This window comes from Rhinolophus hipposideros (genome assembly GCF_964194185.1).
Source record: "Rhinolophus hipposideros genome assembly, chromosome: 12".
NCBI lineage: Eukaryota > Metazoa > Chordata > Mammalia > Chiroptera > Rhinolophidae > Rhinolophus > Rhinolophus hipposideros.
In genome coordinates, this window is record NC_138058.1 from 69843401 (window position 1) to 69915489 (window position 72089).

Consider the following 72089-nt stretch of genomic DNA (forward strand, 5'->3'; position numbering starts at 1 on the left):
ACATTGGGACAGTCTAACAAATATTTGAAATATTTTTGACTTTGAAATTGTGTTGTTCCTTAATCTGTGTATCTATTTCTGAATTTGTAAAAGAGGGATACAATGTCTGTCCCATGAAGATTAAATTAAACAAATAAAAACACTTTGAGAAGTGTATTATACACAAGCAAGGTGTTTTTACCATTATATGTGATATATTCCAATGATAATATCTGCTTCTCAAGGAAAGCCTTCTAACAACAGAGAAACCCCTCAGAGTGTGTGTGTGTGTATGTGTGTGTGTATGTGTGTGTATGTGTATGTGTGTATGTGTATGTGTGTGTATGTGTGTGTATGTGTATGTGTATGTGTGTGTATGTGTATGTGTGTATGTGTATGTGTGTATGTGTATGTGTGTGTATGTGTGTATGTGTGTGTATGTGTGTGTATGTGTGTGTGCGTGTGTGTGTGTGTTCCAAATGCCAGGACACTGTGACAGCAGCAGCAATGTCAAAGAGCAAATCAAACAAATGTTTCACTATGAAGGAATTTATGTTCCAGCTTTCTGTCTCTATATTCAGAGTAATATATAACTGTGATTTTTGAAAGACGTTTTTTGTGATTCTGTCTCAGACAGTTTATTATGGTACCTTATTCAAATTTGGAGGGAAAAAGTTAATAATTGTTGCCATTAAAAATGAGGGCATTAAGGATTCAAATATCATGTCCCAGTTAGAATAAGAGATTCAGGCTTTAGCTTAAAACTCAAAAACTCCAAATCATGTGTCCTTTCTACCATATACACTGATATTTCAGTATTACAGTATCAGATTACATCAACCTTTCTTTTTCTTTCCTTTCAGATCCTTTAAGACTATAACATTTCCCCTTAAAACATAAAGTCCCTGTTTAATGTCCATTTTGACATAGATTTTATAATAGAGTCTCTTTTTGCTAACTGTAACTCTGTGAATGGAAAGTCAATTTTCTCCAAATTCAGAGCTTCCCCCTTCCTTTTTTTTCTATTTATATATGTCTGGGTTCTTTTGTTTTAAAGTATCAGCATCATCTCTGTTTATTAAAAAACTCTGTTTTGCTTGGATATTCAATAGAATTCATGTCCACCCTTGTAATCTATAATTATTAGTGAATTTCCTCTCCCATCTCCAGGATGCCATCTGGAATTGCTCTGTGCTCTCTGTCCTGAGGCAAGACATCTGCCAGTGACCTGTTTTCTCCATTCTCAAGCTCCTATTTCCCCAAAGAACATTGGCTTATAAGGAATTTGACACACACACACACACACACACACACACACACACACACACCGCATATGATTTTATCAGAAATAGAAAAGTTACACTTTAATAAAATGTGGTTTTCAAATAGTTCATCCTCACCCTTATTCTGGTCTACTGTTTTTCTTTCTTAAATCATCAATTCCTTCTAAACTGTGATAAAAATATTTAATCTGTATGTTTTGTCAAGGATGATAGAACTTCATGTGGAAACTGACCTAGTTAATTGTGTGACAGATATTGGAACATTCTCATTTGACCCTCAGGAGTTGGAATACTTGTGGACTCCTGGTTAATTCGTTTTGTTTCCTTTGCTTTACTGTGGATTTCTAGACAATACACTTAGGTTCCATGACTGTGACTGAACTGAGTTAGTCTATATAACTAGTTGGAGGACCTTGAACATTTTTTTTTTGACATTTTAACTTTGTTTACTGATCAAGGAACTAGCAGAGCATTTAATCATCAAATATTTTGGGTTGCATAATATTCTCGTTTGTCATCAGGAATGTGCATTATAACATCAATGGAGCTTTCAAAATTGTAAATTCCCTGCCTCAGGCCCTAGAAGGTATGATACCCTATGTGGAGTTGTAGCCTGGGCTTAATCGGTTATACTCCCATGGATAAGGATAAAGAAGGACCCAGCGAAGTACCAGAGTCTGCTCTCGGCTTGGAGAATGCATCAGAGAACACGATAAAGCCCTAGCTCCCAACATACTGGCAATGTGTGCAAGAAGTAGGCACATAAATTCTCAACTTAAACATAGTGGGAAGAGTGCCTTACTGATGTGAAGAACAGAGAATGCTTCCAAGAGCAAGTGATATCTTAGCACAGTTCTGAGGAACAGGACTCATCCAGGTGAAGAGAGAAGGAAGAACATTCCAGAAAAAGGAAGCAGCATGAATAAAGACCCAGAAGGGAAGAGAAACCTGCAAATATTTGAGGAATGTCAAGTGAAAATTGTTGGTGGGAATGGGTGATGAGATAACGTCAGGAAGGGCCTCATAAACATGTTAAGTATTCAAATTTCATTCTGATCTCATGGAGCAGAGTTGTAAAATTTATAAAATATGAGCCTCATAATTAAACAAACCTGACATCGCTTACAAGCCCTGAAGGTTTTGACAAGTCATTTCCATTCTCTAGCCCTTAGTTGTCTAATCTCTGAACTAGGACTAATCATCCCAACCTCTCATGTGCAGGTAGACCATTGCCAATAAGAAGTGCTTCTTTCAGGACTTTTCTCATAGCAAAAGGCCATCCTGAGTCCATTTCCTTTACCCCTCTTACTCTAACCATCAGCCAGGCTGTAGGCACCTGATGGTTCGGAGCCAAAGCTCAGGAAAGGGTAAGGCTCAGACACAATTTGATTTGAGCTTGTACTGAAGGTACAAGCCAGAGACAACACAAATGGCAATCACACATCCAATAATGGTGTTTGTGGTGAGCTTAAATAGATGTGTAGAGATAGGTGGTTCCAGGCTAATTAGCATTAGGATGTGCATTTTCGGTGGCTCTCTCTTGACTGTTGGTCTTTCCTTCATGGGTGTAGTGGAGGCCGTACAGCACCCAACGAGACCTCCTCACACAAGCTTCCAGCTTGAAGAGCATCACGGCAGCTTTTGTCCTCGCAAATTAAAATCACCAATAAAAACTAGTTTTAAAATATTGAGCTGTTTCAACCAGGCAGAGAACATCTAGTCAATTTGGATTTACAGTGGCTGAAATTCCTCCGAGTGGCTTGTGTGAATGTTATTTTCAAATGTAAATACCCGGGTCTCTTGTTCTTCATTTTTTTTTCCTTTTTTTCTTTTTTCTTTTTTTCCATATAACAAAATAGTCTCTTTCTTACCCTCTCATTTGCTGATGTACATATTAATGAATATTTCCAATCTCATGGACTCATCAGGCACGCCTTCACTTGAAGGGTGTTTTCCAAAGTCTATTGCAGATGTCTTTGGAGTTGCGGGAAAATTCTGAGAAGAGTCACCAGATGGCGCCAGAGCCCCATTACAATGCAATTGTCAGAAATAAGGTGTTTGTCGTTTCCAGAATTTCTTCCATCCAGGCTAGTCCTGCAAATCATCTTGATGTTATTGATTTCTCCTTACGCCATACCTGCTCGATTTCAACAGGCAGGAAAATCATTACTGTTCACCAGCTTTAGGATTGCTAGGGTTTAGGAAGTGTCAATCGAAAGCCAGCTAAGTGCTTCGCTCTGCTCTATCTCTTGATTTAAAATAGAGCATTTTGCTGTGGGGAAAGAAGTTAGAGCTCTTCTATCTATAAGCATCCCCAGCTCCTGTATAGTAGGATGAGACACTAACTAGGACTCAGGGCAGAAAGGTTATCCGACTAATATTCAGAGTTAATAGCAGCAGCTACTTTAAGATCAGACATCCCAGTTCCAACAGTGTCTCCATAATACTCCATATTATTCCAAAGCAACTAGAACATACGCAGCTTGAACATACCAATCAGGGCCTGTCCTCCAGCTGTCAGCACTGGTGTCAAGACTTGTGCCGTTGACTGATGAGTCGACTGGCTCTATTTTCCATTTATTCTGACATCAAGGGTAATTATTTGATCCGGAAATCCCATCATTTTCTTTTCTTTGGGATATTTTTGATTTTGAGCTTAAACTTAAATGGTAGGTAAAGTAAAAACGAAACTTCCAAAATTTAAATAATAACCTCTTGTATATCACACTTTTGTTTATTTGTATCCTTAGCAAATTATGAATGTACTGAATATCAGAAGTGTGGTGAAGATGTCTAATTTTTACCCCAGTGAACTATTTTTAATAACAGGATGAAGCTACTAAAGGTGAAAATTCACATTTAATTCATTCATTTCTGCACAAGCTAGGTGTCAGTTACCTTCTACGTGGCAAGCACTGCTCTGGTTCTAGGATGTGACAGGGGACAGAAAGACAACCTTCTGCCTTCTAACTTATGTGCTGTTGGGAGGAGATAGGCAATAAACACTAAACGAGTAAAATAATACAGTATGTCACATAGCAATAGGTGCCCTGCAGAAGAAAAAAAGGAGAGAAGGAGTATAGGAGAGCTTGAAGGGGGTGGGGCATTCTATTCTAAATAGCTTGGCAAGGAAAGAGCTCACAGATATTAAGGGTATATGCTCAGAGCATTGCAGGGAAAAGAAACAGCAAATGCAAACTATCCTAGAGAGGGACTCCCTGATATATTATACAAGAGCAAGGAAGCCAGAGTTTATGAATGGAAGGGTTTGCTCCAAGAAGAAGCAGTCTAGCAGAGAAAGCTAGAGATGATTGCATCTGTTTTCTTCTTGCCAAAACGAAGGAAGAGAGACTCTGTTAGTCTCAGCACCAGGTGAACCTTTTAAGAAATAATTCATAGTTTTCCTTATGTTACTGTGGAAAGTACATAAAATGTCCAGGTTACTAATCAAGCTTCAGGGAACAGGAAAAAATTGTCATCTGAGAACCTCTAAGGATTGATTAATATCGAAATAATTTCCATCTCAGACTGGAAATTCCACCTATCTATTGGAGCTGACAACCGAGATTGACCACCCAAGCCAAGTTAATCATAACATATGAAAATGCGGAGGCACCTATAATTAATTACTACCTAAATGAGCTTCCCATCTTCTTCGCTAAAGATAGCCCCTGAATAGATCAAGTCATCCACCTTTCAGTTTCTTACACTAGATTCATAATTTAATTTTGCTGCTGTTTTCCCTCAGAACCTGCCACATGTCTTACCCAGGCAATGTGTTTTTTTCTTCCTGCAGTTTTTAAGAGTACCAAGTCTGACAACTAAGTTCAGTAACTTGTTTGTAACAACGTTGCTAATCTTTTTTGATATTAGAGGGGTTATTCATTATGATTTGGTATCAACTGGACAAACAGTTAACCAAGTTTACTATTTGGAAGTGCTCAAAAGGCTGCATGGAAAAAGTTAGACAACCTAAACTTTTCACCAACAACTTTTCACCATCACCAACTTTTCACCGACAGTTGTGATGAAACTGTGTGTGAAGTTTCATCACAACTTCATGGCTCTTATGTCACAACAACGCACCAACTCACATGGCACTGTTTGTGAAGAGTTTTTAGCCAGCAAACAAATAACTGTATTGGAATACCCTCCCAACTCACCTTATCTGGCCCCCCAATGATTTCTTTCTTTACCTGAAGATAAAGGAAATAGTGAAAGGAAAACATTTTGATGTCATTCAGGACATCAAGGGTAATACGATGACAGCTCTGATGGCCATTCCAGAAAAAAGAGTTCCAAAAATGCACTGGCACTTCAAAGGTGACCATAGTGATATTCAGCAATCAGGTATGTAGCAATTTTTCTAGGATAAATTCGTGAACTTAATTGTCGCACCTCGTATATATAAGAAATATGCAAGTAGAGAAATTATGAACCAAACTCCTACAGGAGGCAGCACAGCATAAGTGGGAGAAATGGTCCTGATTTGGGGAGCTCTGCAATCGAGTCCTAGCCCCACCACTTATTCTAGGATCTTGAGCGATGTTTCTGAGTCTGTTTCCACATTTATGTGATGGAAATATTCACCCTTGCTATACCCAGTTATTCATTTTCTTAAGTTCTAACCTTCCATCAATGCAGCAGAATAAAAATCATGACTGCCAATTTTATAGACGAAGTAGAGTTGTGTAGTGCACACAATGACTAGAGGTCCCCCAGTATGCCCTCATGTTTATTCACACAAACAGAATCCACCTGATATTCCCAAGTTTCCTTGAACAAAGTGTTGCACTTTGCTTAGAAGGAACACTCAATACATAATTGATATGCATTGATATGAAAACAGACATATAACACACAATAAATGTACATGTAAGAATGTGTGTGTTTATATTGTATACTTATAACATTTTATGTTTGTAGAGTTTATAAACACTTTCACTTGGTACTGTTGAATGCATGGAAGTTCTGCAGTTGTTCTGTCTATGAGAACTTGATCAAGTTCTTTTTCTACCCCCCTTATAGGTTTCTTATGAGCTTTAAATAGTAAATGTTTGCAGAGTCTGTAACACAGTGCCTGGAATGAACTAACTGCTCATCAAATGGTATTATCCTTATCAGAATCATCACCACTCTTATCATCATTATTTTCTCTTCCTAGTAAGGGAGTGCTGTCTCCAGAGCAGATGTGACTGTCCCGGTTTTACCGAGGGGAAACTATAAGCCTCAGGAGGGATAAATGGCAGAGTTGTAACAGATCTGCAACAAGAACGTAGCTCTTTTGCCTCCTTGTACAATGATCTTTCCTTCGCCATCGTCTCTCGGCATATTCACGTTAGCAAATTCTTCCAGTTGAGAAAAAGGTTGGCAGAAAGGAAATTGAATGAGCTGAATCATTTAGACAGACAGATTGGGAAAATACTGTTATCCCTTTTGCGTGTTACATTCCTGCCAGAAGTCAAGTAGGTGAAACTTTTGAAGAGTCACCAGTTAGATAAATATGGTGGTTTCAAATAATCAGGTTTCGAGCCATATCAGTTACGTTTAAAGTTTGAAGGAAAAAATTCAGGCGTGATGCTGAACTGATTGAGCTTGGCACACTGCCAAATTTCTCTCATCAAAGTAATGACTCTAAAGAGTTATAAATACCATAATCCTATTATCGTGAAGCATACATTATTCTAGCAAAAGTTTTACATTAAGTCACCTTCTCAAAATCTTAGGAGTTAACTGAGACTACCAATGTCCAATTCAGACCCGGATCGCCTAAGGAAAAGATTTGGATGTTGATATAGCAGTTGAGGGCTAATCTCCTCACTGTTTGCACAATTTCATCTGCTCAGAGGTCATGCTCCTTAACCTTTGTCTGCAACTCTCACCAATCTCCATAGGAGAGAGATCACGTCCCCCCAACAATTTTCTAGCTTACTGAGATAAAAATACTGATGATCAGTGCATGAAAGTAAAACTAAGATAAACTAGTATCCGCTACTGATAAATATTTAACAGATGTGGTCCAAATCCCTCTGCCAGCTGGAGGAGGGAAAAACGTTCTATTTCACAGTTCGGATATAATTATTGGCCACATTTCTCCAAGCAAAGGCAGTGACATTGGCTCATTCCCCAGGCAAATTTTCTTCTGGTCTTGGCACTGGGATTTGCTTTTCTTTAACAGATTGCAGCGATATACCCTTCATTTGACTCAGTTTATTCAATTAAAAGATACCTGCAGCCAAATCCACGTATGAAAAGTAGGACGGGAAGAGACTGACATAAGCTGTATTTATAGACCCATCAAAGGATTACAGTGAAACACATATTTCAGTTATCACTGAATACACCTGTCTGTGTGTCTCCAGTAAACCAGATGGCTCTGGCAAATGATTATTTGATGTAGGTAGATTACTCAGGAGTTCGAACTTTTACCCAGACCCTGATCAGCACCTTTCTGGACAACTTCACCAACAGTCATCATTGTTCCAGGTATGATGCCTTTCTTACTCCTGAAACAGATTGTGTGTAAAGAATGTTCTAAACATTACCCCTGAGACTCCTTCCAGTAATGACTGACTCATCATTTGGCCTCCCAAGCAGCTGTTGTATAAGATGAGCAGGATGTTTTGACAATGTTCCTTAGCCTGACCATTGTGACCCCAAGGATGTTTTGGTTCAAGAACACATTCCAGAGCTTAGGTGAGTAACACACCATGACTATATCCATTTCCTATTTCTACTCTTTTGCCATGCAATCATTTTCTTAACACTGTTAGCAGAATAATTTTTTTCTAAAACACTAATCTGATCATGTCATTCCTCTGCTTAAAAACCATCAATCATTGACTTCCTACCATGAACAAAAAAGCAATACCATATTCTGACCCCACTTGACCTGCCTTTTCTCATCTCCAGCTCTTCTCCTTACACAGTTTCCCCCCATGCACACATCTTGCATGTGTCATACATTCATGTATGTAGTCCAGGCTACCCCACTCACCTCCCCATTGTTTTCAAGTCTCATTCTTTCCCAAGACCGGTGTCAGGTCTGCCTGCATCTAGGAAGCATTTTCTGACAACTCCAGGCCTATAAACCCCCTGTATCACACACACACACACACACACTGAATTATTATAGGTACTTTCTCATTATTCAATCTATACTGTTGTTTATGAGTACATGGCTATCTAACCAAGAACTGAGAGTTAAGCATATGTTTTATTTCAATTATATAGATTGCAAGGGGCGATATGGTTGGGGACCTAATGCATAATTGATGATAATAAGGGCAAGAGGAAACTATCATACCCTTTCCTCCCTCATCATTCACTGTCTGTGTCAAAGCTGTGTAGCCTACCAAAAGAGGACAGAAATAGTTGTCAGAGAAAGGCTTGTCATCAGCCAAGAGTGTGCAGAGAGGTTTACTCACCAGCTAAAAGCTCCAAATCATGTATGATGTGAATCTTCTCAGGCTGTCTGTCCCTGTGGCCTGCCATACAGCCACAGCTTCTTGGTTTGATTTTCTCTGCAAAGAGAAGGCCTGGATAAGAATACACAACTGATTAAACAGAAATTCCTGTGTTATCTGTCTTTTTAAGGAACACGTTCAATCAGCTACTGACTCATAGTCAGAATATACGTATGATGATTTTATAAAAGTTTCGTGAATAGCTTTGTTGTAATTTGATCAACAAATCTCTGATCCAGATTTTTGTCATTTGTTTGTTTATTTGTTTATTATCTCAACGGTTATTTTTTGACTTCTTGCACTGTGCCTGAGAACACAAAGTGAGGGTAATGTGATCCGCGTTCTTGGAGAATGCCCTGAAAATATCTTAGAGATATAGCAGCTAAAACTCAGCAAGGCCAAGAGACTGGCCACTGGCCAAAGGCTGCTGGTCTGGACTCCAGTTGAGGTCCTTGATTCCTATCACAGCCACCTTTCCACTCTTCATGCTGCCCCCCGGCCCACATTCAGGAAGTGACTGCTTCTCCTTGGGTTTCTTAAACCTCATCTGGATAGCAGGCAAGCTTAGGCTAAAGATGAAACGTGAGGGAATGTGCCCTGTTTTCTCCATGACTTGGAGGAGACAGGAAGAGCAACCTGAGTTGGGTGGAAACCCTGTGGGTACAGCATCTTCCCCAAGACACTTCCCAGACACAGAGTATCTGGACTTTTCCCCCCTGGTTTACATTACAAAACGCTTCTTTCTACTGGTGCTCATGCTCAGTAAGACCTCATGGTTTCCCTGGGATGGGGGCCAATTAGATTACTTCTTTTTTCCATGCTGGGAGCTGCTATGTAATAATCCTTTTAACCTCTGCAAAGCCAGGAGAATTTGACAGCAAAAGCAATATTAGTGCTTAAGAACACCCCCCCCCCCTTTTAGATTTCGAGGATTTATTGCATATTTACAAAGAAGAACACCAAACTTTGTCACTTACCATTGGTGTTTTTCTGATCAGCTCAGAGCTCTGAACAGCTCTCTTCTCACTCCCGACAGAAACTAGAGAATTCTTAGGAAGATGACGTGTGACTGTGGCAACATCTCAGAAGCTCTTTCCAGCTCAGCTTTCCCATTCCTAACTCTTGTGTTTTGATCTTTACTATCCTTAAGGATCACTCTGACTTTTTAAATGGGTTTTTATATCTCTTCCCAGCCACTGTTGATTAATACCTTGATAAGATGATCGACATGCTTTAATTTCTTTGGGGGCCTTGAAACCAGTCTTAAAACATCCCGATCCCAGTATCTTTGACCTTTCCACGAGTTTCCCCACCACCACACTCAGGCCAGGCCCAAAGCCCCCAGCTTTAGTCAGCTCAGTGGGTTCTAAGAGGAAAGTTTAGACAGACACCCAGGAGAAAAATAACTCCTGTCAGACTAGATTTACTGTGAAGTTCACTTTTCCCTTTGATAGACTAAGCATTTTAGTTAGTTATTTTTCATGAACGTGGTAGAGGTTACCAGGTATTCACAAACACATTCATATTTTTCCTTATCCCTGAACGCACTACTAGGCGACATTTCCCAGCCTTCCTTGCTGTTACGTAGAACCATGTGTGACTTATTTCTAGCCAACGAAAATTAGGATATATCTGGTTAGGCCTGCATTATAAGAGCTTTCTACAAACAGTCTCCCTCCTTTGTCCATTGGTGCTTAGAACGTCAGTATATCAGAATTTAGTAGAAAAACTAAGTAGGTCCCTGAATTACCATTGGAAAGCCACCACTGAATACATCTTTATGTGACTGAAAAATAAGCACTAAAACATCAAGCTCCTGGGATGTGGGGTTTATTTGATTCAAGAGCATATGCTGCCAGCAACTATGACAAAAATCAATACCTTGCTATTGTCTTAGTGGTTGGTTTTGGGGGGCAAGTAAAGAGATAAGTTAGGCCAGAAGAGTAAAGAGCACTGTTTTGCTGTAGCAAAATATCTGGTGAACTGTGGCCTTCAGGTTTTGCAGGCGGACTACTTGATTCCTTTAGCTCTAGAGGAAGTTGTTAGAAAAAGTCAGCATCACTGCATGTCAAATTATATTGATTTGAGTCAGCAAAGTGTTACAAGAAAGAGAGGAGTGCAGGCAAGAACAGACGTATTTTCAAACGGATGTCCATGCAATTGAGAAAATCCAAAAATGCAGGGTTCTTCAATGTTGGAAAAGCAAGCTGGTGCCAGGTCCCAAATAGTAACACATAAGCTCAAAAGGGATTTTTAGTGAGAAGTATTTTTAGTGAGTAAACCCCAGGAAGTATTTTTAGTGGAATTAAATAGCTCAAATCTGAGGCAGCCGTTCATGAATGGTATGGCCTTTCCCCGTGCTGTTTCACGTGGTTTCTAGGTGACTGCCATTAATTGGAGAAGAAGGAGACGTTGAAAAGGCTAAAAAAAAAAAAAAAAAAAAAAAAGAAAAAGAAAAGAAAGAAAAATAGAGAGAGTTATGTCCAAGAAAGGGCTTTGACTGTGGTTATAGGAACATGGAACCACTTAGAGAAAATGGATCAGAAGTCTACCAGGTTTGGGAGAAAAATGAAACATCAAAGAATTCACAGGTAGATACTGGAAAAGCCTTCAGCTGTTCCAGCTTTAAATAAACCCTGGGTTTCAAACCTGCACAAGCAGAAAAGAGGCTATGAATTCTGATGAACCTGTAAGGACAGCATACTCCCCAATACTCACTTCTGCTGGGACCAGAGAGGACAACAGACAAGAAAGAATTTCCCTGGAGAGCCAGAAGCCACATGAGGTTTGGTTTTAAAAAATAGGAAGTTCTATGGAGAACAGAGACTTTTATTCAGCAAGAATCACAATTGCTAAGAATCAAGGTGTCTCCCATCCCCACTTTTGCCAACAAGAGTATATAATGTTTTCATCCTGCCTCTTCTCCATTGCATCTGTGTGTGTGTTGAAAGTGGACAGTAGACGTTTTGACTTCTTTAGACTATAGTCTGGACTCCAAGATGCTACAGCCAGATCTGATGGATAGAATTACTGATCACCCAGAAATCCTGGACTTCGAGCTGGGTGCAGTAGCTGGATATGGTTTTAGTTTATCTCAGATGGGGGCTGAATGTGTTCCTTTTATAAGAAAAAGAAGAAGAAATGGATAATTGGTGACAGATTCTTCTTCCTTTGCTATCTAGTTAGTTAATAAACCTCGTTTCCCAGCCTTCCTGACTGATGTGTCATGTGATTGATTAAATTCTAGCCAATGTTACTACTTCCAGGACTGAACCATAAAAACCTAGAAACTTCTAAACATAAACTAATCTCTTCGTTCCCCATAACCCTGTGGCAACATGTTTATATCTGTGTTTAACTTCTCTCTCTTCACTAAACTGTTAGTGTAACAAATTCATAGGTAATGAAAATACGGGTGTATACAGAAGGCATGCTATCACAAGTTTAGGAAGCCAGACAAAGAACTGAGAATATTTATGTCTCAACTAACAAAAGGAGGAATAGGAGTTAGCTGAGCCTCAGGGTCATGGGCAAGACATTATCCAGGCCAAGGGGATAGCATCAGGGAGAACCAGGGGCACAACTCCTCTGTAGCAGACAGCATGAATCCCCCACCACCATGCTCTCAGGCCTGATAATTTCAGTGTCCGAAAATGCTTCTTCCAGCATCAATACCTGTGTCTCTTTCCCTGTGGTTATCCGGTTACTGAAAGCTGTTCTGCCCAAGTGCAGAAGTTGGAAGTGCCAAGTAATTGATGCTCCTCCCCACCCCCACCCGAGGGTCTGGTTTATCCCAGATCTGGGCTATCCCAGATCTTGGCCTCTGAGGGGGAGAAATTATGATGATATGTTCTACGCTGGATCCCAGAGTTCCACGGTCAAATTTAGCTTCTACAAACGATGCTGGTACCAGGCTTGATAATCCAGCTGTTTATGGCTGCTTTTCCTTCCCTCTCTCATTTTCCCATCACCCCGTTGGTGTTTCCTGAGCTCAACTCCCAAGTGAAATACATGCATGTGAGTCGTTTTCTCAGGGTCTGCCTTTGGGTGATCGAAACTCTGACACCATGCCATAATTAAGGAACTAAAAGAAGTTCAGATTGATTGAAACACAGACTGTAAGAAAATTATAAGAATGCATACAGAAAGGTAGCAACCAGTTTGTGCAAACATTACATGCTCTATCTAAAAGGCATTTAAATGCCATTAAATGGTTTACTAAACAAGAGGAATATAGTTAGATATTAGATTCGTGTTTGGAAAAAGCATGACTCTGGAAGCAAGAGAAAAATGGATTCGTTTAGGGAGAGATAGGAGATAAGTTTGGAAGTTTTCAAAGTAACCAAGGTTAAAATTAATAATAATAATAATAATAATAATAATAATAGCTTGACCTTTGATAATGGAAAAGTGAGTGGGGAGGTAAAGGGCCTTTTGAGAGGCTTAGGGTAAGGTAAATGAGACTGATAAGATTGACAGCTTTGATAGAATGTAAAGGGCAAGAAAGAGGATTCAAACAGAAAATGCCTTGGGAGTTGGTTTGAGAAACTGGATGGAAAGTGACAGCATTTTCTGAAGTAGAAAGCATAGAGAAGAAGCAGGTTATTCAAAACTAACCAAAATGAAGTAATAAGTGCTCTGTTTGGAGCATGATGAATTTGAGGCACCAATCAGATATATAAATAGCCATCTGGTAATTAGTACGATTCATGGATCGGAAATCAGGGAAATGATCAGAGCTCTGGACTATGGATTTGAGAATCATTTAAATATGGATGTTAGTAGACACTGTAAGAATGATGGTATCCAATGAGCATTTGTAGAGTTGGTTCTCACCTGGATAGTACTGGCACCTGGAAGACAATTCAAAAATAATTAGAGTGGTTTTGGTTTTTTTCCCTTTCCTCTCATCACGATGATTACAAGGGAACTTTGGATTGTATCTAGAAGGCAGAGGTCAAATATGAAAGCTATCTTGCTAGACAGTAATGTAGGTGAAATATCTATTTATAATTATCTGAGCCTAAGACCCAACTCATTTTCTTCGTATGGATAAAAAATCTATTTTGTAAATTTTCGTATGCATTATATTTTCCAGAAATGAAACTGTGTGCATTAGGGGATGTTTTATAGTTTTCTTTAGATATGTACTAACAGTTAGTCACTATTTTGCAATATCATATCACAATTGGCAATCCTGGTTATGATATTTATATTACCAACATAATACATCCATACCAATTTGAAATGGTAGCTGTTGTAAGCATAAATGGGACAGATACTTGGAAATAATTTTAATAGGTTTAGAAACATTGAAAGTTGTTTCTGTTATCACACACACACACATAATGTATGTGTAACAAAAAAGAGACTGCTACGTGTAGCAGTTGTTTCTAGTATCACACACACACAATGTGTGTGTGTAGGAGAATGATAGAAGACCTATGTTGGGAAATTATTATATTGATTTCTTTTCTATCTCAGTTTCTGATTGTACTCAAGGTCAACATGATGCTCTGTACATGTGATAACTAACATAGGGAATTATTTCATCACTAAGTATCAGATTTCTTCATTTTATCTTATTAGATTGTTTGTAATTTATATTGGTATGTTATTTCTACTGAAATTGAAGATAGTTCTCTTTTTACCCTTATCACTGACAAATTACTCTAGTTTATATTTATTTATCTTAACTTAGTTTTTAATCTAGTGTCCAGCCATATATTTAATTTTGCATTTGCTATACTTCTTTTTTATTTTTCGTTTTTAGTTGCTCTCATTTATTTTTGTTGTTTCTTTTTCTTGGGGACTTTAAGAAATATTTCTCAGTTCGTGGTTTGTACAACTGGTTTAGGATACTTGCAAAAGTGAGATGTTACTATTTCAGGTATTTGTTTAATGCTTTCACTTTTGCTTTGGAGAGATAGGAAGTGTTTTCATTGGCAGATGAGGAAACGGAGGTGCAAAAACGATACCATGAATCTGCTTCCCTTTTTGCAAATTGAGATGACACGTAGCAGTCTGTTTTTTGTTAAACAGATTCCCCAGTACTAATCATGATGAATAGTGATAAGCTGAATATGCAGTTGACCATTCCTGTTTTCTCATCATCTTAATTTTACTAAATTCAGAAATTTGCATTGTTGCCATATAGACTCTCATCTGAACGTACTTTTTGACACGTGTCACTTTATTTATTTGTTTTTAAAATCTTAATTGGTCAAGCTACACTTATCTTGTGTTTCAATGAATGTATTTATAAAAACATAGGGTTTCTTTTGTTGTTTTTTCATTTTTTTTTAATATAGGCATTAAGCAATAAAGTTCCTTTTCAGTGATGTAGATATATTGTAAAATTGGATTCTCTTGGTAATTTTCAGGAGGGCATCCTTACATAATTGCATCTTCATTTTTCTGGGAGTCTTGCTATTGTCTGGACAAGTGATTAATGACAACCCTAAAATAGACTGCAAATAAAAATATTATCACAGTGGAATTGAGTTTTATTGGTCACTGTTCAAAGAGATAATTGTATTCTGTTGGATCATATGTCATATTCAAAATGTAATTTCCTCTGAAAGCTAATTTCCCTGCTCTCTTTTGGGCGCTGGGTCTTTCCACTTTAAATTCCATAGGGACACTATGATTTCAGGGGGATCTTCCTGACGGAAAGTCTGTTCCTTTTTTAAGTGTTAGAGAAATAAAAGAGAACCCGGATCACACGGAGGGAAACGGCCACATGTAAGATGGCACAGATGACAGATTCTATTTTATGGTTATTTGTGAAATTTTAAAATTATTTTTTTCAGTTTGTGTCTATTATCCTCATGTCACAGAATGTATGCTTCATGTACACAGAAATGTGAAGTGACTTTGAGAAGTCCTATGACCTTAGGTTATCAAACCAATATTTCCTCAAGCCCTGACTCTTTATAACTCTGTAACTCAAAAATGATTGTCATATTCCCTCTCCCACTGGTCCTTAGAGTGCTGAGACAGAATATTCATGTGAACCAATTTGGGAATTTTTCAAAATTCGAACAGACCACTACTGGCTGAGTTTAAATTTGGACCAAGCTCTTTATCACTCACCCTAAAAAAAATAAATAAAAATAAAAAAATTGGTTTCATCCACAATGCCATGCTGATATGACCTGTGCTGCCACAACACTGAACCCATGGGTCGTGATGAGCATGTCAGAGCAAAAACAAAATCTATCCTGGTAATAATTTTTCCTCATGATTTTTAAAAATTATTTTTCATTACATGCAAAATAGGAGTGCTGCCTTATGTGTTGCTAAAAAAAAATCTATTGCTAAAAAACTGTCTCCAAAGTTAGTGGCTTAAAACAACACTCATTCAGGTTCCCCTAGGTTCTGCAGGTCAGGGATGTGGGCATGACTTAGCTGGTCCTCTCTGCTTTGCGAGCTCTCACAAGGCCTTCGTCAAGGCCAGGGCCATCTCAACGTTCAGGGCGCAGGACCCGTTGCCAAGCTCACTCAGTGGTTGTTGGTGGGATTCAGGTCCTTGGGGGCTCAGAGTTCGGGGACCTCGATGTGTGCTGGCCTCACTTCCTGGCCAGGCATCCGTCTCCCTCAGAGCCAGTGTGTGAAGAGCCTGGGAGGGAAGTTGCCACCTCTTCTAACCTATCCATCATGTGTCCCCGTCATTGTGCCATACTCTCATCACTCACAGCACGTCATTGTGTTGGGCCCACTCTCACAGGGAGGTGAATTCACAAGTCTCAACAGTAGGAGGTGGGGGTTCTCGGGAGCCATGCCAGAACCTGCCCACCACCGATACACTCATATTCCACTGATTTTCTTTTTTTAACTCAAAGCTCATAAACTCTCTCAAGAGCACTTTGATGGATGAATGCATGTGGAGTTTGGGAGGATTTGTCTGTTTATTTATTCATTCAAAGTCATATACTATTTGGCAGACTCTGTGCTACATACTCAGAATACAAGAATGAAAACCGTGTCCTTGGGGCTCGGGTTCTGTCTGCGGAAGGACACTGAAGTATAAGCGAGGTTGTGAAGAGAGTTCTGATGAGGTCGATCTTTCCAAGGCAACATATCCTCTTTGGAGCGCTTTCTTAAAGTGCATGGCCTGCTATAGGCTGGTAGTGACAGCATTTTGCACTTAAAATTTGTTTTATGTAGTCAACCAATCAACAGTCAGTCCTTACTTCCACTTAGTAAAATGGGAGCAAATAAGTATAATTACAAAACTGTAATATTGGTGTGGACAGGGGCACAAAAAAAAGGAGTCATCCACACTGGAGAGCAGGAAGGAATGGTTTCCATGGGAGAAATGGACTTAGATTGGAGTGTTGCAAGTTATTTTTGCCGAGGGGTGGCTGGATGGATAGGGCTGATGTACTAGCCCTTTAATAAGGTAAGGCATATGTGAAAAGGCACAGGTTGAGATGCGGCATGAAACATTTCCATATTACATTTGTCAGCGTTCAGTGGAAGAAAATAGAATACACACCGTATCAAGAAAAAATGGGATTTAATAAAGGTTCTTGCAAAGTTCCTTGAAGGACTAAAGAAGCTGGCTGTAAGCTGAAGCACCAACCTAAGACAACTTCCCACATGGGGAAAAGAACTGTTCTTTACCCTGCCTCTCTGGAAATGCCACACTTCACCGAATCAAAACTTTCCACTGGTCTCACATCTGTCACCAGATGTGTAACAAAGTTCTTCCAGCTGCAGGAGAAGGAAATTGGAATGGCGGGGGCCATCTCTCAGTATCAGTCACATTTCCATTTTGAATGTGTGATTGGAAGTGCCTGTGGGACCCCTTTGTGGAGATGCCCAGCAAGCATTGGGTATACAGGTCTGAAGTTCAAGGACAGTGTACAAGCAAGAGATCTGGTAGTAGCTAAAACCGAAAATCTGTCACTGAAATGAAGTGTGAAAACCAACCAAGGCTCCTACTGGCTACGGCATCATATATTCATTTTAGAAAGAGCCAGATCATTAGAAACCTTAAGTTGCCATGAATCAATTAGCACACCTATTTCAACTATTGTCTAATATTTGAATTTTTTCAGCTTCATGACTAAATTAATGAGTAATTCCATTGAACTTCATATCTTCTAAAACCACCAGTCCCCTCGTCAGACAACTGTGTGAAACTGTTAGATTCACCCAATATCATCCCCCACCCCAAAGCTTTTGCCCATTCATTCTTTTTTTGCCCTCTGGAGCCTCACAAAAAATGTCCCATTTCCTTCAAATGCTTATCAAAATTTGTAGGGAATTTATAATATTGTGGAGCCTCCTCCACAAGCCATAAGTTACTTTGAATGGTTGGCAAATGTTTTTGTAAAGAGACATGAGATTCTTAGAGGATTCTCTGTCCTGGCGTCCTGTGGGTCCCCAGTGCTTTGAAGAGAGTCATGAGGCTTGATCATCACCACCCCCACCCCCACCCCCACCAAAGGCGTCTAACTGACTCCTTCCCTCCCTCTAGGGTGACTGGTGCCACCTCTGCTCACTTTGGTGCCACAGACTGGTCTGTACCTTTCTTCCATGACCCTCCAAAAATAATTTTTGCCACTTTCTCACCTCAATTTTCTCATCTGAACTGTTTCCTTCCCTGAACAATATCAGGGAACTTAGAGAAAATGTGATATGACCTCAGGGCCAGATAAACACCCAGAAATAGATCTCAGGATTCCATGTTCAGGATGTAATTTTGAATTTAAAATATGACTAGCAGGGACCAGGCAAACCTAAGTGCCTGAGGCTAACAGTAGGCCCAGCAAGAAAAGGCAGCTGGAAATGTCTAGAAAGCAGACTGATGTGACATCACATTTTTTTAAAAGGAATTGTTTGCAAAGACAATTCTTCAGCATAGTTAAGCTCATAATTTTTAATCTATTATGAAATGTAGGTACTGTGGTAGATCTTTTATTTGCTGGTTTTATTTAACACCTAACAGTAAGGTAACCATTATTCTCTCTTTATCATAGACAAGAAAACTGTAGTTCAGAGAAGTTAGGAGCATGTGCCTATATTCATTCATTCATTCATTCATTCATTCATTCATTCATTCAGTGTTCTTTGTAATATAGCAGCTAAGAAGCATGGCAGAGTACATGAAAAAAAATTCTATTTGGTCTGTCCTATTACTCAGTGCATTAATCTGACCAGATTTAGGTTCCAATAAGAATTCTCAGGATGCTCTAACTTTGTGTCCTATTTTGCTCTATTTTCTCCATGTCAGAAAGTAACTTCCCTTTGTTGTTGCATTTATAAACCCTTATCAAAACGTCTCTCCCAGGTCACATCACACCTGGCAGATCTGGGTTCTCAGCTTATTTTCCTCCCTTTTGTGCTCACATGGGCATTAGGGCTTTTGTGTCAGGTAGGAGACTAGGAAAGGATGTGATTCTTTTCAGCAATTTCTGAATTTCTGAATTTCTGAGCTAAATAACATCCCTCATACCTGTGGTGGGGAGGGTGTTGGGATTTAATAAGCACCAGGTGATTAATCTGTTAAAACAATTTGTATACTGCTTAGGAAATTTGAGTTGCATTCTCGTTCCTATTGGTAGCTTGCTTATTGACTTACAGAATATTATTATTTAAAGAGATCTGGAGTCCAGAAACCTTGATCCATTTCCTGTCAGTGTTTTTCAGTTTACAGATGAAAGAATTGAGACCCAGAATGATGGAATGATGAGGTACCTTTTCCAAAGTCATAGATCAAATAAGAAAGAAAGAAAAAAAAAAGCCAGAACGCAGAATTCTAGAATCTTATATCCAAATTCTTCCACTACCACCTCCCACCTCCACCTAGGCACTTTTCTTCCTTTCCGAGAGATGGTGTCCTTCCAGGTGGCACATTACCCCCAGATAGACATCAGCTCCAATGGCTAGAATCTGGTTCGCACTGGCCAGGAGTGGTCGTCTCATCACTGTCTCTTAGAGACGAGGTTCTCAGGAGGAGGTTGCAGTACTTACTCATTTTCCTGTATCCCGGGTTTCCAGCATCTTATTTCTCCTGACCAAATGGGACATTAGACCCCTTGGAAAATTTTTAGCAATGCATATTGTATCCATGTGTGCACCACAGGCTGTGTTTCAAATATGTATATACATTGGCCTGCTCTCCTCTTCCTTTTAGGAAGTTGGAAACAGATGTCTCTGCTAAACTAATAACTGTGCTTCTGTATTTGTGTTTGGAACTCACAGAACTTCCATCCAGCGACTTAAAGTCAAACTCATACAGCTTTCCTGATGAAGTGGGAGAATAACTTCTTTGATACGTATAAAAAATTATTTTTGTCATTGGAAGCTATTCTCCATTTACTTAAAAAGTGCATGAAGCACTTTGCCCAGTTACTGTAACAAATATCCCTGCCCTATATCATGAGGACTTATGGACACATCATCTCATATTGCTTTCTAACGTCTTACGTGCGAGCAGCCTGCGTCTTGTCTGCATAGGAAGCGGTCCCTCTTCTTACGCACCAATACACCGCAGTTTATTCTCAAGGCACTATTGTAGTAAAGAATGCATTTTCGAGTAACTAAATACCTCTTTCTTAAGTGACTAGTAGTTGTCTGTCATAGTCTAGGTTCTCAGAAAGTAGAAATAAGTAAGAATTGGCCCCTGCCTTCAAGGAGCTCTGATTGTCATGGGAGATACACATATGGCTTCAACCAACTTCACACCACGTAACAAATGCTCACAAGTGCACCTATCTCCCCTCTTCCACTCCCATGAGGGAGGCATGAGTGGCCCAGACTGACAGATGAAATCCAGGATCCCAGGCGTCCGTAACCCACCCAGCGTCTGTCCCACCGCAAGTGGCCGAGCGTACTGGAGTCCAGGTCTCCTGAGTTCTTGTCCAGGGTCAGCCCACCGTCGTCATCAGCCTTGGCAGTGGGGATGGTGTGCTCGAGAGCTAGGTGTGCACCAGACATGAGAGGCTGGGGGTGCGATCGAAGGGAAGGGGCGATAGCTTGGGAAAGCTGCCCTGTCTGTCTGTATGTTCTTTAGAGTCTCACCTTCTTATCAGTGGGAGAGGCAGATGTGTGAAGAATATCTGCTGTTGTCCAACTTCTGTCCCCTGATGAGGACAGCAACCCACATCCTTCCTGAGCCTCTGCTCAGCCTTTCTGCTTATTAGATGTGCTTCTATTTTTCTTTCTTTTAAACTAACATGCCTGTAGCATGTTTTCATCTCATAAAATACCGTTGAAAGCCATTAAAATTGCTCTTCATTGTTCCCCTGACAGTGTCACCGGCCACTGTGTCTTACTCTAGCACAGGCACTTTATTTACGTTTTCATCTCTTGACCCAACCTCTGACTTGACCTGAAACAAATTAGTTAAATCAGCGTGGCAATCACTGTTCACTGGTAAAGTGTGCTGACACCTTACTCTTGACGCTGGGAGCTGTTTGTGTTTCAGTTGTTCAAATTTCAGCTTAACCCTCTCTGTCTTTAAAATATAAAGGAGACCATTCCTTTATTCAGTATATAAAGATGTATTGGACACCTCCATTTCTATCAGACTTCATGTTAGAGGTTAGGGATATAAATGTTAGTAGAACTCAGTCCTTCGCCAGGAAGGGGCAGAATTAATATAGAGTGATGAGTACTTTAACAGAGGAACACAGATACGCTATCAGGGCATGGAGAAGTTAGCATGAAAATATACCTGGACAACCAGATTTCAAGAGGAGATGGAATGCGAGCCAACATTTGGAGGAATACATGATGAATCACATGGATGGTAGAGAGAGGATGACTTTCCCAGGTTAAGGAGATTAGGAAGTGCAAAGGCACAGAGGCATGGGAGTGCTGGAAGTATTAAGAACCTGACATGAGGGTGGTCCCACCAATGTGAAGGGGGTGTAGGGCACAGTGGAGTGAGAAGGGCCTGGACAGGAAGCTGAGGGGTAGACCAAAGATTAAAGGAGTCTCAGTAGGTGGACCTTTATCCTAAAAGTCAGAGAGTCTTGTCCTGGGGGCTACGTGGTGATGTTAGGTGTCCATAAGGCACCTAAAATGTCATATATTTTGTTGACATGTGTGCATTTTTTTAATGGGGGAAGACAATAGTAGAAAACTGTGATGAGCTTTTCAAAGACATTCTTGACCCAAAACATTTTGAAAGTATTTTTGTAGGCAACAATGTACCACTGTAGATCAGTAAGATGAGGAGGAAATTATCAAGTCCATGCTTTAGAAAATTCTTAAGATGCAATGAAACAATTTGCTTCCATGTAACTAATATGAAGAAATGCAATTGTTTTCATGGTGTACAGAACAATACTCTGTGATAACCTAGAATTTAAAGATTTTTGGCAAGAAATGCAGACGCCTTCAATTTTGGCAACATTTTTTGTTTCCCAAAAATGGATGATTTGGGAAGTCTGGAAAAATGTGTTATTCGAAAACAAAGTAATCTGTTAGAAAAGACTGTTGGGCTCTTGCTTATAGGAAGCATGGCATTTAGGGAGAAGGTTTGTCGCAAGTGCTTTGGGTCTATGGGCCGTGCCCCTGAATGAAACACTGAATGGCTGACGTATCCACTGGCATTAGCCTCAGCATTTCCATATTCATAGCTTCTCCATGACTTTTAAACAAATGCCCACATTTTTATCAAGGGCAAAAATACAAAGTCTGGATGCCTCCTTGGGAACTTACGCAAGGGGTTCCAACAGAATTTGAACATTGAACTTCTCCTTCATCCACACTGCATTAATTTGCAAATTCTCCGGAGTTAGGAAAATAGGATTCACATTAACAATAATTAAAGTTTTCATCCACAAATAAACACTATCTGTCACATTGTGTGCTCACCACCCAAAGTCAGTTCTCTTTCCATCACCATATATTTGACCCTGTTTGCCTTCTTCTACCATGCAATGTGATATATAGATGATCAATTACAGAATTGTACAGTTGAAACCTATGTAGTTTTACTAACCATTGTTGCCCCGATAAATTTTAATTTAAAAAAAAAGAAATAAAGACTAAATATTTTAAATGAATGAATGAAGCAAAACATCCAACAGAGTCCTTGGTATGTAAGACTTGGCTCAGAGAGAAAGTAATGGCTATGTATGTTTCAAATTACGCATTTAATGCAAAGAATGAGGAGGATGAGCATATGACCTGGTAATCTCTGGATTAGACAGACCCACATCGGAGCCCTAGTGGTCTACATTAGTTAAGTGAACTTGAGGTCTAGGACTTTATGATTGGGCGTTAGAAGTTAAAGAACAGGTAAATAAATAAACAAGTTGGAATAAGGAAGTCAATGAATAGACAAAGGGATCTATCTACTTAGGGCTTACTAAATTCAAGTGCTTCTGTAAGTATGATCTCACGTAAACCTCACAACAACTCTGTGAGGCTATTACTATATTTAGCCTCCTTTTAGAGATTAAAAAAGTGGGGTGGGGTGGTCTAGGCTTGGTAAATGATTCACTTAGGTGCGTGGATAATGAAGTTGGTATTCTGTGTATTGGTTTAGGAGTGCCAGTTACTATAACAAAAATCCCAAAATTTCAATGACATCACAATTAATTTCTGCCTCTTGAACAGTCAATTATGTTTCTGTGGTCTGCAAGTCTTCGTCTTCTTAATTCTGAGATTTAGCTCTTTCTAGCTTGTGGCTGATCCATCCCCCCAATTCTGTGGAGCCCCCTGCTTGTATCCAGGGAAGCAGAAGGTGGAGAAAGCGTATCCACCTTGCAATATTCCAATGTGGAAAACTAATCACATCGTCTTAGGAAGAGGCAAGAAGGATTTGAAAACAGAGTTCCAAACTGGGTTTCCACTTCCCAGAAATAACTGTATACTACAGAAAAGTAGCTCAAATTTCTCCTGAACAATTAGCTGACTCTGTCAGAGATTCCACACTAGCCTAGTTATACTGAGTGGTTCCCGACCCTGTCAGATCCAAATGTCCCTGTTTTATAACAAATACTTGAATGCTTTCTCTACCATCTGGAAATAAATACATAAATTACATAACCTCCCTACACACAAACTTTTAAAAAGAAAATAGAGTATTTTCATGTAACATAACAAAGAAATAGAAGGAACTTCTTATAAGATAATAGATGTTTCAAAACATAAATACTTAGAAATAACTACCCTAAACAACATAACGTATTAGTTACTTGTGCATTAGAGTAGGCTCACTGCAAAGGTGAAAGCTACCGACACAAATGAACTTCTGTGTTTGTATTAGACATTAAAATTTTATTAGGAGAGATGTTTTTGGTTATGTGATTTTCCAATATAGTGAACAAGTCTTAGCAAACTTCCAAAGAAAAGAATTTACAACTTCCCTCAATATACGAATACACAAGAAATGCACTTATATATTGTGACTAACATCATGAAAAACTACTGTGTACTTATATGTAAAATTAAGTTGAGTTTTATGCACAGATAACAATGAGTAAGTTTTTGGATTTTTTTTTTTTTTTTCCTGCATGAGTATACACTTCCAGAGGATTCAAGAAGCAATCCTTGTTCAGAATAGTCCTTCACATTGCAGAACATCTGGCAAACCTGTTTGGTCCTCTAAATTTAAATAATGTCCCCTTGATTATTGTGACAACAAAAGCATCCCCCCAAATTTACAAAATGCCACCCAAGGACTGATAGCTCCCTATGAAAAACCATTCAGAGAAGTCATATTGCCTCCTTGAGTTTCAATTTTTAAATAAACTCTTTAAATTTTAGAACAATTTTGGAAGTACATAAAATTTTAAAAAGATAGTACACAAACTTCCCATATACCCACACCCAGCTTCCTCTGTTATTAGCATTATGTACTCATGGTATATTTGTGACAACTCTGAACAAAAATTGACATTTTTTTTTAATTCACTTAACTCCAAATTTATCGTTTTCACATAATGTTTTATGTTTGTTTGTTTGTTTTGATTTTCTAAGATCACATCCCATGTCTGCTTAGGCTCCCCTTGCCTGTGACAGTTACTCAGACTTTCTTTAGTTTTTATAATCTTGATAGTTTTGAGAAGGATTAGTCAGGTATTTTGTAAAACATCCATCCATTAGGATTAGTCTTCTGCTTTTTTATATTCTGGGACTTGGGGAGGAAAACCACAGAGATAAAGTCTCGTTTTCTTTGCATCATAGCAAGGGTACATTCTACCAACGTGAACTCTGTGCTGTTGATGTTGACCTTGATCCAGCAGAGGTAGAGAGTGGGCCAGGTTTCTCTGTGACAAATTGTTCTCCCTCTTCTTCTGTGCTGTCGTCTGCAAGGAAGTCATGCAGCCCACACTTAAGGAGAGGGACGTTACACTCCACCTCCTTGAGGGTAAGGTGTGGGCCATTTGTCTCTTCTTCATGATTTTTGAATTTAGTCAATCACTTATTGATATTTATGTATATGTATAGATGTGTATATATGTATGTATGTATATAGATATAGATATCCATGAGTACATACTGATGTACATATATTTAAACTTAAAAATAATTCAAATGTAAATAATGCTAAAAACAAATAAGTTAAAATCAGAGAGGAGAGACACTTTGATTTATAATCCAATACTACTTTATTTATTTTGTTTCTGAAATTGCCCTACCTTTGGCCATCGGGTCTCCTTCAGCTGGTTTTTACATCTCCTTGGCACACTTCCTATGAGCCGTCTACTTCTTCCCTTTCTTTTTCTCCTCCTTTTTTTCCACCTCCTTTTTCTTCTTCCTCTTTTTCCTCATTGAGCACTTCCTTACTTGCTAACATTACAGGGTGCTCCAGGTTCATTCAATTCCAGCGCGCGTGTGCGCGCGTGCACACACACACACACACACACACACACACACACACACACACACACCAGGGGTGCCAAAAAATGTATACACATTTTAAGAGATGTTATGTATGTATTATGTTTCAAAGTTGAATTGAATTACGGTAGCAATGTGTAGTATGACGTTCGCTCAAAAGATCGTGTTAATCAAATGAATGCTAGTGTCATTCATTGTATTACAATTTTAATAGTTTTTTTTTTCCTTTCTTAAAATATGTATACATTTTTGGCATTGTTTTGGCATTCATAATTGTTACCCTGAACTCCCATGGGGAACAATTCTGTCATCTAGAATACGGTGTTTTTATATGGTGTCTTTTGCCTTTAGCCTTACAGACACCACTCATTTCCAAGTCCTAGGTGTACAACTTCCCCCAACCCCTCCAGTAAGGTTATTTCATATATTTGTAATACAGTTAGGTTATTTTGTGAAAGTTTACATTCCATTCTTGGATCCTTAATTCTCCTAAATATTTTAAAATTTATAAACATTCAAGTTCACTCTTTGAGATACAAATTTTAATAGGTTTTGGTGCACATCATACAGAATAGTTACAGCACCCCAAGAAATTCTCCTGTGCTTCACCTAGCAACCTTGGAAACCACTGGACTTTTTACTGCCCCTGTAGTTTTCCTTTTCCAGATTGTCATATAAATGGAATCATACACTAAGTAGCTTTCTCAGATTGGTTCCCTTACTTAGCAGTATGCATTTAAGACTCATTAATGTCTTTGTGTGGTTTGATAGTTTATTCCTTTTTATAACTGAACAGGATTCTGTGTATGGATGAATCACTGTTTGTTTATCCATTCTCCTAATGAAGGGCATCTTCGTTGTTTCTAGTTTTTGATGATTATCAATAAAACTGCTATAAACATTCACGTGAAGGTTTTTGTGTCAATGTAAGTTTTCAAATCAGTTGAGTACACACCTAGGAAAGCAGTTGTGTTACTGTATGGTAAGACTATGTCTAGCTTTAGTAAGTCTGTCTTCTAAAGTGGCTGTGCCATTTTGCAGTCCCATAGCAATGAATGAGTTTTACAATTACGATAGTACCCTATATTCAGTGCTTCTCAACTGAGGCATTAATGGCAGTTGAATGGAGGAATTCTTTGTTTTTCAAGACTCTCTTGCACATTATAAGAGGTGTAGCATTCTTCAGCTCCTGATGCTAAATATCAGTAATATCCCCCATCCTTATTGTTACAGCCAAAAAACACACTTAGGCAATTCTAACATCCTCAAGCAGAGGGGAACTGTACCAGTCCATGCTAACAATTACTGATCTCTATGAAAAGTTTATAATAAACTTTAAAATCTTCTTATAATAAAAATTGTAAAGGATACAAAATTATCCCACAATATAAAAAAAAAGTGTGCAAAATATGTTAAAAACTAGAAAGAAATGTACCAACATGTCAAGGATAATCATCTCTAGTTGGAACTATGGGTGTTTTTACCCTTATTTAATATCTTTTTAATCTTTTTCGTCATTAGTCTGTAGTACTCTTCTGGGATTAAAATATTGAAAAGTATTCTAATAATAAAATAATTAATACATGAGTTTATTATATTGGGTAGATTGTGAACAGCTTTTTCTATGAGAGGTACATTTATATTTCTTAGATATATTTCCATTCATTTCTGAATTCATGCCAACGTGTTTCTCACACACTCCTTATGATTGAAAATGGTGACAAGACAAAAATGAGACAAGTAAAATGACAGAAAACAACCAGAAGGTTTTTTTTTTTTTCCTCCCCTATATTCTGTGTGTGTTTCCAAGTGGATTTTGCAAGGATAACAGACCATCTCAACCTATTACATCTTTCCTTCTTCAATTGTTTTAGAGTCTCCAATCACAATTTACATCAGAGTTTTCTATTTAACATACAGATTTTTTCATGTTGTATTTCAGAGAGAGAAAAGAAAAGAGCAAAGCTAACACTATAACGCATGTTGAGAGGAGGAGGCTCTTTACAACTTTTAAAGCATTTTCTTCTAAGACAGGCAATTTTAGCATAAGACATTTTGCCTGGCAACCGTTACCAGTGGATTCTGAGTGTTAAGGAAGATTTCATAGAATATTACGTCTTGGCTATTTTCCACTCACTGATGAAAACTAGTTGGATACATTTACAAGGGCAAACTGATGTCTATAGGTGCTGCTAAGAACATTTTCAGCTGAGTTTGGAAAAAGAATGGGCTTTGATGCCAGGCAAATCTAGGTTACACACACTTCTCTGCTTCTTTCTGATTCTGTGACCCCAGACAAGAGACTCCATCTCTCTCTGGGCCTCCATGTACTTATCTGAAAATAAGGATTCAACGTAGATTATTGAGAAAATTAAATCCATAAGATCCCTTGCACCCCAGGAGAGAGTAACTTTCTCTCGTTAGTGTGGTATTTCCAGCACCTGGAATTGAGAGGGGAAATATATTTCAGTCAGCATCGCATCAATATTTGCTGCTGCTTTAACAATTGGCTTTCTTAGGAATTGAATATTTTCTTACTGAAAGGGGGAAAATAAATTATATTCTATGCACTTTACACATGTATCTTATTTTTTTTTTTTACTCATCACCCTAGAATTTAGTGGTTTATAACAATAATGTGCTAATTCTTTCTTAGGATTCTGTGGGTTAGCTGGGCAGCTCTGCTGGTTTTGCCTGGGCTTTACCATGTGTCTGTATTGAGACAGTGTAGCTGGGACAGAAATTTTCAAAACGGTCTCATTTACAGGTCTGGTATTTCATGCTTGCTGTTACTCTGAGCCCCTTGTTCTCTCCATATGCCCCCTCATCCTACAATAGACTAGACTGAGCTGTTCTTATGATGGCAAAGGCTTTCCAAGATGCAAGTTCAGAAACGACAAGAGTTTGCACAACATCACTTTCACCACATTCTCTTGCCAAAACAAGTCACAAGGTAGCCCAGATGCAAGGAGGGAGGAAATAGATGCCATCCCTTGATGGATGGGGCTGCAAATACTGTAGCCACATTTTTATTTTTATTTTTCAATTTACCACAACATGTTTCAGGATGTTTAATAATAATTACAAGTGCATTGTGAGATGGACATTATTATTGATGTCAATTAAATACAAGCTAACAAAATTAGAAAGAAGTAATGTATTGTGGCTCAATGTGAGGATTATGGAATCCAACTGCCTTGTTTAGAATTCAAGCTCCCTTTACTCTCACTCAAACTAATTGTGTGACCTTGAGTGAGTCACTGGATTTTTTAATTTCCTATTGCTGTTCTACCAAGTTACCCAAAACTCATTAACTTAAAACAACACGCATTAATTTTCTCACAGTCCTGAAGGTCTGAAGTTCAAAATCAGCCTTACTGGGCTAACATCTAGAAGTCTACAGGGCCGTGTGACTTCAGGAGCTTCTGGAGGGAAATCCTCTTCCTGCCTTTTCCAGCATGCAGAGACTGCCTGCATCTCTTAGCTCACGGTCACTCTGACCTCTACTTCTATCATCACATAGCTCTCTGAGTGTCCCTCCTGACACCTTCTTGTAAGGATCCTTGTGTTAGATTTCACCTATCTGGATAATATAAAATAGTCTCCCCATCTCAAGATCCTTACTTTAATCACATCTGCAAAGTTCCTTTAGCCAGGTATGGAAAAATAAACAAAGGATCCAGGGATTAGAACCTAGACACCTTTTGGGAGGGGCAGGGAGAGTGCATTATTACCCTACAACAAAAGTCAAACCCTATACCTCGGTTTTCTCACCTGTTACTGGGGTAATAATAGCTGCCTCGTAACGTTTGCATGAGGATTCCATGAGTTAAATATCTATGGTGTTTACAATAGTGCCTGGCACTGAGTGAGCTCCTATGAGTAGTAGATATTATTGCTCTCATTATGATTACAATGCCACTCAGCTTACTAAATGGAGAAGAAGCATCCGATCTCCGCTTTCTGGCTGCACATGCATTCTAATGAAGCACTCATTTTTTTATTCATAATTTTGATAGATTCTAAGTCACCAGTTCGTTTATGCACTGTAAACACATCAGCGATCAAGAAACTGTCTGGTAGGAAAGCTGGTGGAAATAGTTCAAATGTAGAAAGGGGACTCACAATGAACTTTAAAAACATATATACTATGAAAAGAAAACACGTTATACTTCACAAAACATTTTATGAGGGCTTGCTGGGTGCCACTGTGTGAGTGCTTTCTCATATGATTGCTTAAATATTGTTCTCAAGTCCTTCATTATCGGTGACTTCCCCATCGAGGTACACATTATTATTTTTATCTTAGACACGAGAAAACCAGGTTTCAGAATGGTTCGGGACACTGAGGTCCCAAAGTGGTTCAGGGCATCTCATGAAAATCCTGCTTTTATCTCAGTTAGACTGCAGTAAAAGGAATCTATTAAATGTCCTTCAATAAATATTTCAGTTTACATTTTTACTTACCTTCTCTTTTAATGAAGAGAAGTTGTTGTGCTTTTCTTCCCTAGTTTTTTTCCAAGTAAATTCAATAGAGAAGGAGGAATCTAGTCCAGTCAGGATGGGAATCTTTAAGCACAAACTCTTCCAGGCCCAACCTGGAGGCAGCCAGAGAAGGCATTCCTATAAAAGCTCTGAAAATACTTAGGCGAGTCTTAAAGTTAAACAAGGCACTTAGTCCAAGCCACTTAATTACATTTCAGAAAAGTGAGTATAAAGAAAGGGTTTATTGGTGGGCCTGGGAGGGTGGGGGTGGACGGAAACATTCTCCCCATAGCGGACAGCTCCAAGTCTGGGTGGTCTTCACAAACACAGATATTGAACTCGCTGGATCAGCGTTTGGGGGCCAGTGCTGTTGCTTACAAGACCTTTGAGGTTTCGGAGGTGAAGGAAGGAAAGTGAAGAGTAAATCCAAGTGATATTGGGAGACTGGCTGGGAAAGAAACATAGTGGGAAGAATCCATATAGTAATTAGTTATTTGTAAAATGTTATCAGAAAGCAAAAGAGATGGCAATTCAGGAAAAAGCAGCCAATGGCTATAACAGGTTTTTAATAATTTAATGTATACAGTGAGGTAAGTATTATCCTCATTTTGCAGATGAGAAAGTTGAGTCTCTGAGAGGAAAATTAACTTTGCCAAGGTCACAAAGCAGGTATGTGTCAGAAAAGGAATAGAATCTAGGTTTTCTTACTCTGAATCCAGTATAATTCCAAAAGCATCAAATGTATGTTTGCCTCACAAATGTTCACCTGTCTATTTTACCATCATCACGTCTCTACAGGTACTGTGGCAATCAGGGTCTTAGCAGAAAACAAGCTTAAAGGGATAAGCAAAGAGTGTTTAATGAAGGGCTTATTTATAGAGATGTGAGCAGGGTTAAGAGAACCCATAAGGCACAACCACAGTCTTCTTCCTAGCTGGATATGGCCTCTAGGCCTAGAAGGACAAGAGAAGACAGCAAAGTTAAGCCAAGAGAGCTGGAGCCACGGGAGAGAAGCTGCCCGGGAGGGGCTGCCCAGGAGGGCAGCTGTGCATTGGTGGAGATCACTGGCCTGATGGGGACAGGAGATGTGAGGATAAAACCTCAGACCCCTCTTCTCAGGATTTGGGTATCCTGCTAGGTTCTCTGATTGGCTGAAGCCAACCTAACGTCAGAAGTCACGAGACATGATGACGTAGAAGGTATGTTGGTTTCCTGGGGCACAATGGAAAGAAGAGACTATATCTAGGAGAGCTGATAGAGAACATTCAACTCATGGACTTCTCACTGCACTTTTCAGTGGACCCAGCCTAAGCAAATGAGTTCAGTTCCATTTTGCCTAGTCTTTGACAGTCCACTGTGAGCCTAGCACTGCTTTTGCAGCTGTTTAAATGAGTACTTATCCAGCATATGTGAGGACCACTCTGTCTGCCCCATCTGTTGAAAATGATTAAGGCTGAATCGGTTCTGAGCCACTTTTCTGGGAAAAGCTGGAAAAGTTTTCTGGGAAGTGTGGTAATAGCTATTCTGCTATTACTGGAAAAGTTTATGGCTGAGTTTTCTAGGTGTGGAAGGTAAGGGGGTTAGAGGAGAGAGCACAGAACGTGTCCTGGCTGTCTGGTGAGCTTTTGTCTGGGAATCCCCCTGAGGGAGGGCAAACCTGCGGTGCTGCTCTTCACAAACATCACTTGACAATGGGGTGACCTTGCCTTGGGGACGATGCAGAAAAGGCTGGGAGGAAAGGATCTCAGAGGTAGAAATTTGATCAAGGAGGAAGAAAACTGATTAACGAATAGTCTGTGGGAAATTAATGAGTAGGATGGTTTATGCAAAAACTAGAAATTCAGTGTTCAGCAGCTGGTGTAATGTTTTTATTGGACATTTCAGAAAGGAAGTATGGGCCCCCAGGTCACACTGCAATATTTAGATTACACTTGGCCTTCTGCACATGACCTTCTCTGATTGGATAAGTTGCACATTCCACAGCATATTGTATGTATCTCAGTCGTAGTATTTCATTCTCCCCCATATTATCATCATATGACATCATTCACTTCACCCTGTCCTCTTAATTCCTACCTGAGCGATCTCTCTTTGCAAACCTGGTCATGTCAGGGACCAAGGCTCACCTAGGTCTGGGTACCTCTTGTTTTCCAAACTTACCAGGTTAGCACTTCTCCATGTATTTTAACACCTCTGTTCCCTCAGTGTAGAAAGGCTCTGTAATGGCCACAGTTTGCCAAGACTATCAGAAACTTGGACTCTTGCATTAACAGGGTCTGAAAGCATTATAACCTCCTTAGGTAGGCCACACTGCTCATAAATAGCATAGTCACCTTACAAACCAAGGTGTCTTCCTCTCAGTCCAGTGCTCTTTGTATCTCTAAATTCTATTTTAGCTTTAAAGTCCTGAGTCTATACTTTCAAGATTCACTTCAAAATTAACTTACTGGTGCCCATAAACTTACATAGAAAGTCACAAGTTTCTTTCCAGATGGAATATCTAAAACTTCCATTTAATTTATGCTTCTTCATATATGAATGTATAGCTCGAATGCTATTTGAGCGACACAGATATTTTCTTAATGCTCTGTTTTGTTTCAGTTGTTTTGTTTATTTTTTTGCTTGCTCAGGAAACCTTATTTTTGCAACTATGGATAATCTATCATTCTAGCCAAGTTCAAGGGAAATCTAAGTATGTCCTGGTAGGATGGTCTTTGAACATTAACATCCTAGAAAAATAAAATAAGTATTATACATTTTGTTACATTCTGTTTATACACAAGCAATATAAAACTAATAATTGTGAATTTTAAAATTTAATTCATGCAGTAACTTGATTTAAACACCATCTTTCGGGAATGGAGTAAGAAATTAAAAAAAAATAGAAATACTCAAATATAGTTTATCATAACATGGTCTAGATATCAATTTTACCACAACACCAAGTTATCCACGTAATTCATGAAAAAGATATTTACCCAGATATTTTGCCTATTCTGTGGCAACAATTAATCAATATGGTGAAACAGCCATTTAAAGAAATTTGAAACAAAATATTTGAGGGTTTTTTATTGTTGTTGTTGTTAATTCAAGACAAATTTTTAATCTAGAAGTAGAATTAAATGTCTGAAGTAAAGTAAACCGTATGCTACGGATTCTACACTTGAAGTAGAACAGATCATGGGATGTGGTAGTTATCTCCAAATACCTGACAGGATATCAGCTGGACTCAAGCAAGGCATAGTCTCTTCAGTTCTAGACATCAGCGGTCAGGCTGACAAGTAAAGGTCATAGGTCATCAGATTTTAGGTCCATGTAAGCAAGAAAAATCTAAGGGAATTGTGGAAAACAGAACTAATCACCTCTGGAAGTGATGAGTTCCCTGTCAGAAAAGGTATTAGAAAAATAGAGATTTGTCTCTTTCCATCATTTACACAATTTTAGCTTTGGAGACAGGGACTGAGCTGCCTGAAAAACAAGTCTATTGATCTCTGCATTTTCTTCCTCTCTGTGCCCCAATTATATGATTAAACTGTTGTGTATTAACAAGCAAAGGGCTTTTCAGAAAGAAAAAAAAAAATCTCTTAACACAGAGGAAACCACTTCAACTGTACTTGGAGTGGGAAGGAAACAGACACGATGATCTCATTGTTGTACTTCTAGGAAAGATGAGTCATGCAGTCTGCTCAAATTCAGGGTAGCTGGAGGGAAGCTGGACATCAATGATGCTTTCTTCCTCTTTAATAGGGACCAGAATCTCAAGTTTCTTTTAAAATAAAAGAGAGAAAAGCACTTAGAAATTGGCCTAAATCAAGAAAGCTTCACTAAAATGTTCTGTAAAATATTAGTATAAATAAATCTGTTTGAACTTGAAATTAATTAAATTGAGTGCATGGGGCAGGGGGGTGGAGGGGTGGTAGAAACCACCCAAACTCACGAGCTCTCCCATTTTCAGCTCCTGCCAGCCATCATACCAAAATTCAGTTTTAATTTCCCTTTGATTTACTTGCAAGGACAAAGAACGAGTTCAGAGAGGTGAAGAGTTAAAAAGGAAAGGAATAAGTCAGAAACATTTACCATGGCATCAGTCCCGACAAGGACACTGAGTGGGGAGTACAAGCTTCTTTCTAGGAGAAACATTTTGTGAACTGGCCAGTAGTGTATGGCTGCCATAGCTCTGGAAGCATTTTTCCTTCTAAATTGCCCCAAAATATATGCAGTGGATTTATGATCCTATAAACTAGCATTTATTAAAAGTCTACTGTGGACCAGACACTGTGAAGTGGATTTATGTATGTCAAATTGCCATGCTGCTCTGGTGGCAGCCAACTTCTAAGACTGCAGAGAATTCTTTTGTTGCTGATACACTTGGCCTACCCTCTCTAAAAAGAAGGGGCCACTTCTCTCTCACTAGGATAAGGAAAGTGGAGGTATATTGACTTTTTATGGGATGTGGAAAGATGTAAAGCTTACATTCTTCTACATAGTCTATCGCATCATTTTTTTATAACACTAAAACAACTTGCAAGCATATTTTAGATTCTGCTTGCTTTAATATCAAGGTTATAAGGAAAAGTTAAAATTAGGGACTGAAAAAAACTTAATATTCAAAGACAACATCGGTATAACTACACTAAAGTCTTAGTAAATATTAAGTAGATTAATAAAATCCTAGAGTTTTAAATAAGGGTTATAATCTAGGTCAATTCTCTCATTTATTGAGTTAGAAAATTGAAACCTAACAAGGACAATGACTTGTTCAAGGTCCTGCAGTTAGATAATCAGGTAGAAAGTAGAAGTACTAATACTGTATGATGTGCAATGGACCTTAACTATATTATCCCATTTACTTTTAAAATTAGTTTTATTTTTATCAAAATTATATTTTAATATAATTGAAATTGTTCAACAGTTCTACAGAGCTCATATATATATAATTACATATATTACTATATATTATTATATATATGAGAGAGTTGATTCTTTTTATATCTACTTTTGTAGCTCTAAAATAAGATGTTGATATTCCTATCTTTTAAAATTTCTTAATTCTTGTATTTTGGGTTTAAATTCATACTCTAGTAGCTTCGTAAGATACAATAAGTAACATTTTTGAAAAATTGGATTTCGGAAAGTGGCTGTAATCTAACAATTGATAGTTTGTTTGGGTAACAAATTTTAGGTCAGAAATTACCATTTTAGACATCAAAGATGTACTTTATTTTAACTTGCAATATTGCTGAAGAGGAAACAACAAAATCCTGATTCTTGTCCCAGGTTTTGAAACCCACTTTTAGTTTTTTCCTGAATGGAAGCTTATCTGCTCTGTCTTCAGTTCTGACATTTCAGATGATGTACATTGGGGAAGACCTATGCATTTATGTTCATCTGTTATGCTGAGCCCTATCGAAATGAAAATTCTCATAATTCTGAGACTATGAGAAATAGTTCTGAGACTATTTCTTAATTTGTTCTTTAGACTGTTTCCTCACCTCTGCTTATCTTGTCTGTCTTTCTGGAGAGCCTATACTTCAGATATTGGAGCATTTGCACTCATCCTGTACTTTGCTTATCTTCATCTTCTATTTTTTACATTTTTATTTCATCTTTACTTGTGCTGCAAGGATCTATAGATTCAGTTTTCTCTAAGTCACTATTTTTTCCAGTTGTTTCTTCTTCATTTCACATTTAATGACTTCCTCAAAGTCTGGTGATCCTTACTTGTCCAGTACTATTTAAGATTAGGATACTGAAGAACAGAACTAAAGTTTTGTGGTGGTTTGTCTATCTATGGTCTTGTGCTGCCGTCTGCCATAGGCTGTTGTATGAAAATTGATCGCTAATTCCTTAAGTCCTTTGTTTCTGTAATGAATTAAAGTCTTTCCTCTGAATCTAGATTATACTAATTATATGACATGGGAGAGTTTAGAAAATTGTCACTAAACTCATTTTTTTGTGTTCTGTAGTTTAGATGTATAAATCTGATTGAAGGCATGATCTGACTTGGCCATTTGGGGGGAGAAAATCCCCCATTGCCAATATCTTTAGTTCTTTTCTCTTGATTCCCCAGGGAAACCTTATGAAATCTTCCTAGAGGTTTTAGTCTGGGGTCCTAGCATTCTGGGAGTCAATAGAAGGAAAAGCAAAAGATGTCAATGTTGTGCAAGCTTCCCTTAATCCTCTGATTTTTGTAAATCTTTTTCAAATCTGTCTTTTGTCCCTCTTTGCTTTACCTCTGCAGAGACTAAATCTTCATTTTCTATGGTGAGGAAGAAGGAAAATAACCAAGCTGCAAGAAGTGTGATAAAGTGTGATAAATTTCTAAGTGTCTCATATATATAGGAACAACTACTCCTGTGTCCAGCCCCACCTTCATCTTTCTTAGATATACCTGGAGCCACTAATTCCCAAATCTCTTGGATTGATGCAAAATAAATTTGGTTACTTTCTGGGCTTTCTTTTTTGCTAAGTTAAAATTTGGCTTTCTTCATCTGCTTCTCACCTTCCAAAATCGCCTTGGCACTGTTCCTTTCTCTTTGCCTTTATGATCCTTTCAACAAACTTTTATTATTGTTGTTTAAATAGTCCTCCTCATAGATTAACACAACTAAATGAGTGTTCAGTTTATGTCTTTGGAGCAACCCTGCTAGACAGGTGTATTAGTTATAGAGAGCTTCCATAACAAAATACCATAGATTTGATGGCTTAAACAATAGAAATATATTTTCTCACAGTTATGGAGGCTGGAGGTCCAAGATCAAGGTGTTAGCAAAGTTAGTTTCTTCTCAGATCTGTGTCCTTCGCTTGTAGATGGCGACTGTCTTCTCTCCAGGCCTTCACATCATCATTCCTCTGTATATACATGTGTCCTAATCTCCTCTTCTAAAAACACCAGTCATATTGGATTAGGGCCCACTCTTGTAACCTCATTTTGCCTTAATTACCTCTTTAAAGACTCCATATCTAAACACAGTCACATTTAGAGGTACTGGGGATTAGGACTTCAACATTTGAATTTGGGGGGAGGACAAAATTCAGTTCATAACAATAGATGTTACATAATTATGCATTTTACCCCTTTATACAGTTACTTTACCATCTTCTTGACCTCAAACATCTCCTAATTTTTAGCTTATCTCATCCCAAGTTATTGGAAATATGACATGTTGCAACTCACCCAGTTTAATAAAGATATCTGAAGTAGCTGTATGAAAGATAAGTCAGAATGATAACACTGAAAATGGCAGAGTAGGAAACTCAACTGAAGCAATCTTTAAGAGGGATAAAGCTGTCAGAATCAACGTTTTTGAAACTGTGGAGTCAAATAAAAAATTACAATAATAAGAAAAAATGCTTAATAAAAAAAGAGATGTTAAATTTTGATAAGATAACCATTTTGTGACATTTTTGCTTTCCTATCATTTCCCATTCCCCAGTTTGGAAGCTCCCATGGGGATGGCTGCCCACATTCCTGATGTGTCTTGCTGATGGCAGAAGGGACAATATATATCTTGATCTCAAAGAATTGTGGGGGGTTTGTTTGTGTTTTTTTGTTTGTTTGTTTGTTTAACCTGTAAAGTGGCTGTCTGAGGGACGGGATTGTGAGTTCTGGAGAGACAAAAACAATAAATGTGCAGTTCAGGCTCTCTGGGAGTAGGCATTGGGTTGAATTGATCAGAGATTCTTAGCTCTCGTCAAGCAGGTTAGTGTTGAGGACCAGACTCTAATCCCAGTGTGAATTTGGACCAAGCAGACCTCTGGTATGTTAGAAGGAAGGGAAAGCAATGGAGCTTACCATGATACTGAGACATAGAATCACAACACCCATAGCCCCAGACCCCACCCAGCAGAGGGGTAGGGCTTCCACTGTATGGGATTGGCTCAACAATGAGTAGGGGGATAGCAGAGGCTGCCAAGTCTCCACACTGAAGGGGGTGATCTCTCTCTCCTCCAAATTCACACACTTCCTCACCTGAAGTTCTCTTAGAGCCTTTATTTCTTTCTATATTGAGTTAACCAACATATTTACATTTTAGCTTCCTTAGTAAGCTGTGCTTTCAATGGCAGCCTCTTTTTTAAAAAAAATTGTATCACCTTCTAACATCTAATTTGGCTGTAATCACAGAGCTCTATTCCTATTGTAACAGCAGATAAAATGAGTGAAAGCTGGAGACATTGTCTCTTGGACTCTCCTCATACTCTTGGGAGAATCACTTGTTTCTCTTCTTTGGATAGTCATGATAGTGCTTGATGCTTAGTAGTAACTAATACATTGTAGGAACCCAGTACTTGTGAGCTGAGTGAAGACATAAAAGAAAAAAAAGGGGGGAAGAGGGAGTGTTCGCTAATCCTCCAGAATTGATGTTGGATTGGGGATGTATCAGAATTGATGGGGATGTAACTGTATCAGTAGGATGGGGCTGATACAGTTGCCAAACGTTATCATGGCAAGCCCAGATTCTAGCCATGTGACAGTCCATTTGCTCCTAGCCTGAGACATCTTTCTGTCTCTGTTTGAGAATTTAGGGCTTTAATATTTGAATCTTTGGTGAAAGAAACATAAAGAAAAATATAAGGTATAAAATATGTATTCCTTATTCCAAACTTTATACATATTCTTTTAATTGCAAAAAAAAACAATTCACTAAGGAATTTCCAAGTGCCTTGCTACCGTTTCAGATGGTGTAGAGAGATTAAATTACATCACCAACCAGAAACAGGATGAGTGGCCTGAATATCTGGTCTCTCATCTTCTCAGGCACCTCCCACATATACATGATACCTTGTGACTTGAAAGAAATTTTCCAAAATCATAAATACATAGCATAGTTTCATAGTGTGGGAACTACTCATTGCCACTTGTCTATGCAGAAAGGAATTTAAAGTTCTTGATAATTTCTACTTTTTGGAAAGCCTGAGGCGAAGTTAACATTTCAGTGAAATCAGAACAAATATACAAAAGACCTATGTACCTGGGTTGAGAAGGAGATGTGTTCAATATTTTAAAGGAAAGAGTAAAATCTAAGTAAAAAGTTCAAGCAGAAGGCAGGTTTAGCACTCATTAATGTTTAATTAAGTAACTCTTTATGCAACTAGATTTAAGGCCTATATACTATTTAAATGACAAACTATACTTCTGTGCCTGCTGATTTTTGGTCCCTAAGTAATGAGGGCTCAGGAAGCAATGCTCTCAGAGGAATGTGTTTGAATGTTGCCTGGATCACGGGATAGTTGACATGTATCGATTCACTCTAGCTGCTGCCACACAAAAGCAAAGCTCTAAATAACATCTTGGTCATCCATAGTGGACGGAGGAAGCGGGTAACTAATGTTTCCTTAGTTAGTTAGTAGGCACAGCCAGAGCTGCCTTATCTGTGTCACTTCAGTGAATGTTCAGAGTGGAAGGAGAGGGAGAAGGGAACTGACAAGTTTTGAACACCGATTGTGTGCTAAGCCCTCAATCATTTAATTAGTTATTTTAATTAATACAACAATTGTTGATGGTAGTTTTTATCAGCTTTACTTTATACTGAGGAAACTGAGTCTCCAGGACATGAAGTCTCATCCCTAGCTCCTACTTGACAAAGCTCCTACTTTGTTAAGTTGCTACTTAACAAAGCTAAGATTTAATTCAATATCTGTATCCAAAGCCTCTTTCCATTCATCACCCATCCGTTTATTGGGAAAAGCAGATCATATCCTGTTCTGTCTGAGGATTCAGAGACAAATGAGGAAAAGCTCCTGCCCATGAGCATTCACATTATTCCAAGAAATCCAATATTTGCATCGGGTGCTAAATGGTCTCACTAAATAATTGTTTGTCATTAACTCAGAGAGACCCTTTACATTCATCCAAAATTCTCACCAGTGAGGCAAAATATACAGAAGTCAAGTCAAGTAAAATCCATTTTTATAAAAATGAGGATTTATAGTTGGGGAGAATCTCCAGCACTCTAGAACAGTACTTATCAGTATGCTGAGTATGTTACTCAAGTCACTTACTTTTATCTGTTTTCTCACTAGATTCATGATCTTATTTATCTGTGTTCCCATAGAACATTCCAAGGGTGTGTGCAGATCCGAGGGATCAATGCACACTTTTTTTTTATAAAATTTTTTTTTATAAAATTAGCAAATAAATGACAACTCTCAAACTCACCAATGTGGGCAATAGGACCATAACCAAGTTGGATCAGAAGATAGGGATAGTGTGCTGTCTTAGGAAGACTGACTGGTCTGGTGGCAGCTGAGAATCTGCCAAGGATGGGGAGTGGCTGAAAGCTGGAAACCTGCTGAATAGAATCTACAGGGATTAAAGGATTAAGAAGTAAGCAGGAATGGTGACAGACTGTATGTTTTGTTTGTTTGTTTTTTTAAATGTCAAAAGGGCGGCATTTCAAAGAAAAATTGAGATATACCTTTAGAGGGCATCTCCAGTAGGCAGAGCCTTAGAGGAAGAGGAAATCTGAACTGAGAAATAATTCCTATCACAGACTTGCAATTGGCTCTTTAATATTGTATCTCATTTGCTAATCATCACAAAACATGAGTGTGTATGTCTATTTGATAGTAAAGGAAACAGGCTAAGAAAGTATAAATCATTTAGGCTCCCTATGGTAACTTGGGGAGCTGAGATCTGAAGGAAGGTCTGATGATTCCAAAGTGGATGTCTTTCCCTCTGGTTCATATCACCTTTCTAATCAAGATGAAGGACAAAGGAGGTAGGGCTGCATTGTAGAGCTGGAAAAAATTAGAACATGTATCACTTTGGAAATGAGCTTGCTGACTCAGAGTGACATAGACGTACAGCTAACAATCAAATTAAATGCAGTTCTAGACAAGCTAACCATACTCTGAGGCAATAAGCATGATATATTTATTTTCCATTTCCTCTCTATTGCTAGAGATGAAAAGGATAAGGTCATTAAAAATCTTTCATATGTTTGCGTTTTCTGGTGAAATGAGTATGCTGGGTCTGGAAGGAGAATGTTCTAATTAGCAGGACTTATTATTTACACTTGATGAAAATAATGACAGAAGAATCGATCCAGACCTCCATCTGTACACAGGATCTTCTGAGAGCTCAGAGGCGTACATTTGTACTGCAAATGAACCAAAACCCTGTCTTCATGAACAAAGTGGAGAAAGTACACTGACTTTACCGTGTACAGCAAAGCTGCATTTTCCCTAAAGTGGCTCATCACATGTCCAGCCGATGGTAGCCGAATTTCACATGCAGAAGAAAAAAAGTACGTTTCAGGATAGTGAATAACATGCTCACCCATCAGGAGGAGGCCAGACAGTCTCAGGGTGGGAGGAGGGGGCGTGGTTGACCCATGGGCTTTGCCAGTGTGGCTAGAGGGCAGGTGGCACAGTCATTTCTCCTCCTAAGTTGGTCTGTTGATTGTGCAGTCTCCGGAAGAAGTTCCTTTTGCCACTCAGCTATTCCCCAGGCCTCCTGAAGACCCACCTGTCCCGTTCGCATCCTTGGCCCCTGATCTGTATGGGCAAGGTCCAGCCTTCACACCCGAGGCTGCCACCACCATCTATAAATCCAGGGTTGCGGCTACAGAGCTTCTGCTGTCATTCTTTTTCATTTGTAACTGCTTCTCCCAAGCATGATAAGTGCCCATGGTGTGGAGTTTTACTGTTCACAACTGCTTGGTTTGCAGCTGTACCACATGACTTAGATAAGGCGGTGACATGTGGCCTAAAGGTGGCCAGGGACCGACGGGATGGAGTCACCGTTTGGGGGTGTTCCAACAGCTGCTAATGCCATCCAGATGACACCAGGCATGAAGTGCTAAACAAGAACACCTCCAAAGTACTCTTGAGAAGCGGCTGCTCGGTTGCTGTTGAATGACGCTGCCGCGGAAGTAGCCTGGGACCCCATGTTCAGATTCTAAGCCCAAAGTGACGCTTCCCTCCAAAGGAAGATTTAAACGGTCTCTCCTCCTGCGCAAGGTCGCAGAACGACTGATCTTGCAGAGAAAACGCAGACTTTGGTTTAGACAAAGAGCCGCTGCTGTGACAGACTCCGGAAGCGACATGCCGAGCAAGGCGGAGACATCGGCCCACTGCCCTCGGGACTTGGCGCGAAGGCTGAGGCAACACGGAGACCCAGGGAAGGCCCTGCAGTCAGAAGCCTGCGCTTCTCTGCAGACCGGACCACGTGCAACAGAGCAGAGGGACCATCTCAGCCAGACAGAAAGGGAACTGGTACCCAACCGCAAGCGCGCGGGGTTCTCACCACTATCAGCACAGACAAGCTGGAGAGTGGGACGCCGCCCTGCTATACTATCCTGCGTTCAGGCGCATGCATGGTTAACTGTGTCTAATCAGCCTCAGGTAGTCTGGGCGTCTTCATAAAAATCCTACTTTCAAAATGTAAAAAAGGTAAGGAGAGAACCTGAAATGTCAACAGCAATCCTTCTGGGGATGGTTATTCACAGAGGATCAAGCCGGATGCCCATCTCAGCATCTGAAGATAAGCAGCACTCCCTTGTCAGAGCTGAGAAGTACAGGTACATCTGCAACTGCAATCTGCAACTGTCATTCTGCACGTGTCCCAGGCGAAACCCCTCTGCCCTCCTCAGCTATTCAAAAACGCAAAACCTGGAACATGTACCTGGGCCTCCCTCAGCACCCAGTGTACAGTCTGTGCGGAGAAAGAGTTGGCTGCAGTTACACTGTCAGGTGTCTAAGTGGGCACGTCAGTGAGAAATGTACACCCCCGATGAGATATTAAGCAGTTTCGGAAATGGTGATGTTTAGTTGAAGGGAAAAATGAGAGGAAGAGAGGGGGAGAAGAGAGAGGGTGTTCTGGTGTCGTGGTGTTATTTTATTGCGGTCTTAGTAAGCTAATGATCTGGTGAAGTCCGCTCATCACCAAATGGTCTGATCATCGGCCCCACTGTCAGAGTCCTTCTCTTTTCTGTGCCGAGGTCCCTCTTGGCCTGCCCACTGCTCAGGCACCCTTGTTGTGCTGTGTTGATCCCCTTTAATAGAAGGCAATCGGCCCTTGTTGACCATTTCCTTATTATTCCACGTCTGGTATTATACTCTAGAAGCCACTTGTTGCCAATCGAGTTGACATAATCTGTGAACCAGTGGATATGGCAATGGGGAGCATGGGAGTTGTTAATATAGAGCTTTGAGTTGGGTTTGCCCGGTATGAGCAGTTGGCTTATCTTTAAAATGGAGATAATGCCAGTAGGACAGAGACAGAGTGGGTCTAAGAATGACAGGACATGACGTGTATAGAGCCCCTAATTCATACAGATCCTTTGCACGCATCAAATATAATCTCCCCATTCTCTATAATAAGTAACACTGATGTGACTTATTAAATATGCAGATAGTTCCAGTTAGCATTATCACATTCCATCTTCACAATCCTCTTACAAGGTAGGCAAGAAAGCCACTGTAGAGTCCCTCATTTTAGAATTCAGAGGTGGAGATCAATTTACAGAATGATTTGCCTAAGGTATTCAGTTTACCCCACAGAACATGAAGCTAACCCATGACTGTGCTCTCTACTGTAAGTACCACATTGGAAACCAGAGCACCTTGGGTTAGCATGATTTAAGCTGCATTGTTGTCTTCAGGCTTTGACTGCATTGTCACGTTTTAAGAGATGTCTACTCTAATCTCCTATAATAAAGGGCCCTCCTTCTTAGGGACTCCCTACCATATCATCCTATGTTATTTTTCAAAACACTTATAACTCTTTGTCCTGATCTTTCTTTATTAATTTTCATACTTACTGTCTGTTTCATCTCACAAGAACGTGATATCTATAAAGGTACCACTTAGGTCTAAGCCTGGTATTCAGCATATATATATATATATATATATCAGTTATTTTCTGTTTAACTTGATAGATAGATAGATAGATGATAGATAGATAGATAGATATGTGTGTGTGTGTGTATATATATATATATATATATATATATATATATATATATGAAGAAAGTAACTGATATTATTAGGACACTTTTATTAAGTCTGCTTTGATTTAAAATGTTGAAAATCCTCCTAATGATTCGAGAACTTCACTAAGCATTTTCCCACTCCATAACATCCCAATGCAGAAGCAAGAAGGCTGGATAAGGTCATTAAACCAGGCACAAAATAATCAGCACGCAGCTGGCTACCACCAGTTCTCTCATTGAGCCCCTAGGGACTTACCTTCTCTATAGAATAAAGGCAGCAATACCTTTTAGACGGGCACTGAGATCCTGAGATGCATAAGTGGGTGTGTACTCACATGCACGCATTCCATCTGTGCTTGAGTTTGCTTGAGTAGATTTCCAGGATGGGATGAGGAGTGGAGGGTGGGATGGTCTGACTGCCATCAGCTCAGAGGTGGTCAATCCTTCCACAAAGAACTCATTTTCATTAAAAAGAAAGGGAATTACCCCCACCTCCAACAACCCTGAAATAGTGAGTGACTAAGATATCCAGGGCTATTTTAGCATCGCCCTTGATACCATGAGTTCCAACCCCTCGTGACATATTGGAAAGTCTGTCTGAGCTCTTAACCCAAGAGAGGGCTTGGATCCCAGCATCAGCCTTGTGACAAATTATCCTCTTGGAGCATTTCTGAGATGAAAGAGCAAGGAGAAGAGATAATTTGACAAAATCTTCACATCACGTTGAGAAGACCAGATATCTAAATCGTGTGAGGGGCAGAAGAAATACCAAAAGAGAAAATAAAAATCAGGAGTTGGGCACCAAGCAGGAATAGGAGCAGAGAAGACAGATGGGGTGGGGGGAGAGAAAAAGAGAAGGAGGAGGAGGAAGGGAGGGACGGTGAGCAAAAGTGAGAGCAGCCTATGTGCAGAGAACAGCTCATCAGCATATGTGACTCCTCCTCATCTGTTGGTAAGAGCCGCCTGGTGCACAGGTGACCACTGGCTGAAAGGAATAGATAGAGTCAGCAAATTTATTACATGGTAAGTGCTTAATTCAGGGCTTAGTGTATACAGATGGGAAACAGACAATAAAGTGAGTCATTCCCCCACTTCCTGCAACTCTGATGTGAGGACTTCATGGTCAACACCTGGGGGGCACACTTCTGATCAGTTTCTGCCACCCTTTGAGTGGGATTTCTCAGGGGTCACACTTCAAGACCCCCTGTGGTATGTAGTTTAAATGTACATTAAAGGCCCTCTAGAGCTGTGCCAGGTGGATCTTCTCCCTGTGCTATGTGGCCTTCAAATATAATATACAGAGCTACTAATTTCTTAACTGCAGTGTTTCAGTAAACAATAACTTATGATGAAAATCTGGCATCCACCAAGCTCTCTTATGATAAAGAAAAGATTACCACTGCTTAATATCGTTTTTGTTGCCTAAGGAAAGCCCCTTGAGGAACATATTTAACCTGAGTTCAAAATAGCAATCATTCCTAAAATTATCGGTTCAGTACTAGCTAATGTTTACTGTCTCCAGTGTATTTGAGATTTCACTAGCCTCTGAGTGCAAATGAAGTCCTGTGAACCTTAATATTAAAATGGTGATTTTTCTAAGTCACAACCTATTTTCTATCAAAATTCCCAAACTTTTCACCAAGTTCCTTACCCTAATATTTTTGTAGGCTTGGGGTTGCTTAGCAAGACGTACAGCGCACAGTGCTGCTTGTTTGGGGTTTATGACCCTTTGAGAGATTTTAGGACAGTCCACAGCATCAGCCAAAACAGGCAGTTTATATGGAAAAACAACTGGAAGCAGCTTGGGTGGGTCCACAAGTTGGGTGGGGCAGGGTCTCAGGGAATCACTAGGGTGAGGCAAAGGAATAGTGTTAGCCAGATTGATGGAGAGATATGGCACCCACCTGCATCTGCATGCTGGGTGAGGGGAGCGCTCAACAAAGGAGCGATGGCTTCTGCAGCACTTCTTTCTGGGAGAAAGCTGCACCTCCTGAGCTCATCCTAAAGCCATACAATTCAGTTCAGTTCCTCCCTGTATGTTTCTGTTGCCTTTCAAGCTGCTGTACCAGAGCTGGAGCTCAGAGTGAGTGAGTCTATCAGGAAGTAAGTCTGTGGGTGGGCTTTTCAAGAAGATTACCTGGGACTGCAGTCACCCTCCATTTCACTCAGCCCGAGTCTCTGCTGGTTTTCACAGCCAGAAGTTATGGGGACTTCTCTTCCTAGCACTGGAATCCTGGGCTGGGAAATCTGGTATGGGGCTGGGACAGCTCACTCCTCAGGTGGGACCTTGGAAGCCCAGATATGGCTCCTGATTTAATTGCCACATGTGGGTGTGGGGCCAGCCAGTTCTGCATCTCTGCCCCTTCTACCAGTCTCAAGGTGGCTTCTTATATATATCCTTAGTTGACGGGCTTCTGTTCAGTTAGACTTTAGGTGATTCTCAATGATGATTGTTATGTAATTTAGTTGTAATTTTGATGTGGTCATGAGAGGAGGCAAACACAGTGTTTACCTACTTTACCATTTTGACCAGAATGATAATCCATGTTCTTAAGGCTCCTCAGGGTGATAAACATTTCCTCTGTTCATGGTACACAGATCAGAAGTACCTTAGAGCTCATACTTCAAAGATAGCTAGATGAAAATGCATTTCTCTAATGATCTGCCAGATAGTAGTTCTCCTTCCTGAGGATTTATGAATTACACAGAACCCATTCAGTCTAGCATACTCACTTTCTAGCTTTGCACCTCAGGAACCAAGGTCTTCTTTCCTTTTATTCTCTGAGGTATCTCAGCCTCTGACTAAATGTATTGATGAAATTACCTTAAAAGTCCTCCAACAGAGCCCAAGCTCCATGGTTTATATGCAATCAAAATGGACTTTTAAGGTAGCACGTCTTTTGATGTTCAAAAGGATCTCTTGAAGAATGTTTAATCCTTGTCTTATATACGATAGAAGTCTCCAGCTGTTATACAGCTAGGAAGTGTCAAATCTTGCTTCCAGTACTGAAGATATATGATTCAAAGGGTATGCTTTTATGCTATCATCAATTCACAGGTTAATGTGTAGTTACCTTTAATTGTTGTACAGTTATTAGTTGTATCACCAGCTAGACTGAGATTTTGAAGGGTGAAGTCCAGACCTTTAGTTCTTTTCTGTCCGAGCACAGAGACTTAGCACATGATTGACTATATAATTGGTGCTCAAAAAACAAAATAATAATTTTAGCTTAAGTTAAATTGAATTGAGTCGCATTGGATTGGGTAGAATTAAATTCATGCTGTTCATTGATGAGACTATTAATAACCTTGATCCCTGTGCAAACCACACTTATCTGTAATGGATATGCCCCCTCACACTGTGACCACATGATCACTGAGCTTGAAAAACTATCATTGATGACTACAATGATTGCAACCTCTGAAACTATCCATCATTGCCTCTCACAATTTTCTGAGACCATAAAGTCTAGTGGAACAAAACATGGCTCTGGAGTCTAAGAAACTTGGATTAAAATCCTCTCTTCATTGTATAGAACTGTTCAAACATTACCAAGTTACATGATGTTTCAAGGCATGTCTTTGAATCTATAAAAATGGCTATAATGCCACTTACTTACAGGGTCACTGTGTATTTTCAATGTGATATGATATGTCTGACCTATAGTGTGAACTCTCAAACTAGAGCATTTTACTTCTCAATTTGTCTCTCTTCCATCCTACTTCTAGAATTAAGTGGACTCAGTGTACTAAAGAAAGCATCAAAAATCATTGATTAGATTATAACTAAGACCTTTTTCTTTAACTTGTATAGTCACTTCTGCAGAAGGGAGTATAATGTTCTAGCAAGTGCCAAAATATTTGACTCCTGATAAATATTTGCCGCTGCTACTGATCTTGCTGCCACTATGATATAAGAGAACCAAAAACCTAAAATCCAAAAATCAAGATTACAGATGCCTGAACTAGGGCCCTAAGACTGAATAAAGACTCTTAAGATGGAACTAGAGAAGCAAAGTACACTGCGCCATCCACCCCTACACTGTCCCTATGAAACCTAACTTGATTAGACAATGGCCAGAAAATCACACCCGTCTACTCATCTCCTGCATGAGGGGCTGCTATGCCCTCCCCATTCTCTGCCTACACTCATAAAATCTTAATATACTGTTTCATGAAATTTACTAATTGTCGTGATACAACTATACAAGGAAATGACAATATAGGCAAATATTCATTGACATGAAAAGTTGATTACAAATGTTTATGAAAAATTAGTTTGCAAAACTGCACGCATACATACATGGTGATGGTACTTAGAGGAAAATGTTCTAATATTGGTTATCTCTGTGTGATAAAATTATGAGTTCTAGTTGGGTTTTTTTAGTTCCTTCTATATGTTTTAACTTTTAACTGTATTTTCTATTTCTATGTTGTCCCTATATTGTTCAGAGAAGAAAAATATGTCTCATTTTTAATATTTTATAGGAGCTGACTAAAATACAAGACTAAATTACAATCTTTATTAGAAACAGAAAGTAGCAGAATGACATCAGGAACTGTCACCAACATTTTATGGGATACGTATCTTAAACTAATACTGAATTCCACATTTAATAGTGAATCACCACAGGCATTTTAATTTAAATAAGGAAATAGATTTAGACGCCTGCTCCACTTCTAGCCAACATAGTAAGATCTGAAACAGATAAACAGGCCCACTAGGATAAGATGTAAATTAGAAACATTTGTAGATGACATGACAAGCTCCCTTCCCCAAAGGTAAAAGTATTAGTTCTATATTATTTAAACTAACAATAACATTTAGGAAAGATAGTGTAGTAGAAAATTACAAATTATAACCACCCATAAACAACTTACAATCTTAAAATAACCATTGTTAAATTTAATCTTTCTGCTTTATAGCTAAACAAATGTTTATCAAAATTAGCATACTGGTATCATACATATAGTATAGGACACACACACATATGTATTTAGTTTTGCATTGTGTGAAATTGTATTAGATTCTGGGAAAACAATAATTTAGAGTGGTATGCTGCCACCCCCAGCGCCCCCCCCCCACCACCCCCGCCGTGAGTCTAGTGAACAGCAAGTTCAAATGCAGAGGCAGGAGAAAGGCTTTTGTGGGTGCAGGATTCTTGAAAGGCTCCCTCCCAGAGACATAAGATACCAGTCTCACTGTTAATGGAGGATGTTTTTAAGTAATTATATCAGCTTAGGCAATGTAAGAAATGACTAGTTTACAAGCTCCTCACAGGGCTTCTAACTTACTTTCTGAGTCACTCAGGAAGGAAAGAAAGTAGAAGATGGCAAACCCCTGTAGATACGGCCAATGATAGAAATTCTTTGGAGACAGAGGATTCTGCCTTCCAAAAGCAACCACAGTGACTCTAGAACTAGAATCTCTATAGAGCTACCATGTTTCCCCGAAAATAAGACCTACCCAGAAAATCAGCTCTAATATATCTTTTGGAGCAAAAATTAATATAAGACCTGGTCTTATTTTACTAGAAGACTGGGTCTTATATAATGTAATGTAATATAACATGTGACCGGATCTTATATTAATTTTTTGCTCCAAAAGATGCATGAAAGCTGATTGTTCAGCTAGGTCTTATTTTTGGGGAAACAGAATAGATGCAGGAGGCTCTGATGGAGAACAGGCTACAAAGAGTTCTGAAGATCATTTGTGCAGCTGAACACCTTAGAAATCTTCTTCCAAATTTTGCATCTCTGGCCACCCACCTGCTCACAAGTGGCAAAATATTTCTACAAGTATCAGTAAATATGAGGTTATGATCTCTGACACTATGATTTTCTGCCTAGTTATAAAAGCTGATTTCAGATAGCATGCTGAAATTTTACTTTGTATCTGAATTTACTGTTTTGTTTTTTTTCATTAGAGACTTATAGACAACCAGTAACTAAAGGACAGATTGATGTCATAACAATATTTTATCTATATAATTTTGCAAATTTTGTTGCTTTTTTCTTTTTCTTTTTTTCCTTTCCAATGGGTGGTTCACCTAGAAAAGATCCCCTAATATCATATCCAGTAGGATTACAGTAGGACTTTGTAGAAATGCCTGACTTGCATGACTACAAAAAGGATAATGGTATCATGTGATGAAAAAAAAAATCTTATATTACCATCATGCATTACTTTATTATCATTTTCCTTTTTTTCTGAGTATGCGAGCAATAGCAAGGATATTCTCTATGTAAAAGGATTTGGGGGGAAAGAAATGTCAAAGTGCTTGGACCCAATGTTTGGCACAGTATGCTTTCTAGTATAATCTCTCTCTCTCTCTCTCTCTCTCTCTCTCTCTCTCTCTCTCTCTTTCTCTCTCTCTCTCTATCTTTATCTCTATCTTTATTATCTCTATCTCTCTTTATCATCTCTCTATATATCCATCTGTCTGTCTGTCTGTCTATCTATATATTATGCATTTAGTGAATCTACAATGAAAGGAATCATGTTTGCTAGCCAGGAAAGTCCATTTACATCACCAAGAAAAAATCCTAGTTAAAATAGTAATGACAGAGTGATGGCTTAGAATTTCCAGTCAGTGGAAGAACATGTTTAATGAATATTTTATAATTTGCCATGCTATCACTGATCTACAACACAATGAGCAGCTCTCATATCTGAGAAACCTTCACTGGGCTTGAGTTTGAAAAGATTTGATTATGAGGTGTGGCTCACCGGCTTGCCCCAAGTCTCCATTTATCCGAGTTTTTCTCAGTCTGTCTGCAGCATTGTTCCTGAAAGAACTTTCTGGATAGAGTTTCATCAACAAAAAAGTCTTTGTAGAGGGAGAGGGTCAAAACTACCATTCTTAGATGAAGAACACCATTCTAACTCTGCTGGAATTACAGGCCTCTGGCTTCTATGTGGCACCATATTGTGAGGTCTCAATTTCAGAGGGACTTGAATTTGAATCTCTTGAATTTCTACTTTATCCATTCACGCATGTGTTCATTCATTTACATCAAGTAGTAACTATGTAACAACCTGGGCCTCTGTTTTCTGATGTGTAAGATGGTAATGATAAAATTATTACTAAGTCATTATGGAAATGCACGTGTTAATATATAAACAATGCTTAGAAAGACTCCAGGGACATCAGGATTGTATTAGTCATTGCCATGATTAGAACATCCCGGCAATACAAGGTGCCTCTCCAGGATAGAGATATTTGTTCACCGTGAGGGCCGTAACGAGTGTCCTCTGTGACATAAGCACTCAACAAATATTTACAAAAGGAGAGATGAGTAGCCTGACACCCTCCTGTCACAAAATACCTAGAGACATGAGACCGGGTGAAAATGTTAATATACTTTTACATGCAAAGGTAAGCAACTAAGAAAGTAAGGGAAGTCACTAAGGCCGGTAACAGCAATGTTAAGTCCGTGAAGACTCTGAAGACCAAAGATATATCCTGGGTCCTTCACAGGAAGGGAAACTGGACTTGAGAACAATGCCTGATGCTGACACCTGTGAAGAAGGATACCCTCGGGGGAATGATGAACTAAAATGAGGTCCACCCCACGTGTTTGTGTGCCATTCACTCTGGGTGGAGAGGGGGATAAGAATGTACATTCTGAGAATTCGGACACATGAGCCAGCCCTGGATTTTGAATCCATACAATCAGCATAAAAGCAAACAGCACCAAAAACATTCCACAAAAATTTGAACTTCAGTTTAAACTGTACTAATGCAGTACTAGTTAGTATACTGCATTTGCCTGACAGAAGGAAAGGGGAAGTTTCTAGATATCCTTTCCGACGGCCTAAAGAAGTCACGGAGTTAGTAACACTCTCTCTAATGGTGCCCTGTGAAATAATTCTTACATGAGTATATAAGGTAGTGGTGGGTAGGCAAGAATAGCAGTGTGTACCTATAGGAAGGTTTTACAATGGTGTGTGCCCCTGTAACAGCTAGTATGTTATAATGGGAAGACTAAGGGAAAGAAAAATAGGGTTTAATGTCCTGAGGTTCAGGGTCAAACCTCATACTGGCCTCTTACTAGCGATGTGATCTTGAGCATTTTGCTTAACTGCTTTGATCCTCAGTTTCTTTACCTGTAAAACCTGGATAATATGTGGCAGACAGCCTTGAGGTGAGAATTAAAGGAGTTTCAGGTAACATGTTTGAACCACCTAGGAAAGTACCTGGTACACACTCAGTGCTCAGAGCTATTTATTTCCCCACCCCCACCCCAGGCCAGGAGACGTGGACTCCAGATTTCACCCACGTGAACACACAGCCCCAAACATCCTGGTAACCAGAAGCAGCCGTGTCTCTCTCCAATGCTAGTGTGCAGATAAAGCAGTTGAGAATATTCAGGAGCCCAGAGCTCTGCCCACCTCACCATGCTAGTGAATGAAAGCCTGGGTGAGCATAAGCCAGCAGCTGGGCTTTTCTCCTTAGCACACCTTATTCCAAAGCTACTGCAGCATCCAACGCGGTGTCTTAATGCCAGAAGCTCATCCCACCGTGCTGTGTGGATGGGTCCACTGACCAAGCTGAAACAAGCATTTTACAGGAGTTCTCACCAGGTCTGAATGAAATGTTTTCCCTGCCTCTGGACTGGAGCCCTGTGTTAACACCAGAGACATTAGCAAAACACCAACCACAGTTTTTTGTTTTTTTTTTATTTTCCTTTCTGTGGAATGTGGCTTTGTCCCCAGGACTGATGGTGGATTCTTTCTCCTTACCTGACTACATATTTCTTCTCTGGGGCCATTTGTATGCTAATAGGGAAGATCACACTCTCTCTGTCCCGCACAGCCTGAGCTGCCCATTAGAAGAAGCCCCAACAGTAGTAAAAACCATTTGGGGGATCCCAACTCTGAGAAGAGGCGAAAAGTGAAAAAGGAACAGGTGTGGTTTTTGGAGCTAAGCTCTCATGCAGGCACGCACGGGCGAGCGCACACAGGGCTGCAGAGAGAATGAGAGAGAGACTTAAAAAAGGTTGCAGCATCAGTGATTTCTCCCAAATCTTTATCTTATTTTTGCTGATCTGACATATTGGTTTCCATAGCAACCTAGGGTGGCCTGGATAACATGTGAAGTTAATTTCAGAAAGGTCTGCAGAGCCAGGCAGAGTGTTTTGGATGAAAACTCCTTGCTGTCTCCCAGGAACTGCAGCCACTGGACTCCAGGAAGTGTTAACACATGTGAACTTGGTAATAAAGATACTGTTTAGCTTGGAAGAAAGACGGGTCCTGCTCCTTTTTGTTTTCAGCTTCCAAAATTAGCACTAGGAGAGAAAGGCTTTACAAAATCTATGGTATCTGTGCTTAACTCCTAAGACAAAATTTCCCAAAACAAAGGATCAGTCTATCCTTTAAAGCAGAGGTCAGATTGATTTTAAGGGCCAGAGTATCAAAACAGAGTATACAATCAAAAGAGATGGTACCGGAGGAAAGAATAAACAGAGATGACACATTTGGGCAAAAGTGTTATAGAAACTTAAATCGCTGTTAGGAAATATATATATATATATATATATATATATATATATATATACACATATATGTACATATATATATACACATATATATACATACATATATATACATATATTGTATAAATTTATTACTTTATTTCATATACAATCCCCTAATTATAGCCTGGGAGGGACTGTAAATGTATATATCAGGAAGCTGTGTCCTGAGACTTCATGTAATTTATATTTAACAAAACAAGCACCTAAATAGGAAATAATAATATTCAGTGGAGAGGTGATGATAACAATATAAAAAAGTTAAAAATCACTATCCTGCTCCCCACATATTTTGGAAAAGGAGTGTGGTCTGGAATAGAATATGAGGGAAGGAGAATATCACGGAACCTTCTTTAAGAAAATGAAGTGGGAGCTCAGTCTTCAAGGAGAGGCAGGTGTTAGCTGCTCGGCCTGGGAAGGTGCAGCCTGATTTGCCTGGGAGGGCTTATCAGGCAAAGGAGACTGACTGCATGGGAAACCCCTGAAGGTGAGGTACAACTAGCCCGCCGTGAGGCCGGAGGCAGGAGCGGGTAGAATGAAGTTGCAAGACAGAGTCTAAAGGGAGATGAAGTTAGTAAGATACAAAAGGACCAATATGCGTAGTCTTTAGACTAAGGACCTTCTACTTTATCTCCTAGGTGATGAGGGGCACCAGCGTGTGTTATATGTGTCAGAGACATAAGCAGATCAGCCTTCTAGAAAACCATCATGCTGGTCGCTGTGGAGAATAAACTGGACAAACCTGAAGACGGCAGAGCTGCTTAGGAGGTCCTCAATGGATGACAGACCGACAAGCAGGACTCAGACGGAGAAGCCTGGGAGACGACACCTCAGGTAGTTAATAAATGGTGGGGGAAAGCAGCTGGTAGAAGTTACTGACTGGAAGCAGTAGATTCGGAAGTATGCCCAAGAGAGAGACAGAGAGAGAGGCGAATCTTTACCTGGGGCATGGATGTGGGGTGGGAGAGCAATGCAGGGATATGTATGAAGTTAATTCATTGTGCTTCCCATGCTGTTCTCATGTTCATATTAAACACTAAAAGTCTGGATTTGAATTGAAAATTACATTTATGGCACATCTGGAAAGATAAACTGTGAGATTGGCCAGCCTTTTCCTAGTTCTAAGAACAAGAGTAATGATAAAAGATGGCTTATCAGATATTAAAACATCGTAAGGCTCTAATAATCAAGGTAATCTAGGAGAGCCAGAACAGTGAAACTACACAGAAGGTCCAGAAGACAACAAAGGATTTGTAAGCATTTTAGAAATGTTGAAATGTTTGGTATGTTTTTGAAATAATAACAGAGCAACTGGTTACACTTATGAAAAATAATATAAAATTCCTAATTTAGGGCCAAATGAAAGATTTCTGTGATAAAAATGAATTCAAAAGAAAAGATATGTGCATATTTATATAAGGAGATGAGAAAGGCTTTACCAACTGTTATTGCAAAAGTACAACCATAAAGAAAAACATGAGTAACTTGGATTTAAAAAATCCTTTCTATGAAAACAAAAATGTTATAAATAAAATTAAAAGACAATAAACTGGGATAAAATTTGCAGTCTACATGACAGCAGAGTTAATACCTTAATATTTAAAGAACTCTAATAAAATGGTGTGAAAATGAAAAGAATCCTAGTGGGAAAATTGGCCCAGGACATCAACAGGAAAAACATAAGAATTATAAATATACATTATGCGTATATGTTATATATGTATGTGTGTGTATGTATTTATCTAAATTGTCCAATCTCACAAGAAAGTTTTGCAAAAATGAGAAAAAAAGAACTATGTTGACAGGATTGTCAATTGGTACAGTGTTTCCAGTAAGTGATTTGAAATCATGTATCAAAATCATACGGTTGGGCCCATACATTCCATTTCCAGGCACCTATTTGATGATAGTACAAAAGAATGTCCATGGCATTGTTGTTTATAAATTCAAAAATGGAAAGTAACCTAAGTTATCCAATAATTAGAATTACATATTTAAATTATGATACATATTTACAATGACTTTGCACGTTCATAAATAATGAAATAGCAGAGGTGTGTTTTATGACATAGAAGCTATTTCTCTTTCCAGAATACCACGAGCTCCATGAATGCAGGGTCTCTGTTTTGTTCACTGTTATAGCTCTAGGGCTGGACTCCAGCACACAGCAGACGCTACATAAACACATGTAGAGAGGAAGGTTGTTAAATGTTGTAGGCAGAATTCTAAGATGGCCTGTGACTTTTGTCCCTAGTGGCACTCCCATGGTATGTCATATTACATACAAAAGGGATTTTCCAGTGTAATTAAGGTTACTAATCAGTGGAATTTAAGCTAAGAGAGATCATCCAGGTAGGCTTAATTTAATGACAAGAGCCCTTTAAGAACAGAGGGATTTCTCCAGATAGTAGCAGAAGAGGCTATTAGGGAGATTAGAAACTTGAGAGAGATTCAATGTAAAAGAGTTTCCCCATTGCTGAAATGGAGGGGCCACTGCCATAGACCTGAGAGAGGTTCTGGGTGCTGACAGGAGTCTCTGCACCAGCAAGCAAACAAGGTGCTCGTCTTTCCTACTTACAAAGCACTGGATTGTGCTACCAACCCAAATGACCTTGGAAGCAGGTTCTCCCCCGGAGTCGGCAGCTAAGAGCCCAGCCCCCCAGACACCTTGACTTTGGCACTGGCCACTAAGCAGAGAACCCACTGAGCCTGCCTAGATTGCAGACCTATAAAACTATGATGTCAGGGCGTGTTGCTTTAAGTCACTAAGTTTGTGATAATTTAGAATAGAGCAATAGAAATCTAATCAATTAGATAAAATCAGCAGGCTTCAAATCAGTGCTTACAGCACAATTCCCTGTTTTGTTGATACATGCACGTATTTATGAGTTTGCAAAAGAAAACCAGCAGAAGTACATACACAATGATAATAATGATATACACAGTGGGTTGTTTTTGTTTTGTTTTGGTTGGAGAATTGAACCAAATTGTACAGAATTTAACCACTAGACATCTGGAAAGTTTGATAAGCCATTCTTCTCATGGGCTAAATTGCTTGGAATAAACTTGGCCATTCTTTAGGTCCTTCTCCAATGTCACCTCACCACTGTAATCAACCCCTCTCTCCGTGCGTTTGCTCATAGAACTATAGTTCTGGCTTTGAGATATGAAAACCCAGGGTTCGAAACCCGACTTCACTACCTATGAACTTTTGAAATGTGGATAATTTAAATAACCTCTATAGCTTTACTTTCCCCCAAAATGAGATGTGAACGAGAACAGTCACCAGGTAGGGTCATTGTAAGGATTCGGTGGAATAATAAATGCATAAGAGATAGTATCATAGTCAAATCATAGCGGTCAGTACAGTTATCACTGAGCCCCTGGTACACTGCTTGGCCGGTGCTCACTGAATCGTCGCTCTAGTGTTTAGCAGAAGTGAGTTGCTACAATAACTGCTTTTCGGTCTTTCCCACGGTCCTTCTGTAAGTATGTCTTAATATCTCAAGTGCCTAGCACAGTGCACGTGGCACCTGCCAGGCGCTTAGTAACTTCTGGTTCAATTAATGCATGGAAGAGTAAAATAAATACCGTTAGAATGGAACGTTCGGCTCATGAGACAATGCAGACCGCAGTACCACAGGACTACCACGAGATGTCAGTATAAATAGGAAAGCTCGGCATTTCAGGAATATTCTGGATAATCTGCCCCTTCCCTCTCCTAGGACTCCAGGAAAAGGCACAACTGCAATAACGTAATGGCGGAAATCACACTGTCAGGAATATGCATACCTTTCTCCTATTGATTCAATCCTTAAAAACACAACTCTCTCTTGACAGAGGAAAATCTCTCCGGGGAGCTAGTACACCCAAACCAAGATCTAGGAAACCTCATTTGGGGACAATTCTATGTGCACGGGCTATGTCCTACCCCTGCCTTCAATCTGCATCTCTAAGCCTGGGTGGAGAAGTTAGATGGTCAAGAAAAACATGCAGACGCAAACGCCAATTTCCCCACATAGCATTTGTATGTCTGTGCAAGTTTTCAAACTTTCTGAGCTTTATTTTGTCAAGTGAGAAAGAAAAAAAAAAAGAAGAAAATGAATATATAGAGATTACAGACCTACTGTCGCAGCCATAGAAATGTAAGCAGAACAGTAGTCTCTTAAGACGAGTTCCCAGAGTATCCTGGAATCAAAAAGAAGGATTTTCTTTGCAATTCTGGAAATATTTGGGCATTGAGCCCACAGCTACTTGGCCCAGAGCAATCTGTCTAATGGATCCACAGATTTTCTGAATTAGGCTTACTTTGACATGGCCCCCCAACAGTACTTTCCCTTTTAAAACCACTCTCTATTGAGCACAAAAATTGCTCCTCACCAGACTCTAAAAAAGGGTATGAATGTCATTGTCTCTCTGGCTTCCTGTGTCCATAAAATGTCCAACAGAGTATTCTGGGCTCATAAACATGTCCACAGCCCGTTTCTCATCGGCCTTAATGATGCTTCCTAATGGCTGACATTGGCATCTTTTCTCTGGGGAAAGCATGGTGAGACTAGTTCCCCTTCCCCAAAATAGCTGGTAGGAATAGCCCAGGAGCTGGAATGCAGAGTGACAGTTATTCTCTTCCCACGAAGAGCTGTATCCTCCAAGATATGGGAACCCTGCCTCACTTCCTATGGCAACTGGCAGAGAGGCCCCATTGCAATGGGGAGAGAGTCATAGCCCCATTCCAGGAACTCCAGGACGGAACAGAGACATAGATCATGAAGAAAATGATATTACTTAGCATCGATTATGTGTGAAAGAGTTTTCATGGGCTACGTTTTATAAATTAGGAAATTTTCTTTAGAAAAAAAGCACATTATTTTGTTCAAAATATGTGATCATTTCGCTTGATCAGGCTACTTCCAGAGAGCTAAGAGAGAAACCAGCCATGGACAGAAATAGGTCTACAGATACTATCAGCCTGGTCCATAGAACTGTGATGGGAATGTGGTGAGGGTGGGCCGTGTGGGGAGAGGGGCATATCGCCCAGAAGGCCTTGAGAATTCAGAGAAAGGAGATGTCAGCTGTGAGGGGAACTGGAAGCCGGCTGACTGGAGCAGGACCTGCCTTTCCCACCATTCCCTGACCACCTGCTCTGTGGGGGGGCTCTTATCAACACCCACATCAGCAAGGCCCTCTGGAGCTGTGCAATGCCGCAGACCTGAGCAGGGCTTGGCTTTGTCCTGGGTCTGGGGAGCTACAGATGAATAATGTCTGGTGTTGTTCTCCAGGGGTTCACAGTAAAGAAAGAGTAAAAATGCATTAACAGCCAATTGTAAAAAGCAAAAAACGAGTACTTAGAAGTGACAACACAGTGCTATGGTGGCATGGCAGAGGGACACTTTCATTCACTGTGTCTTCTCTGGCCAACGGAATGTTCTCTTCTGAGTCACCGCTTGCCTAAGAACCCACTGGGCTCTCATTTGGTGTCACATTTGGTTTTACATAACTGAAATGTGTCTTCTGAGGACTTGGATTTGTGTTGGTACCTAAGTAATTGGGGAAGACGCTATAGTACATCATAAAGACCTAAGTTTAAATCCTGGTTCCTCTAGTTTCCTAACCCCCCACTTTTCATATCTCCTAAAAATAGGTTTTACTACCCTATGATCCAGTAATTCCACTCCTAGGCATCTACCCGGAGAAATCCAAAACTCCAATTCAAAAATCTGTATGCACTCCTATGTTTATTGCAGCACTTTACACAATAGCCAAGATATGGAAACAACCAAAATGCCCATCGGTAGATGACTGGATTAAGAAGCTGTGGTACATTTATACAATGGAGTATTACGCAGCCATAAAGAAGAAAGAAATCTTATCATTTGCAGCAACATGGATGGATCTAGAGAACATTATGTTAAGTGAAATAAGTCAGAAAGAGAAAGACAAGTACCATATGATCTCACTTATATATGGAATCTAAAGAAAAGACTATGTGAATGAACTAATCAGAGTCAGTTTTGGGGACGCAGAGAAAAAACCGAGAGTGGTTAGATGGGTGTGTGGGAGGGGGTTGGGGATAAGGGGAAAGGTGAAGGGATTTGGAAGCAGCTGGTAACCACAAGATGGCCTCAGGGTTTTTCTTTTGAAAATTAATTTGGGGAAGGTATTCTATAATGTTGTAAAGATTTTGTTGGGTATCCGATGGACATGCGTCCTATTTGGGAGACCACCTCAGGGATACTGTGGATACCTGATCATGGCATTGTACATCAGAAGCTAAACATTAATGAATGCCAACTATAATTTTATATATATAATGTGATGGTTCAGTGTGAGGTCGGAGGGATAGTGGATGGGGGGAGGGGGGTTCACAGTATGAGGGATATAAATGATGAACGTCTAAGTATTACCTTGTTTTGTACACCTGAAACTAATAAATAAATTAATTAAAAAAAAAAAAAAAAAAAAAAAAACAAACAGTAGAAATATTTTGAAGAAAAACAAAATGTAGTAAGGAGAAATGACATTTAACGAGAGCTGACCAAGTACCCAACTTTTTGTCTATATTCTCCTGCTGAATTTAAACTTCACAAAAATTATTATATCCATTTTACAGAGGAGGAAATTAAACTTCAGAGAGACCAAGAGTGCAGCTAATAAAGGAAGGGGTTAGAATTCAATCCATGTCTATCTGACACCAACTCTCCCCCTGCTACATACACATTTGAACACAATGATTATTTATAATTTTTATTCATTCAAAGTTTATACAACTTGTTTTATTTTTCTATGTTAATTTCCTTTCCCCTACTACTGATAAGTGATTTTCTACAGAATAAACACAATGGCCTGTTAAAAAAAAAAAAAAAAAAAAAAAAAAAAAAATAGGTTTTATTTTTTGCCGTTGTTAGTCGAGGGATTAACTAAGATGATATTTGTAGTTCCCATTACAGTGGTTAGTGCATAGTAGAAACTCCATGCGCATGCCCAATGGTTGTCTCTTTTCTTGCCCCTGGATCAATCTGGAAAGAGAGCCATGCACCTGTGTTGTCATCCAAATAATGCTGCTAGTGATAAGACCAAACCTGACTGTTCACCCCCTTCTGGGGAATGGCTGTGTCTTTCTTCTTGCACTGCCATCATAGCTGTTGATTTTTCCTGTTGCTACCATCTCTGTTAGGAAGGACGCCTGTTTGTCTTTCCTGTCCTTGAGTCCTTTCCTCCCATCCCCCAGGAAATGACTTTCAGCAAACGTGGTCTAAGGAAGTGAATGTGAAAAAGTTTAACCTGAAGGTGGAGAGATGAGGAACTCATTATTCTCCAGTATCTTTTCTGAATCTAGATTTTTTTTTTTTCAGATTCTCTTCCTCTCCCGCCCCTTCCCCCAAATTATACTGCATCTGGGCAGCCAATTCCTGCTCACAGCTGTGCCGATGCCTTCTCCACTCTTCCCATCTGCCTGTTTGTTTTTCTTGGTTTGAGTTTGCAGTCTGCTATTTTGTATAAGCAAAATTATCCTTTCATGTCTTACCCATTTCGGCAGTTTCTTCTGGTTATTGTAAACTGCAGCAGCTGTGCTGCTTGTCTCCTAATTATATTTCCTGCCTTCTAATAGGAAGGGCAAAGAGGCATATGGAACAGCAACACAGAGCCTTCTGCCTACCTGCCCTCCGCGGGGAACTCCGCCCAGAATCTTCAAAGCTTCCTAGGGTGTTCCATTGAGCTCTGTGTGCCAAGATAATGCACAAACTTCTGCTCTATAGAGACGATTATAACACAGATTTAGACAAAGCTCCTGGGCACATTTTTTTTTTCATAGATGAGTCATTATGACTCCACAAGTATGACTCTATAAGTAGATACATGTCTCCCATTTCCTGAGTCTAGCGATATTCAAATTATTGCTTATCTTTAGAATAATCTGGAAGCTGAATTAAAGTTAAAAACAAAGATGACAGGGATGTGAGTCGGGAGACTTGGATTTGAGACCCGACATGGGCACTAACTTGCTGGATATTTGGGGGAAGTTCCCTCAAACTCCCTTGACCTTAATTTCCAAATCAGTTAAATTAGCAACTGGACTAGACGATCTATGACGTAAATGAGCAGGATTGATTCAATGAATTGTTCATTGTACAATAATATATTAGGAGTTAGGGAGAGTAAGATGAATTGGATATGGTCCCTGTTCCAAAAGGAGCTCACAATCTAATAATGGGGACATCAAGTAAATATACAGATGATCTTAGTACAGTCAGTGCTAGCATAAAAGCATGAACACTGTATTGTTTATAGAATAATCTATTCCAGGAGCCATTTTCTATAAAAGGCAAAATAATCTAAGTATTTTAGGCTTTGTGATCCATGTAATTTTAAATGCACCTACCACACACTGCCATTATAGTGCGAAAGCAGCCATAGATAATAACTAAACAAAGATCATGGCTGTGTTATAATAAAACTTTATTTATAAAAGCAGGTGGTGAGTTGGACTTGGCGTACAAGCTGCACTTTGCTCATCCCTGATCTAGTCACAGATTTCATTGAGGTTAATCTTCAGTGGCCTCCTCTTTTTTATGAGAAAGACAAAACCCATCCCACGGCCTCAAGACCCTGTACGATGCACTGCCTGCTTCCCTCCCCAGGATTGTCTTGAGCTTCCCTCCTCCTCACACCCCATATTCCAACACCGTGGGGTTTTCACAGACTTTCTCCTCAGTAGAGCATAGAGTTTCTGCCTTGCACCGTGGTCCTCATACCTTGCCCTTTTCTCCATACCCCCACTCCTCCATCTAGTTAATGTCTACCATTTTTCAGAGAGCAGCTCATATATCACTTCCAACTGGAAACCCTTCTGGGGTCCACTCCTGTGCACCTGTACTCTCCCTGCTCCCTACATGTCTCTTTCATAGCCCCTAGAGAAATAGTTATTCCTTAGTTTTGTGATCAGATACTTAATTCTTTCCTTCCCTATAAAGTATCAGTTCCATGTGAAGAGCAGCTATAAATGTCTTGCTTTTCTATAGTTGTATTTCTAGTATCTACAACAGAATCTGGAGCAGAATAAACTTTCAAGAAGTTGAATGGATCAATGAATGAAAGAATGTTATAGAAGGGAACAGTTATTAACTATTTCAGGGAGTAAGGGTGGCAAGTGGCGGGGAATGTTTCATAGACTAGGTGACAATCCGAAGTGGAATTTGAAAGACAAGAGGATTGTGTGAGACATTTCAATATGAAACATAAAGACATTGCTCATCTCCACCACCCATCTGCTTTAACAAATCTCCATGTTTCATATTCTATTTTTCTTCATTATTCTATTGGTTACTTTTAACATTAAGTGGCACAATTAAACACCTCTTTCTTATCCCACCAGTGCCGACCAATATCTAATAGCTATCACCAGGTTGTAAATTAGGGATACTAGTTCCTTTATACTTTCCTTAAGTTTTCTACCCCACTATGAGTTCTTGCTTTATGTTTAGCTGCATTTTTATATTATCAATAGCAATATTTTGTATATATTGTAAGACAACCACAATCAAACCCCTCTGCTCTTTGTCTGAAGGTTAATTCTACCTATTTACATCCAAATGCTTATATCATATCTATTTATAAAATATTTACTTTTTTAAGGCTATATAAATATTGTGCATAGCTAAGCCCAGATGGATGATACAATGCCAAGGTTGATGGAGTTCTCAAAGGCAGACATCTCTGCTTAGTAAGATTCCATAGCTTCTCTTTCCATAATCCACATCACTTACTAGCATGGAACGACATGGTTCATTTCCATGTTTGTACCAGGTCTTTCATGTTATTCCTTCCCTTCCCTCCCCAAGACGCACATATCTAGGGTTCCTACTTGTCTTTTTTCTCTCTGTATTTATTCCCCCTTATCATATAACGTGTTTATTATAGCCCAAACTCTCAGTCATACTTTCTATCCAGTGAAGTCCACTACTTTTTTTTTTTAATCTGAGAACTTCCATTTCTCCCTCCCTCCCTGGTGTGCACTTCCAACTCTTTCTCCCTTTTTTTTTTCCCCCAATCTAGTTGGTTGCTTCCAGGCTGTATGATATCATCCTAGCATTTCCCTTGATGCTCCTTTGGGGTGGACTCTGTTTCCTTTCCTGATTGCCTCCCTCAATTTACTAGAATAGATTTTTCAGGTAAATCCCTTAAAAGCAGTGCAGGAGGTGTAAATGTTCGACTGCTTCTAAGCCTGGAAATGAAAATACCTTTACATTTATGCCTGTTAGATAATGTGGCATATGTACCATTTGTGATGCATGCTGGGGCCAGTGATAAGCCATCCCCACAATAGCGTAAGCAACAAAGATCCTTAATTATCTCAAATAACAGGAAATCCAAAGGTAGGTGGTACCAAGCTTGGTGCAGTGACTAAACAATGTTATCAATCACCCAGACTCTTTCTGTTATCCCCTGGGCCATCCGCTGTATGCTAGCTTGTTACGGCAAAGTCGCAAAATGGATGACATGCATCCAAGCATAATATCCTCAAATAAATGATTCTGAGGCAGGAAGATGGCCTGCTGGAAAAGAAAGAGCTTCTTGAAGAGCTCTATCTTTTGAACAGGAGAACAATGTTTTATAGAAGCAATTCCTGGTTAGAGTTGTATTACAATCACCTACTTTGAATAATCAATGGCAAAGAGGAATGATTTCATCACGATTGATATAGATTCATCATCCAGGGCTGTGGGAGGGATCTTCCCTCCTTGGCATTTCTGTGCTCAATAGATACCTTAACAGACCTGGAGATGTGCTGACAAATGGGAAAAGAAGAAAAAGGTTATTGAGTAGGAAACCACAAGTTTCAACCAAAGCTAACTATAGTGCTCCATGTTGATCTTTTTCCCCTTAGAACCATAAAAGCATTATTCCATCGTGCTATAGTATCTTATATTACTAAGGGGAAATCTAATGTCTGTTGATTTCCATTCCTATAATGCTTTTAGAATTTTCTCTTCTTTCTACTGTTTGAAATTTGATGAGGGTGTGTCTGGTTGTGACTTTTTGTTCTTTTTTTCTTTCTTTTTTACTTTTTTTTTTTAACTTGTGCCCTTCATCTTTGAAAAATTATTTTTAAAAATGTGACTTGTCCAAGACTTGTTACCAAGTCAAGACTCAAACCTATTTCCAATTAGCATTGAAATCCTTGCACATTTTACTTCCTTATTCCACTCTCCACTACTCATTGTCAGTTCTGTTTGAACCTAGACTCTGCCAGTGCTCCTCCAAAATCCTCTGCAAAATTTGAATTCAATCACTAAGTTGCTGATTAACTTACATTAATGAAGCTAAGGCCAGTATGTTGTTCTTCACTGTAAGCACTTCTGTTCTGACTAGACCTTACTGTTTCCTCCAACACCCACCTGTGTGCCAGGTGGGTCAGCAGACAGCCAAGAAAGTGAATCAGAAATAATCATATTCTCTTTAAGCACAAGTACATTTTATTGATGGACATCCATTATACCTTAGTTCATACCTTATTATTTTTAATCTTATTTTTGTCAGTATAATAGTCACCTGTTTGTACTTTTACATAAATTAGTAGAAGTCATCTGTACAAGATAAGATGGTCTCTATAATCTATTATTGCCGTTATTTCAGCCACCAAGTTTTGGGGTCATTTGTTACACAGGAATAGGAATGGAAACATTAGCTAAAAGGCTGAATGAAATATTTTGAAAGAATAGATTTTTTAGGTAAATCCCTTAAAAGCAGTGCAGGAGGTGTAAATGTTTGACTACTTCCAAGCCTGGAAATGAAAATACCTTTACATTTTATGCCTATTAGATAATTTGGCATATGTCTAATGACATGCTACCCTGTTATCTTTTTTGTGACATAAGCAATAGAGTTAATTGACTTCTCTTCCGTGTTCTCACGGCACCTTATTCTTCAGGATGATACCTCACTATATGGTCCCCCTATCTATACTTGGGAGCTCTTTGAAGGTAAATTCTATGACTCATTAAAGTTACTCTCCCTGACATCTGACAAAGAGTCTGACACATAGGCAACACCTCAGAGATACTCATTGAATTTACTACATATACATAATTTGAATCCAAAATTAAATTGAGAACAAATGCTGGCTCAATTCCTCTTGGTCTTTCACAGGAAACTTCTAGTGTGGGCCACAAGAAGAAAATCAAAGCAAATGGCCCTCCCACATTTCCCATATCCTTCAAGTCACACTACACGGAGTAAAGGTCTCAGAGCGCTTTGGCAATACCCATGTGTCTTTCTTTAACAACCAGAAATTATGAGGCCTGGACAGGATGCAAATTGTTCTCAGTCAGCCTGGGAAACAACTAAGAGAACATCAGGCAAATGAAAATGATCTGTTTCATCTTTCTTTCCTTGGCCTTTGGGAAGCAATGTTAGCATTGAGAAATGTCAAAAATGTAAGGAGCACAGAAATCAAGTGATGGATGCCCTTCTCATGCGTCTGTTCCCATCACTGAAGACAGCCCCCCAAAGCTGCTTTGTTCTGGAGTCTTGAGCCTTCAAGAGCTCGCCTGTCCCAACATGTCCTTAGGACACAAGAAGAGAAATTTAGTGCCAGGCTGTGGGAGGAAATCCACCTTGAGTAGCTACAGCCACATGGCTCTGTTGCTAACACTCATGGCAGAAAAATCAGCTTGCTGTGAAGGAACCGCTGAGTTCTCCACATAATTAGAACCTACACTGAGGAGTATAAGTGCACACTTTGTGGCAGGAACCTCAAGAGATGGTAAGAAGAAAAAAAAAGATATATTTTTGGTACTCTAGGAATTTACATTCTAGATGAGGAGTGAAGGATGTATAGGGGAATTTCGATTCAGTATAAGGAGGCACCTAATTTAGGGTAGTGTGGTAGTTTAAACACAGCATCCTTGGAGGACTTAATATCTAAATCTTGAAGGAGGGGTAGGAAATAAGCAGGTAAAGGGGAGGGGTCTGTTCAATGTACAGGAAATGACACACCCCATAATGCAAAGTCACAAAGTCAGGCAAAATAAGACACATTTGAACACTTGTTGGAGTGTGATGAGCCCAGGGAGATCAGAAGGAAGCTTCAGATGCTGAAGACCAGACCTGCTGACTCAGAATCTGCTCCTGACAAGATCCCGGGTTATTAGCATGACACTAAATTCTGAGAAGCACTGATTTAGAAAGCCATGATGTGAGAACCCAGCTTCACTCTGGAATCACCTGGAGAATGTTTTTAGAAATACACAGCAGGCCCACACCCATTAGATATTCTGAATGAACTGGTGTGAGGTGGGCCCCACACAGGGGTCTTTGAAAAATCTACAGTGGTGGCTCTAATGCCCCCTCATGACTGGGAACCACTGAGCCCAGGAGGGAAAAGAGAGCGCAGTGGAGGGAAGTGACTGATCCAAGTCACAGGGCACCCAGACTAGAGGTGAGATTGCAAGGGCTCTTCAAAAATCTCAGTGCCTCCCCCCCAACTGAAGTTCATCCCAAATTAGCGCATGTGACTCCAAAAACCCAGTTTTTCTTTAATGTTAGCTAAATTAGGTTTCATTTTCTATCCATTCAAACCAACCAAAAGTTTGTGTAACCCACAGAGTAGTAAAAAGTGAGACTTGTTCCTTTTCCAGGCACTATGTTTAAGGATTCGTGAAATAAAATAGACTTCCTGGCATGTGTGAGGTGCTGTGACAGCTTGTACCACAGAAACATGGTCTATAAGGAAGAACCTGACATTTCTGTAAGTGACACTGAAGCACACTGGAAGGAAATTAAAAGGACGGGCATGTTAGGACGAGGGGAGCAGTCCATCCTCCAGTTTCCCCCAAGACACCACACACATGCACTTCCTCCATGAAACCGTCTCTCACCTAACCTCCAAAAAATAAAAAGGACTGCAATCGTCTTAGAAAGGAGAGAAATGTTTATTTTTAAACCTGATAGTTTTAAAAATTATATTTAAGCATTCATAAACTATTAAGGGAAAATCATTTTTGATTAATTTTTTCAGATTAAAAAATCAAAGAAACCTTATACATTTTATGAAGACTACCTTGTATGATGTCTTTTATTACTAAATAGTTAATACTGTAATTGTTTCTTTGCGTAACAGAACTGTTATATAAAATGAATATAAGATAACCACATACTCATTTCTTTCCTTTCTTCGTATGAAGCACATTTTCTTTAGGAACTAAATTTGTGCTTTGGAAAAGGCATCCGAATAGTCCAGGATGTAATTTTATGAAACCACAAAAGGCTCTTCTAAAGAGAGCTGACTTGAATATACACTGCAAGGAAATTAATAGTCTCAGTTCAAACATCCTCTTTAATCCATCTCCTTTTGCCTCTCACAAGGAGGAGAAGAATGCAGTTGTCAGGCTGAGTGAGGAGAGGGACAAGTGTTGAGAAACATACTGTTGGCAGGAGGCCGTGCAAGTTCTTTCTGGGGTATCCCGGCGCCTTCGGGGAGCTGCCAGGGCAAGGGCATGTTGTGTGTCATTATCAATTTGCACTCTGATTTCCTAACAGTTCAAGAGGACTTTTGACAAAAGCCTCCATTTAGATCTAATAATAACTCTGGATTTTTGCTAAACATCTCACCACCTGGGAACGGGCTCAATTGCTAAACATGCTTCCACTGCATGAGTTTCTCTTACCCAACCCAGGAGGGGCAGCCAAGCAGACTCAAAAATGTATCTCGGGGAAATGGTCTCACTTTTAAAAGTTTTTTTCAAAAGAATTGTTTCAGTTCACTTATGAAGTCCACCTGAACACTGATGGTAGTTATGGGTTATATCTTTGTTGTCCAGGCCTAGTCTTGGATAACAGTCATTGGCTCCCTATGTCCTTCTGCATCGTGTAATTACAAAGCCTAATGAATTCCGTTGACCTACCTCCCCCTACTTAGTCACACAACATCTAGTCTGTTACTAATAAGTGCCAATACCCACCTAAACCTCACTACCTCTTCGGGAGCATATTTCGTATCTGGCTAGCCCTTTTCGATTAGAATGTCCTTCGGTAATTTCTATTAATATTTCTCCATGTGAATACACAGAACTATCTTAGCCCTTCTCGCTCTCAAAAAAGTCTTGAATTTGTTCAAAGAAAACAGTATTTCCTAACTACCCCTCTCTTCCGACAGGGGGTTGTTTAGTTTTTTTGTTTTGTTTTTTTCTTTGAGGCAACTATCCATTTTCTCTTGGAGGAGTTCTTATGTGGCATGAGAACCCAGAATGCGTTTGGGGCAAATTGTAAGGGAGAAAAATAAAGAGCTGAGTCAACCTACGGTGGGAGGACTGTGCAGCACGCTGGTCGGGAAGTCAGAGGATGACGCAGATCATTTCCAACATCAAGCATGAGTGGCTTTGTTAGAATGGCCTTGGACACGTTGCCTTGCCTCAGCAACACTTCTTCAACCACTGATATCATTTTGCCTTCACGTGTTAATCCCTGACCTAATGTATAATTTATGTAGATGTTTTCCTCTGTTCTTGCCATCTCTTTTGATCTCACCCACTGGCATGTTCAATATAAGACAGGGTTTTTGGACAGAAAGTGCTTTTACATTGCATCTAGTTGAGCTACCCAACCAGAACTAGAATACTTTTAAAAATCTTTCCAAGAATTGGTCATCTGAGCTCTATCTAGACATTTCCAGAGATATACTGCTCCCAACCCAAGTTTCCTAGTCAGCTAATTCCATCATTAACAGTGAATCCAGAACCATTAGAATAATCTTCCTTACACTCAGGTCACCTAGCATTCCAGAAATGTCTACTCTTTGGAACCAGCTCTGCTATCTGAAGGAAAAGAAAAAAGAAATCCGCACCCTGTTCTACATGACTGCTTCTTGGGAAAAAGTGGTTCAAAATCATGTGAATATTTTTCTAGAATAGAACTTTTGAAATGCCATATAAAACTGCTATGAATAAAATAGCACCATACAAAAGAAAAGCCTTTGCCAACATATTGCATCTGTTTCTATTATTAAATGTCTGAAACAAGGTACTTCTTGAGAAGGAAGAGATGTTTTAGTATTTAGAATGTATCCTGCTTCTTTCTGTGGAAGGTTTGAAAATATATAAAAAGTGTTTTAAAATAATTATAGTTTAGATAAAAATATTTGTTTGGGGGGATTAATTCTAAGAATATAATCCAAAATATAGAAAAAGCTTTATATACCTCAATAAACTCAGTGATGTTTGTAATAACTAGAAGTTGAAAATACTACAAATAACCAAATTTTGGAATGTAATTAAATAGCCCATGGCTATTACAATAATTGAAAACTATGAAGTTTAAAACTATTTAAAATACTTTTATTAAACACGATATATCAACATATGAAATAGGAGAGGAGGAAAGCAAATATATGTAAAGTAAAACCTGTGTATTGGAAAAGATTTCAGAAGAATAAAGCCCTACATGCTAGCATTACCTACATTTGAGTGTCGAGGCAGTGGATAATTTACCTCTATTTTCCACTTTTCTTTAAAAAGTACATGCTTTACATTGTTAAAAGATAAGTGTTCTTTTAAATGGGTCTGGAAGAGCTGAATCTAAAAGAAGAGAATTAAACGTCTAGGGAATGTCTCCTTCCATGTTGAAGTATTTTATGAAGGTTTTTTTTGTGTGTTTTTTTCCCCCAGTTTCTCTAATTTCTGCAATCAATCTGGTAAACCATGTATTCACTTAGGCCCCTTATTACTCAGTAACATGAAAAACTAGGTAATGATTGACTCTTAAAATCACAAAACTTCAGTATATTTTTTTGAATTTTTACAAGTTCATGTGAACCAAATTGACAACATGCTGGGGAGCAACATCTCAAATGCCCCCCTCAATATTTTTAATGATTGCAAAACGCATGGGTCTCATTCCATCCAACATTATTCATTTAGTAGATTAAGTCTGCTCTGAGAGTCTTAATCTTAACATAATGGTCTGTTTATTTGACACTTCTCATTAGAAACCCCGGGCTGCATGAGGAAAGGGTGTTCAAAATACCAATCAGCTACCCCTGGGTACAATTTTCACAATCCAGATTATGTGTAGTTTTGTGCAGAGATGAGAAACTGTGTCTCCTTGTGGCCGTAACATAAATGCCATGCCATTTCTGAAGCTAACAAGCTCATGTTTTTGTTAATGCAAATGAAATGCTACAGATCTGTTTTTATTTTGGTAAATTTTACCAAAATCACAAAAATCGTTTTCTTCTAAGTCAATGTTGTCTTTTGTAAATTAAAGCCAACTAAAACCTATTTACTCAGAAAATATAATTTGTGAGCCAGGGTATACTATAAAAGTTATTTCTCTGTCACCAATAGCTGGAAGCAATTTTTTTTTTAAATGAGCGTTTTACAGGAGGCTATATTTAAATTGTCAAATTAGTCATAAAATAAGGTTTATGAAATATTGTCAAAACGGTACCTTTGTCACATATTGCAACAGAAATTTGTCTAGAATAGTTAAAAGGTTAGCTGTTCTTAATCCTTTGGGCAAAAATCCTACTTGCAGCAGGATAATGGGAGATGTTAAAGAGAAAAGCTTATGTGTCCAATAAAATCCTGAAGGCAGGTGAGAGGAGGGAGTAAATTATATCTTCTTTAATGCGGAAAGAAATCACAATGAGTTCCCTTAGGTAAGCCATCCATTTATTTTTTCACCTACTAAATAATGTATTCCATGTATTCATTAATTAAATTACTATACAATAATTTATCACGAAGTCATTTCCTCAATCCCTGTTCAATAATTTACTGACTCATTAATCTGATCACTCATTCATTCACTTTTTTATTGAATTTATATGTACATTCATTTTTATAACTAACGTTTATGAAGGAACGTTGGTTGGTGCTGGCAATGAGGAAACGAAAAAGACAGGTCTCTACCCTCAGGAGTTCATGGGGAAGGAGACAGACACGCTCTTTACTAGAGGTGGAGTAAATGCATTAGGGGTGCTGAGAGAAAGAAGCCATTGCCTACACTGGGAGCCTCAGGGGATTTTGCAGTGTTATTTGAACTGGGTCTGCAACATGAGCTCATTAGATAGAGAACAGCACGGAGAGTTAGGAGGGCTCATGTTGGAAATGGAAGGTTATTTCCAGGCAGGGGAAGCTACTTGTGCCAGGTACAGAGGTGTGAGAAATTATGCCATGTTTCAAGAATGGTGAATAGCTTAACGTTCATGGAGAAATTGAGTAAGATGAAAAAGGCCCTAGGTAGGACAAATAGGCTGGAGTCCAATTGTGAACAGTCTTTCAAACTGCTGTTTAGGATGACAAAGGTGTTGATTACATTTTCACAGCGATCGTGCATGTATACTAGACCTTCTCTTGTTTTATCCTCATGAATAACTGGACACAGTTATCACAGTTTTAAGGAAATTAAAGCCTACTTAACTGATCTCCCTTTGTGTCGCCATCAAACTTCTCAAACTCTTGGTATCATAGCTCTGTTAGAGCTTTTTCTGAAAACTTTTCCGTTTCACTCATTAGAACACGAGGCTCTGGAATACAGGTAGGAACCATGTCATTGACTTCTGTTCCCTCACGTCCTCGCATCATGCCTCACAC

General features: G+C 39.3%; 1 long non-coding RNA gene across 2 annotated transcripts; it reads right to left on the reverse strand.

Moving 5' to 3' along the window:
• Window positions 1-25437: 25437 nt before the first annotated feature.
• LOC308505778 lies at window positions 25438-44475 on the reverse strand. 2 transcript variants are annotated; one of them, XR_013994620.1, is made up of 3 exons: window positions 44298-44475; window positions 30008-30138; window positions 25438-27981 (listed from the first exon to the last, which is right to left on the reverse strand). It is a non-coding gene; the product is annotated as an uncharacterized lncRNA (long non-coding RNA). The 2 variants fall into 2 exon arrangements; XR_013994621.1 differs by lacking the exons at window positions 25438-27981; window positions 30008-30138 and adding exons at window positions 31874-33791; window positions 36758-36907.
• Between the last annotated feature and the right edge of the window lie 27614 nt (window positions 44476-72089).